The following is a 72,089-nucleotide window of genomic DNA, read 5'->3' as shown; positions in this document are numbered from 1 at the left end:
CCATTAGCACCATGATGCATGCATTGGCAGGGCCCATGCTTTCAGAGAAATGTGTCCATGTCCTGATCACTCACGTGACCGCGCTGACGTCACCTCCTCGCCCGGTATCGCTTTGCCAGGTTCTGGTGCTGCATATACTGCTGGATAATGCGTGTGGTGTTTAATGTGCTCCTAATTGCCAAAGTGAGCTGAGCGGCCTCCATGCTTGCCTTGGTATGGTGTCTGCACAGAAAAAAGGTGCGGAACGATTGTCTGCCGTTGCTCTGATGGAGGGAGGGGCGACTGACGACACGGCTTACACGGTTGGCTTCAGGAAATCAACAAAGGGGTGGCTTTACATCAAGGAGTATTTCAGGCGGGACTTCACGGAGGGTTCCAATAAGAAATGGTGCACCTAAGTTATTGTTCTTATTGGAACAAGGAGGTTAGCCTGGCCTCTGATTGATACATGGCTAGATTTACCTCGCTGCACCTTCTCCGTGAGTGACTGTAGTGTGACCTAGAGGAATGAGTCCCCTAGACAGGGGAGGGGGGGAAGCAAATGAGTACAAAACAAATCTGGTCTATTTCTTGTTTTGATCCACTCCATCTATCTTTTACATCTTTGGCTGGCAGCAGACGGTGCAGAAGGACTGCATGCCATCCACATCTCATGGCTGCTCGGCAGAAGATGGTACAGTACGACTGCTATCTATCCTCATCTCTTGCCTGCCCAGCAGAAGATGGTACAATACGACTGCTAGCCATCCTCATCTCTTGCCTGCCTGGCAGAAGATGGTACAGTATGACTGCTAGCAATCCGTATCGCCTGCCTGCTCACCATAAGACGGTTCAATAGGACTGACTGCAGGACTAAAGAGACTGACTTGGTCAAGTCACTCCAAATTTAGTCCCTGCGCCCATGCCTGCCCAGGCGCTCCCAGCCGACGTGGCCAGGAGCACCTCGGACACGACGAGGACGGCTACCAGTCGTACTGCACTGTCTGCTGCCAGAAGGCAATGGGTTGCTGCTACTGTGTAGCAATGCCGTACCGCGTCTGCCAGCACCCAGGAGACATACGGTGATGGTTACCTGAGCGGGCTCCATGCTTGCTGTGGTATGGCGTCTGCACAGGTAACTCAGGAAAAAAGGCGCGAAACGATTGTCTGCTCTTGCTTTCACGGAGGGAGGGAGGGAGGGAAGGGGGGCCTGACGATATGTACCCAGAACCACCCGCGACAATGTTTTAGCCCCATCAGGCATTGGGATATCAACCCAGAATTCCAATGGGCAGCGGAGACTGCGGGAACTGTGGGATAGCTATCCACAGTGCAACGCTCCGGAAGTCGACTCTAGCCTCGGTACTGTGGAAGCTCTCCGCCGAGTTAATGCACTTAATGCACTTAGAGCATTTTTTGTGGGGACACACACACACTCGAATATATAAAACCGATTTCTAAAAAACCAACTTCTATAAATTCGACCTTATTCCGTAGTGTAGACATACCCTAAGTGTTGCAGGGAGAAAGAGTGGAGTGGAGGTGAGAGAAGCAGAAGAATCATCCCATTGGTCAGAGGAGGGAGCAGTTTCTCTGAGTTGCTGGGCTCTTTCTGTTCCGCCACCCCAGAGCTCTACAGCAGGACTGGCAATCCGTGGGTCTCGCATGACCCACTGCCATACTAGCAGGAGCAGGTAAAATGTACTTTGTTGCGGGTGGCATTGGGTGGGCAAACAAAACAGACTGTGGTGACTTATGGGAAAACACTTTAAAACTTTTAATACTTCATTTTAAGTGAGGTATAGAAAGAGGTAACGTCTTATAACAGGAATTAAAATGGGTTTTTTACATGGTTTATGCAAGTTTTGTTTTATTCTTTTAGAGGTAAAAATTGTCTGAATTCCATTTACATATATATAATATATTAACCAGCCGATCAGTTTATGTATTAATCGATCTGTCTGTCTTGCGGGATTTATGGGATCTAAGGTTTCTGCGTGTGGGAGCAGAATAAAAATGCAAGAAACAATGCGGGAGCAGGTGGGAATGGGTATTATGGGGCAGGATGGAAGCAGAATTACAAAAATAATCCAACGCAGGGTTCTACCCCCCACCTCCGGTGACAATGGTGACAGCTCTTAAAGGGAGGAGGAGAGAGCATTGCCTGCTTCCAGAGCAGCCCTGCTTGGCTCCTCTTCCCAGCGATGAAGGCAGCTGGGGAAAACAGCCAATAGGAAGAAATTTCCCCCAGCCAGACTGTGCCCCTCAATGTCCCAGCTTGCGTTTTAGAAATTTCATGTTGCAGGTCCATGGCGCCCATCACACTTTAAGCACTACATCCTAAAAGCTTTGGTAATGGGAGAGCCACAATGCAATTCCCATTACAAAGGAGATGATTAGGCTCGAAGAAGTATGCAGAACTGAGCAGCTATTCACTTTCAGCGCAAAGGAATACTTGCAAGCCAGGCCTGAGGGCTCTTTGGCAAGGCACTCACACAACACTTGTAGGGACACTATCTAGGGACACAACCATTATATGGAGATGACTTCAGTTATTGGCGGAACTGGTTTCCTTAATCCTCAGAGAGAGAAATGTTAACTCTGACTTAAACACAGTAATAAAAAGGGGCCTATGATAACTTTAAAGAAAACAAAAGCCAGATAAACTGAAGGAAAGGGCTTTTTTTATAAGCTACGTTAATATAGTGTGTTTAAACCCTTGGGATGAATTTTAGGGTATCAGTAATGTGGCTGAAAAGACCAGTTTTCCCACTGTATAAACAACAATTACAAGTGGGCAATGGAGGCTGGCATCATGGGTTGATCGGAGGTGGGACTTGACCTTTCGGTACTGAATGAGAGATGATAGGGTGAGGCTAGATCATGAAAGACCTTGAGAATGAAGACAAGTAGCTTATATTTGATATGATAGAGTCCTGCAGATTAAATTAAGCAATACTTTTTTGGTTTTAAGAAGGCTCTCTGCTCACACTGTTTGCCACTAGTCACAGACTCTGGAAGGGAAGAACCGCAGATGCCAAACCAATTGGATTTGCTGAGTCAGAGCCATGGAAGTCCTAAGTACTGGAGTGTGGAAGAATCTCATAATTACACCCCAGTTAAATATCTACATGGGGAACAAAAATTTGATAATGGGCTCTTCGATCTAGCAGTCAAATGTATAAGAAGATACAGTGTCTGGAAACTGAAGCTGGACAAATTCAGACTGGAAGTAAAACATACATTTTCAACAATGAGGGTAATTAACTAGTTACTAAAGGAACAACTTACCAGTGGTTGTGTTGGATTCTTCATCACTGGCAATTTTTAAATCAAGATAATCCTGTTTGAATGAGAACATGTATTTTAATTCAGGGAAATCCTTTTGCCTGTGATATTCAAGAGATCAGACAAGATGATCATGTTATCTGTGCCCTTATCTGTGAATATATGAAAGACGTCAGGCCTGACACCTGAGAAGGTGTGCTCAGAGAGAGGGGAGACAGATCTGACAAGGATCTGGGACAGGACAGGAGACTGGGGCAAGGAATTGCAGAGGGCGGAGATTGGGTGAGGAACCCAGGGAGGGGACTGGGACTGGGATTCAGTTGGGGAGAGGGGAATGGAGGGGTGACTACTAGAGACCAGAGGTAAGGGAAAGATAAATTGGATAAGAAGCCAGGAGGGAAAAACTGGGACTGAGATGTTGGAGCTGGTGTGGAGGCTAGGACTGGGCAGACCAGGAGAAAGGGGTTGGGCCAATGAGACAGTGGTGGGAAACAGACCGTACTGAGCACACTAGAACACACTCCCCTCCGCAGCCTGAAATGGAATCCAAAACTAGACTTTCACCATTCGTCTGCGGTCAGCAAATATCTGTGAAACCTATTGGCAAAGTATGTATCTTATCCCCCTCTAATGCTGGTCCCCTTGGAAAATGACATCCTACTACTATTGTCAGTTACTCTGTTAACTCAAGTGGAAGGCAGAGGTCTGTTGATGAACCATGTGAGTGTCAATCTGATGCCCCATAATGGAATTTCTGGCTTTTTTTTATATATATGTATATATTTCTGTGTGCAAGTAATTACCTAGGCTTATATTTAAGGAACATTAAGATTTCAAAATCAGGTACTCAAAAGTTAGTAAATGTCTGCAATCTTAGCTTTCTTAATTAAAATTGAAAAGATAAACAAGCCAAGAAGACCTTGGGTAAACAGTTTTCAAAGTTCACCTGGACAAATTCCAAGACTATGGGAGAAAGAAGGCAGAGAGCCCCAGATGATGCCATAGTGGGGGGTGGAGGGGAAGGCAGGAAGAGAGTGCAGTTCTTGTTTGAATGTACATGTGTAAAATTAAACATATATGTACAGCACACATTTGTGAGATAGATAGATATGGCCCATGATTGTAGAATACTCCATTTCTTTTGTTTTGAATACGGGTAACTTTGTTCTCATTCTCTTTGTTATCCAAAAGCCCTCAAGGAAGTTGGTACTTTACTGTCTATATTGCTTATCTGCTGTTCTGTTTATACAGTAAAATATCAATAGTTTGAGGTTTCTATTAGGTTGTACATATGAGAGTGTAAGAGAAATATCACAATGACTAATGGCTATTGAGATATTGTTAATTGTTGCCTTGGTGAGCTAATTATTAAATCTATGCTGGTAAATTATGTCACATTTGACCCAATCTAGTGATCAAAATCTGCTCTGTTACACTGGTGGAAATTCAGAGTAACTCCAATGAAATATAGAACTTAATTATTGTCTTTAACATTTGGAATTGATTGGGACAAAAAGGTTCAACTGACAAATGGCATTTCAGAGGAGGCTGTGGTTTTTGTTTTTTTCCCCTTCAGAGATTCAGCAACTTCAAAGTGGTTGAAGTTCAAACTGTAATAACATACTTGTTACAGACTATAGGCCTCTACAGGAAAATTCATCAGTAATCTAAGAACTGGGGTTATTTAGTCTGCAGAAGAGAAGAGTGAGGGGGGATTTGATAGCAGCCTTCAAATACCTGAATGGGGGGGGTTCCCAAAGAGGATGGAGCTAGGCTGTTCTCAGTGGTGACTGATTACAGAACAAGGAGTAATGGTCTCAAGTTGCAGTGGGGGAGGTCTAGGTTGGATATTAGGAAACACTATTTCACTAGGAGGGTGGTGAAGCACTGGAATGGGTTACCTAGGGAGGTGGTGGAATCTCCTTCCTTAGAGGTTTTTAAAGCCCAGCTTACAAAGCCCTGGCTGGGATGATTTAGTTGGTGTTGGTCCTGCTTTGAACAGGGGATTGGACTAGATGACTTCCTGAGGTCTCTTCCAACCCTAATCTTCTATGATGTGTTTTAAATGTCAACAGACATTTTTCCTTCTGTTTTTCTTTTCTGGTGCATTTTGATGAGAAGAGTGTGATTCAGGTGTTTCCTGATCAGTAGTGTATTCATTACACAGATTTGAAAACTTGGTAGCCAACAGTGTATTCTTTTCCCATTTTATTTGATAATTTGTGATTAAGCTCTTGTCCCTCTAGGCCATCAGAGCAGTTTAAACTTTTCTCATCAAGGTGCTATAAATAAACTAGACATTTTTTCATTTTAGCAAGAAGATCAGGAAATACACAAACGTAGCATCACATGCATAAGAAAATAGTCATCTTGGAAATATCCTGTGAAATTGCATCTTGTGCAGATCATATGAACTTGTCCATCATCTTTCAACTGTGATACCAAGACTGATTTTGACCTGATAATAGATAGTTTCCTGTTGCACTGCAAGTGATTAATATACCAAGCAACCCCATTTTATTGCTAGCTGTTTTGTTCCATAATTAATTTTTGCAGATAACCATTTAGTGGAGAGATTATTCAGATGTTGATTTTTTTTTCTGATTCTTCCATAGAGTAACATTCTGTTTTTAAAATATAAAAGGGAATCCTCAAAATGAAGATGAATGTTTAGGTTGCAATTGTTGCTGGAAAAGTTACCAAAATACACCCAGAAGTCTGTACCAGGAAGAGGGACTATTATCAAAAACATCATTTGGGTTTTTTATTAACGTACACTTTCTGTTCAAATAAAATATTGCATACATCCACCAACACTCAATTATTTTGCTTTAGAATCCATAACATTGATCTTTTTCTCTTTCCCGCCCTTACAACATGCTCCGCTCTGATGGTTTTTCAGATGAACCAAAACATTTCCCTATGTGACTCCACAGACTAGTTTTCCTTTGTTCAGGGGTGCGGGAACATTACACAAACAAAAACTCTGGGGAAAATAAAATGACTGCAGGGGAATTAACAAATGTCATTTGCAATGGAAAAATCTGCTCTACATCTTGACATTTTTTAAAAATATCATGTTACATAAGCAAAAAAAAAAAATGCTGTCACTTGACAATAAACTAGGTAGTTATATACCAAACTATTGATCCTTGCTGATTAATATGAATTGGTGGGCTACTTAAGTGGATATTTGAACGTAAGCAAGAAAAAAGAATATTGAGAAAAAGGGCTAAAAATAGGGAAGAGAAATGTGTTGTAGGAGTACGGATGTGTAGGAGAATAGGTGGTGTAAATCCTCACAGGTGAGATTTATGGGCTAATATATATCTTGCAAGGGCTCTCGAGTACATTAAGTAGTCCAGATTATTCCTTATCTTCTCCATGATGGAGAATTGAGATCTGATTCTGTTTGTTTAAAGAGAGGGGGATTGATCTTCTAGTGGGATGAGGGCTTGTTTAAGATCATTTTGATTAAGGCTGGTTTTCAGAGGCATTGGAAAATAGCTAGAGCAGGATAATTTTGTTGAAGGACCATGCTGTCATGTGTGGTGACACTGGAACCACTTTGCAATTTATTTTAATAGAGTCTTGCTGCAGTCCAATGAGATCTAGTTATAATTTTGTTGAGCAGTGGACAACGGGTGGTGAAGATGTTAATATGGCATTTTGCCATATCTTAAACAGATTTCCATTCTTCCAGGTATGATTATGTTCTTCATCCCATATTTCTCTGGATGGGGTAAATTAGTATGTAATCTGAGGGCTGGCCCCAAATATAGCAATTGTCTTCTAATAGAAAGGAGATGTGATTTTTGATTGAGGATCATTGTGTAGTATTTTGTAAAATGGGAGATGTGAGTCAGAATCAGTTCTGAAACTTGGGGGATGCTCATAAGGTGGTGTTTTGTAAACTGCTTCCCAACACTAAGGACATGATCAATTTCTAAGAGAAAGTGAATTGTATTATTCCAAAATGGGATGTTGGGCAATGAGTAGAGAGGATTTCAGTGTGCAACAAAATATTTTTGAGGGTAGCTTAAGAAAAGTTTAAGATTAGGGATCGTATTAGAGGTAGGTAACTGAATAAGATCTAATAAGATTAAACCAAATAAGGCAATAATTCCTCATTGGTTGCAAACCATCTTGTCATGTTTCTCTTTTGTAAACCGATAATAAGGACTTGTTATCTGGTAGACTCAGAGCTCCATTTACTGATGACTTCTCAGTTATCTTGTATGAATGCCTTGACTATTAGTTTCATCTAGGCTGGTAGCTGGAGATATGTTTGTTGCAGAAAATGTAGCTGGACTTTTCAGTCCTGGTATGCTTAAGCATTACAGGAGATATGAGTCAATGTGAAATTCTGAAATTGAAATATGACCCCATAAATGACACATATAATGGCTTCCTAGGAATTGAGTTGTTTAATTTGAATTGATGGAAGGTTTTGTAACTCTTATAAATTAATCTATCCCAGACTTATGTGAAAAGATATGAATTTGGAATAGATCTTCCTTGGATATTTTTGAATTGGAATCCTGCCTTCGCACATGAGTCTTTACAGGGGATCTCAGATTTTGACTTTAATGTTTTACAAAGAATACATGAACACTCAGAAACATAATTACCTGACTTTCTCAGAAAACATGACTGCCAAGACGATGGTTTGTGTTACAACTTGAGCCTGGAAAACACATTAAGGACCCGGAGAGTGTCAAATATATGTAACATGAGTATGTACCTCATCAGTCACTCTGTGTGGAAGCAATACTGAAACAGATAATGGATCAAGACAACAAATTAAAAATAAAATGAAAGCAACAGGAATCATGAAAGAATTTGTGCAATTTTCTGAGTAATCATTCAAAAAGGATATAGAACAGTCTTGGGACTATTGTCTTGCTGTTAAAGAACAGGTCTGGCATTATGACATTTGGATTGCATTCCTAGCTTCTCTACTAATTAGATGTGTGACCTTGGGCATCTCAGTTATTTTTTCCAGTTTGTGAAAGGGGATAATACTTTTTTGACACAGGGTTGTTAGGCCTAATGTCTATAGAATTCTTTGAGATTATGAGATGGAAGATGCTACGGATCTGCAAAATATTACTTGTTACTGGAATTGAAGTGAGCTGTAGCTCACGAAAGCTCATGCTCAAATAAATTGGTTAGTCTCTAAGGTGCCACAAGTACTCCTTTTCTTTTTGCATTAGAAATACAACTTTATTTTATAGGGCAGAGTTAAAGGTAGGATGCAAGGCCTTATTGCTATCCAGAATCAGATTTTGGGCAGAGGCAGATCAGCACAGTTGGGCACGAGACTCCTATTGACAAAATGATAGTTGCGTTTGAGCAGAACACTGGAAGGTATATCCCATTCTATGTGGGTTTTTTAGTAGGGTTGTTTAGATTGGAGATATTGTCTGCCTCTAAAATACTGTTCTGTCCTGACTTTACTGTGCTATTTAACCACGCTCATTTCAGTAACCACTACAACATGGAGTGTGGAATCTTCCATATATGAGCATAAGGGTAATATTTGAGGAGAATGAGGCCAAATGCTGGCATCTCAAGCCAGTGGGAAATGGAGCAGTGTAGAAGATTCCTTGGCCTCTAAATTGGACCAGGATTCAGTTTTGTGGTATTCTAGCCATGGAAATCTCATGAGCCAAGTTAGCAGGCAAACAACACTTGTCTTGAGCCCTGAATCACTTATGCCCTACTTAGCTTTTGTACAATATGCATCTATTTTGTTTGTTTTTCAAACTTTGTTAAAATATGTTAGTTCAGACTGGTAGTAAATTTAGAATTGTGTCTTTGCCATAAATATAAGTAATGAATGTTTTCCAAGATTAATTCAATAATAAGGGAATTGGCCGTATTAACTTACTTTAGTTTATTATCATGGAAAAATTGATAAAAGTTAAGTTTTTACTTGAGTGAGGTAGAAAGAGAAGAGACTATTAGACCAAAAGAATTAATAGAAATCTCCATTAGGCTTTCATGTGTTTTGTATTCCTTTTCCTGTTCTGGATAGTCTGTGAGCCTAGCAGGCATGGAAACCTTCCCCATGATTTTAGAAAACATTATCAAGGTCAATCTAGATGAAAAACATAATTTCATCAAATTGCATTTTCAAAGCTCTTAGCAAAAGAACAGCAGAATTACAATTGTAGATAAAGAATTGATAGCACACTGTGATATCATCCTCAATTTTTTCTGTGGATTAGTAATCAGATAGGTTGAATGATGGTAAAAAATTAATCTGAACTATCCCTCTGATGCCTCTCGGTGGGCGGATGCATTTAAACATGCTATGGCTGCTGCCTTTATAAAATCCCAAGTATCTACCAAGAAGAATGCCCAGAGAATTTGCATTGTTCAGTTAAACATCTTGAATGCTTTTCTTACATTTTATTAGGAAGAAGATGGGTTATGTTAATAGCCAGTGATTGTGAAACATTACGTTAAAATTATAACTACAAAAGTTTCTTCATTCTGTTTCCTTCAGTCTGAGTCCTGTTAAAATGCTGAAAATGTTGGTGTGCTTTTAATTACAGGCAGATGTGTTAGCACACACACTTTTCTGGGATCCAGCTCACTCTCTCACATCTGCAACTATCTCACACCTTCCATGTTATGAAAGACTTTTCTTCATCACTGGGCTGAATGTGGGAGCAGCAAGTGTCATTGTTTGGCAGCTTCATACATTCTCTTTTTAGAATGCCAGATACTTAATACAGTGTGTGCTGTGGAATATGGAACTCTGGAAGACTGAAAAGAAGGACATCATTGCCTAGAAAATATGGCCCGTGTTTTTGACAGACTGATTTGTTTGTACCCCAAACTGGAATATTATAGTCGAAGGCGATATTAAAATATTATACTTTGTTACTGCAGAAATTAATGAAAATCTGCAAGCATTTGGATCTGTGTTTTTGTATACGCTGGTCCTACCTCCAGTAACAAATGTTATGACTTCTTTGTCCCCTTCATTCTAGCTGTATTTTAACATCTATGCACACGATTATACATCTGCATATTTTATTTTAACAATTATGAACCACATAGAATCATAGAATATCAGGGTTGGAAGGGACCCCTGAAGGTCATCTAGTCCAACCCCCTGCTCGAAGCAGGACCAATTCCCAGTTAAATCATCCCAGCCAGGGCTTTGTCAAGCCTGACCTTAAAAACCTCTAAGGAAGGAGATTCTACCACCTCCCTAGGTAACGCATTCCAGTGTTTCACCACCCTCTTAGTGAAAAAGTTTTTCCGAATATCCAATCTAAACCTCCCCCACTGCAACTTGAAACCATTACTCCTCGTTCTGTCATCTGCTACCATTGAGAACAGTCTAGAGCCATCCTCTTTGGAACCCCCTTTCAGGTAGTTGAAAGCAGCTATCAAATCCCCCCTCATTCTTCTCTTCTGCAGGCTAAACAATCCCAGCTCCCTCAGCCTCTCCTCATAACTCATGTGTTCTAGACCCCTAATCATTTTTGTTGCCCTTCGCTGGACTCTCTCCAATTTATCCACATCCTTCTTGTAGTGTGGGGCCCAAAACTGGACACAGTATTCCAGATGAGGCCTCACCAATGTCGAATAGAGGGAAACGATCACGTCCCTCGATCTGCTCGCTATGCCCCTACTTATACATCCCAAAATGCCATTGGCCTTCTTGGCAACAAGGGCACACTGCTGACTCATATCCAGCTTCTCGTCCACTGTCACCCCTAGGTCCTTTTCCGCAGAACTGCTGCCTAGCCATTTGGTCCCTAGTCTGTAGCGGTGCATTGGATTCTTCCATCCTAAGTGCAGGACCCTGCACTTATCCTTATTGAACCTCATCAGATTTCTTTTGGCCCAATCCTCCAATTTGTCTAGGTCCTTCTGTATCCTATCCCTCCCCTCCAGCGTATCTACCACTCCTCCCAGTTTTGTATCATCCGCAAATTTGCTGAGAGTGCAATCCACACCATCCTCCAGATCATTTATGACGATATTGAACAAAACCGGCTCCAGGACCGACATAACACACCCTGAACAAGACAGAATTGTGTACTTCAAGCTTCAACTGTAAAACACAATAATGTAGGATAAAACCCGATATAATTCAAGTGATCTGTTACAGCCTCACAGCCTTTATGTAACGTTTTTGTACATTACATTGGTTTTCACCTTTTCTTCATGTTAAGTTTAATACATTTGACTTTCAGTTGGCTCTAACAACTCAAAGCTGTAGAAAATGTTGCCAAGCAGTGGGTAAGCAATCTAGGTATACAATTTTTCATTAGGGTGGATGCAGTTTGAGTCCTAGACCAGCACTGGTTGGAAGTAATATTTTTCATTACATGCTTCCTTTTATTCAGGTATCTCAAAGCACTTAATTAAGCTGGGTAAGGTTGTTTTCACCATTTTATAATGAGGATGCTAAGGCACAGAGAGGGGCAGTGACTATTCCATGTCTCTTTGAGAGTCAGTGATTCTCAAAAATAGAACCCATGTCTTCTAATTCCTAGTCCCTTGGTCTAACCATTAGATCATAAGACTCCCGTATGTATAAATGTGCTCAATGGGGGGAGGAGGGGGAAGAGCCATAGGCACTTACACGGAGATTATTGCTAGAAGGGATCATCCAAAATTTTGCATATCAGTCTTTGCTGTGAACATTTTGCAAAGTGACTAGTGCTGTTTAACCTCTTTATTTATATCTTTAATAAACAAATTTCATACTCTAAGCACACACACAGCTTTCCTGCTCTGCATGAAAAATTACAAATAAGGAAGGTATATTAGTAGCAGAGTTCCTATCAGTTTTATTCAGTTTCCTTCTAGAAACTGAGGGGTGAAGGAAATAGCAAAGGGAGCTGAAAGTGAATAATGTGTTCAGTGTGTAGTCCAAGATGGATTTGAATGTGCACTTCATAAATTGCACTTAGTTCAAAGGCAAGTGAGTTTAAAAATGGTCTACAGACCTTTTCAGTATCAGAACACTGAACAGAAATGGAGCTACACAAAAGACTAGGGGGAAAAAAATGTCCAGGAAGCCACTGGAAGTTCCAGATGCAGTCAATGCATTTCCCCAACCCAAGCTGTTTGCATTTTCCAGGCACACTCTGTATAGACAGTGTTAGTTTCCAAAAGATAGATCACAGAATGGTAAAGGGCACAAGAAGAGCCTACTATGTTAAAGCTTATAGTTAATTGGGCTATGCATTGCCAAGACATCCTTAGCATAACAAGCATTGTGGTTTAATTTTTTTAAAGTTGATTTAAGGTGGTCCTAATATGTGAACAGAAGAGCTCAGTCATGCCAGGTTTCAATCTTTATCTTCACTGAAACTTGACAGTGAGAAGGAGTATTAAGACGTGACTAAACACAGCTGTCTTTGCTATCACAGGCATTTCTAATCAAACATTTCTCATTTAGACAGTGAACTGCAGACCCCTTGTGTCCAAACTGACATTGACAGTGTGGCAATGGACACTGGTGTCTCTAAAAAGCAAAGTGGATTAAAGTATTGATTGATCACTGGAAACAATTGTCTTTTTTTCAAGTGGATGGGAAGCAATCCTGACTATGTTGCAAAGCTCCACTGGCAAAGAAAGCGGGGATAGAAAAGATTGAACAAGGCTCATAAAATTTCACTTGCAACACGCTGAGTAAAATGGTTATTAAATTTCCAAGCTATTTTTCCTTCACTACTATGCAAAACATCGATATTTTAGCATAAAAGAATGCTTTTGAATACGTATTTTGTTCTCTTAAAAAAGCAGCACTGATGTTTTAACTCACCATAAGATGTATGTATGATAAACTCTATTAGCCCTGAGAACCCCTAATCAGGGAGGGGACAGGATGTCACAGGCTTTGTTGGAGGTAGCTAATAAGTACCAATAGCGTAATGGTAGCATCTGAGCTGAACTGTAGGGTGTCTGGCATATTTATGAAATCCCATCACTACTTGTTCAGCATTGAAAAATAAGATTAATCACCATTTGGAGATGAATTGGGATGAGATGCAGACTAGAAAGGCTGCAGCTTGGCCTCAGAGGGATATCTGGTGCACCTGTGTTTGGAAAGTTATTTAAGACAGTTGGTTTTCCTTTAAAGAATGTTTGGGGAAGAGAGAGTGATTGGCAGGAGCACTGGGTTATTTTTCAGGCAAACAGCAAGTGTTTTAGATGTGTTCATGCTGGGTTGCTGCTCAGGTCTTGTGTATACTGGAGCTTTGAACTGTGTGGTATCACACAACCATTTTCAAGCACATTTCTTCCTAATGCAGTTTAGGATCTCCACTCTCCAGATTATCCACACTGGGATAATTTTGGTACATCCACACATGCTGTACTTCCCAACAGTGTTTGCAACTATGTATCATGGGACTTTTAGAAAGTTCTCTCAACCCAAGTAGTGATTCCTTGATGTGACTGATTGACAAAAAGGGTCAAACTTTTTTTAAGGAACCACTAGATCAGAGCACACTTCTTCTCTCTGAGAAACCACATACAATAGCGTATCCTAACTTCCAGTAGGGAAATACCATACGAGCTGCTCCTAGCTACCCATTTCCAAGAAACACACTTTGATCTTGACAGTGGTCAACAGCAATCTCAAAATGTTCATAGAAATCCATATAGAGCAAAAAAAGTTTCACCTCCAGCTTAAATGAAAACTTTGTAGATAGGGGAGAAAAATGTAGATGAACTAGTGTTATTTACTAATGCTGGTCAAACTTGACAAAGTGTATTCAGGATTCAAGCTTAAGGTTAATTTTGCACACTAATTAAATTAGTATCTTTGGAACTGATAAATAAGTAGATCCTCAAATTCTAAAATGAATGCATAAATTAATAACAGTGTGTGGTGAGATGTATGGAAACAAAACTGATTAGAGATAATGAGACAAACTCAAAATCTGTGGAAGCAGGTTCAATTTCAGTTACTTGAATGGACTTTTATGCTCTTTAGATTAGGTCAGAAATGGGTCCAAAATTTCTTCGTAGGAGGCTGAAACACAAAGAAAGAGACACACACACACACTTTTTTTTTTACTTTGTAGGTTATAAACAAAAGAGAGTGGCGGGGGGGGGGGGAGGGTTTCTCCCATAATTGTAACAGATGTCAGTTTCACCTACTGGGAAAATACTCTATTTGAAATGTTATAACTATGAAAGCTCCTACAGTTGCCAAAATAGTTTCACATTTGTAACATGAGGTTTACTAGCTTACTATATTCATGTGTTAACTTGAATTGTTTTGGATATGTACAATTAGAAATCATTACACAGGGTTTCAGTTGAACAATTTTTCCCAACAAGCTTAAACAAAATTGTTTCTAAATAGATTAGTTTATCAAAACCAATCTACTTGAAACTTATTTAGAGCTTTGGTTTTGATTCTTTTGTTTTGTTTGCACACTTGTTTTTGATTTGCTGCTTTTCTCAATCTCAGCTATGCCAAATTTGCAAGCAGAACTGTTCCTTCCCCCGCACCCTTTGGGTGTATGTACTAAACACAGTGCTTCTAGCAGCAATCAAAATGGAAATCTGTTGAACTCACAGCCTGCTATTCCCTAAAGAGCTGCTCTGCAGGCATTTCTCTTTCCCCTCATTTAAAATTTTTTGCATCTTTTTTTGCATCATTTTTTGCACAGTAAACACTGTGTGACACACACCAAATTTATCAATCTTTTTGTGTATTGTTCCCATTAATTCATGAGGTGTAACTTTCTTGTATTTTAATTCTGGATGGTGCACAAAGCCAACAAGAGGTGGGGTTGGCACAGAGAAAGCATTTCTGGCTTCAAACAATAACTGTATTCCAGGGAAAAATTGAAATGTTAAGTGTCAAAATCCAGCGTACAGCTTTCTTTGTGAAGAGCCTTTGTCCTATAACCTGATTTTAGTATATCATTCTCCATCACATATAGGTCATGAAACAACAGCAGTCACTGCTGAATCCATGCACCTCTCAACTTTTAACGCAACAACAGAAAAATCCAGAATTTCTAGTTACCTTTAGAGCAGTGGTTCCCAAACTAAGGGCGCCGCTTGTTCAGGGAAAGCCCCTGGCGGGCTGGGCCAGGCTGGTTTACCTGCCGCGTCCACAGGTTTGGCTGATCGCAGCTCCGAGTGACTGTGGTTCGCTGCTCCAGGCCAATGGAGGCTGCAGGAAGCAGCAGCCAGCATGTCCCTCAGCCTGCGCTGCTTCCTGCAGCCCCCACTGGCCTGGAGCAGCGAACCATGGCCACTGGGAGCTGCAATCAGCCGAACCTGCTGACACGGCAGGTAAACAAACCGTCCCGCCAGGGGCTTTCCCTCCACAAGCGGCGTCCCTAGTTTGGGAACCACTGCTTTAGGGGAAATTGGATATTTCAGTTATTTCAAATGTTACATATTTTTAAATCTAAATTTATGAAAATTCAATATTCTGATCCAAGCTGCAAAATTTGGATCCATATTTTGGTAATCCCAAATGGCCCTTGTTTGTTTCCATGTCTGCTTTTAACTTTGTTAGATAAACACAAGGTTATTCAGATAGGATGACTGACAAGCTGGGAGAGGGAGTGGTTTGGTAAAACTGGAAATCCTATTTTGTTTCAGTAAATCTTTTTCTGGTTTTCTTCTTTGTTCCTGACTTATTTTCTGTTTCCTCTCCACTTCTCCCTTTCTCCCACATGAAAAAAAAGTTACCAAATAAGTGAACAGTCATGGTCCTATGGAAATCAGACTTCTGCTATTAGCTTTAGTCAGTGCAGAACCAAACCTGAAAGCTATAATTATAACTATACAATTAAGCTATAACTAATTTAGTTTCCTTTTGGGATCTAGTTTCTCATCATGAAAGGATATTTCTATTTTCCCTGACTCTTTAAAATGATCTTTTCATATTTTGTGTAAGTTCAGTGCTTATGAAAAGCACTAGATCGACAGCCTTAGATACTGAAGTCTCCCATCCATAGGTTTCTCATGGCCATCCTGGGTCTCTTGGCTAAGATGTCCAGATCTAGTGTTTTGTGGATTTTTTTGCTGTTGACACGACTTGGAAACTTTACTGAGGTCACCAAATAGCCAACAGATAGTGACCACAGATTTCCACTAACAACTAACTACGTGAGAAAACTTCTGTACCCTGTTGCCAATTCTTTCAGCCATATAAATCCCAATATTTTAATTTTTTTTATTTAAAAAAAATGCAGTGTATTCTGATACATAGCAGAGGGGGGCCTGGCCTAATCCCACAATTTGAACACTTCATTAATTTTACAAGTTTTGTAAAATCTGAATTTCATGGCTCAATCCCAGTTGTACTAGGCAGCATTACAATAAATACTTAGTCCTAGCATAATCTAGAAAGCTGCACTTAAACTAAATGACTTTTGAGATCATATACTAACCATCTTCTTCTTCCCTTTCTTCTGTTAGCAGTCTAGTGTTACAACAAAAAATGTGTCATTACTTGGTTAATGATGTGTGTCTGATATTTACGATAATGAACTTTGTTAGACTTCAGGTCCAACATGGATTTTCATAACCCTTAAAACTAGCTTGTCATCTCTAATCAACATTCTGAGAAACTGGTAGACTACAGTAGGGACTTCAGTGGCTATTAATTGTAAAGGCAGTATCATCCTTTAAAAACTGTACTCAGAATTAAATTTGTCAATCAGCGGAGTTGACTGTCAGAATTCTGAATTCAGTAGGCAGATACCTTAATGTTACAGATAGCACAGAGTCCTGCCCACCGGACAGTGTACATTTGTTCCCTTCATAGTCCACAATTTTAAAATCAGTGCCATAATCTTTTCAGTTCCCTTTTGGTTTACCCATCTTTATTACTGCCCTACTTTATTATTGTGTAAAGGAAGAGGATTCCAGATAAGTTGCAGAAAGAGCTGATGGTTTCCAGATACTTATAAATACTCAAGACAGGAACCACTAATATAGAATTAAATACACCCTTGGGAAAACAAATCCCATAATGGATAGGAACAAGGCAAATATGTCATCAACATGAACAAAATTTATGGGACTGTGTGTAAATTAGGGATTCACTGATTGAAATGAGAATGGATCCTGGGCCTGCTCCAATGAGAGTTTGATAGTCTACATGCAAATCAAAGAAGGGCATAAGTGGTCACACTTTAGAAACGCACACAGTCTTGTAAATGTGGCCTGCTCTCAACAAAATGTCTTTGAATGATGCATCTGGTCTAGGGCTGGCGTTAGCCTCACTAGGGCCCAGGGCAGAAACTAAGGAGCAGGCCCCCATGGAAGGCATGTGCAATGGGGCGGAGCCAGCGCTGGTTGTGGAGGTGTTGACACTGACCCACATGCTGGGTGGCCCACTGAGGTGAGTTGGGGCTGAAGCATGCAATTTAGTTTTGTGTGGCCCTCTGTGGTGTTAGGCCTCAGGCAATTGCCCTGCTTGCCATGCCTTAAGGACAGCCCTGCTCTGGTCACTGACCGTTTGATTTGCAACCCAGGAAGATAAGACACTTGTCTGTTTACAAATGAATTCACCTCACATCCTCTCTATCATTAGTGTATCTGCAGCATTCATAGGCATCGACTTAGTGGGTGCCCCAGGGCTGGAGCACCCATGGGGGAAAAATGATGGTTGCTGAGCTCCCACTGGCAGCACCCCTATCAGCTTCCCCCCGGTGCCTCCCACTTGCCAGTGGGCCCCACAGATCAGCACCTCTCTCTCCCTCCCTGTGCTTCCTGCCCAGTGCAATCAGCTGTTTCATAGCATTCAGGAGGCTCTGGGGGAGGAGTGAGGCTGAGGCAAGCTCTGCGGAGGGGGCAAAACTGGTTGGGAAGAGGCAGGGCACAGTGGGGCCTTGGGGGAAGGGGTGGGGCGGGGGTGTGGCCTGAAGCAGAGCCAGGGGTCAAGCACCCCCCAGCATTTTGAAAAGTCAGCACGAGTGGCTGCATCCATTTCTTCTCCATAGTGTACTTTTTCCTCAAAGAAGGTGGTGGTTTACTTTTTTTTATTCTCCTGCGTAGAACTCTGAGACCTAAGCATCCCTAGTTATTTTAGATCTAGAGAGGGATCATAATGAATACAAGAAACAAACACACCTCCTCACCAGTTGAGTTCAGTGACAGTATCCACATGTGCAGATCTTTAGTTCTGAGATAAGTCAGTGCAACCTTTTTTCCCCTCATACTGTATCAAAATGCAAAGCCATCATATATGTGTAGGGGAAAAAAATGGTTATAAACAGTCTATATGCCTCTTTATATATTCTAGGAGATAAACCTGAAGTCCTGAAATCATTACTTGTGTGGCAAAAACCTGTGTATAACATTCCAGAAGCCCAGCTGGCTTAATCCCTGATGAAGTATATGTCCCAGCGGGAAGCTGTAGTAGAACAGGTGCCAATCTGCCAGTAATGTACTCACAACTGCAAGTCAGTGTCTGGCCACCTGAAAGCAGACAGGTTTGTCAAAAGGAATTTATTGTTGTGTGGGCGGTGAGACTAAAGAAACCTAAATGTGTCCCCTATTTACATTATTGCTGTTGCAGTTACTTTTGTCAGACCAGTCTGTAAAAGGCATTTCCCCAGCTGTGAAAGCCATAATGTGTCAGCCCAGCTGAGCCTGCCTCAGATATGTAATTTACTTTACCCTTTGTGCCTAGTGATGGTAACTAATCAAGGAGTTTTGTTAAATGATAGTTACTCTTGATGTCCCTACAATCATTTTAGATATCTGCTAATTTAGGGGCCCATTCATAGCTTCCTGAAATATTGACCTAATCAATTTTATTCTCATAAACAATCCAGCTCATAAACCATCCAAACCAACTTTTTTTAAGCTCAAATTTTTGAAACTTCTAGTACAAAGAAAGCCAGTTCATGTTTCTGAATGCATTGGAAACCCTCCTATTTCAAACAAGTTATCCAGAATACACTACATTCTTCTTTGAGTGCTGGTCCCGGTCTGTATTCCACTGTGGATACACAGGTGCTCTGTGTGCCTGAGACCACAGAACTCTTGAAAGTATGGTCCAGTGGTCTGTGCCTGAGCTGGTACTCTCCTCATGCTTTGTACCAAAGGTATGAGGGGTAGAGTGAACAGACCACCTTTTCAGTTCCTCCTTACTGCTGCATGACCTAAGTTGGAACCTCCAGTGTCCAAAGCTTCTCCTTTTCTCTTCAGCCTTCTGGTTTTCAAATCTGTAAATATTTCAAAATTTGTTAGTTTTGTCTTTAGTGTTAGTTTTATTAAACTAGTTAGTAGTTATGTTCCCCACCCAGGGAATCCCCTTCTGGCTCCCAGTACAGTACTGGGTCTTAAAAACTACCTCTCCTGCCTCTGCACTCTCTCAGTCAGCAGTGACACCTCAGCACTGCCTGTACCATCTTGGAGAAGTACATATATCTCCGAGGTGCAGTATTTGTCACTCCTTCTCTAGCCAGACCCAAAAGGCACAGGAATTCCAGCTTAAAAAAGCACCTCCAGGGAAAAGACTGAGGTCCCAGTCAGACCCAGACTGGGTCTAACTATCAGGCATCATCATAAAGGAGCGCACCTTCTAGCATGAGGCCTGACTCAGGAGCGACAGAGATTATGATTATGGACCCACTGTCAGAGTTTCATCAGAAGAGCAGGGAATGCTCTCATAAGCACAAGAGCAAATCCCCCTCTAAGTCCACTCCTAAGAGGATGGATTTCTCCGACTCCATCCAGGTTGGGCAAATCTTTGTACCCAGCTCCCAAAGACTTAGAACTTCCTAAATCCAAGGCCCATGATAAAAAGACATGTGAGCAAGGATCTGTAAGTACCAGGCTCTGCACCAGCAAAAAACACCGCCAGGGATATTGTCCAGGTCAGGAACCTTAACCACTGGTGGTACTGTCTTGACAGACCCATATGGGTCAGTCAACCCAGAGCCTTTATATACAAGTTTTATCTGTACAGGAAGACAGAACCCTACACAATCCAAGAAGAGTGGAGAGATACGCCTCTTTGGTGGACATCTGTGTTCTCCTGGATCTGCAATTTCTCCTGCTGTCAGGACTGTCACTTACCAGGGAGATTTTGACCTCAACAGAAGATATGCGCTAAGGGAGAGATCTATCCTCCAGCCCAATTAGCTGTCTGGTCTTTCCTTTGATGGAACCAACAGCTCCACCAATTCACCTGGATCTGGCCTTCTCATCATTGGGGGAAGCAGACATACCAGAGGAACTGTCATTGCCTTCTCTGTGGGAGATAGTTCAGACAGGAGATCAAGAGCTTCTTGGTACCAGCCTCCATCCAAATTAGGAAACCCCCCTCAGAACCAATGGTTCCCCATGTCTTGGGGACCTCCACAACCCAGCTGCAATCACTCCTGTTCGTACTATTCATGGTACCCATACACCTGATTTGCAGGGTCTGCGCTATCTAATAGGAGTCATATCACCTCCCATCCAAGAAAGCAACTAAAGCTTCCTCTTGACCATATAGAAGAGGAAGACTATGAGATGGACCTAAGAGTTTCAACAGTACCAACAAGGGTAACCTCATCTCCTGATGAGGCAGTCACTCCAGCTTTGCCATCCCCTCTGGATGATCACAAGCAATTCCAAGAGCTGCTATGCATGGTGCAGGTGAAGCTCCAAATCTCTGTAGAGGAGGTTCAGGACACAAAACACAAGCCCCTAGACACCCTGCAACCCACAGGCTCCAGCCAGATAACACTCCTAGTGAATGAACCGGCAAGAACTATATGGCATACACTGGCAACATATGTTCCTACCACCATGAGGGCTAAGAAGCATTACTTTGCTCTGGCAAAGGAAGCAGAGTACCACTTTACTGAACCAAACTCCCTAGTTGTTCAGGCTGCCACAGAAAGATCCAGGCAGCCACCCTCTTTGATGAGGAGGTTTACTTCCTCTAGCCTCCAGTCTAGAATACTGAACTATCAAGCATTGTTGGCTAAGTGTGATTTTTGTGAAGGATTCAAAATTCCTAGATTAAGGATAAATTACTTCAGCAGAACCAAGCTCAGTATCAGGTCCTTACTGATGAAGACAAGCTGGTGGGCCAGAACTTCACTGCAATCTGTGGTTGATGCAGCTGACACCACATCAAGGTCAATGACAACTGCCATTGTCATGCGACGGGAATCATGGGAAACACTGGGTTTTATCCAGGATTTCTAGAACATTGTGAAGGACTTGTCCTTCAATAAGGCCAACCTTTTCAGCAAAAAGATAGATGAGACTTTGTTTTCACTAAAGGACTCCAGAGCAACCCTCTGCTTCCTAGGTATACATACACCAGCACCAAAGAGAAAATACCACAAATATTCCTACAAACCAACGCCTATGGCTCAACCATTTTTACCACCAGCAATCTTATGAACCTCCTTCATAAAAGGGAGAAGGTGCAAGATTCACAATACCCTGCACTTTCCACATCAACCCAACCTAACCCATGCCAAAAGACATTTTTGATGGGATGCCCAGGAGTTGCTAACCACTGTTGATGCCATTTTCATGCAGTTCTCACACATCCTTTGGTGGCTGTCTAGCACTCTTGTCCCACAACTGAAGTGCTGGATCTCATCTATTCTAGCTATACCATCAAGTTTCTTTCCCCACTCTCTGTAAAGTCCCCTTCACTGACTCTCTTCAGGAACAATTGTCATGAGGTGATCCTCTTCCAGGAGGTAATCTTCTCCTGCAGCTGGGAGTGGTAGGGTTCTATTCTAAATATTTCCTAGTTCCCAAAAAGGAAGAGAGAGTAGAGACCCATTCTTTACATGCAATGACAACATTTTTTATTAGCAAACTAAAATTCCATATGGTTACCCTGGCATCAATAATACTGTCTTTGGAAAAGGGGACATAGTTCACAGCCCTCAATATGAAAGATGTATACTTTAACATGAACATTCATTATGCCCACAGAAAATTCCTCAGATTCATGGTGGGTCCTGACCACTGTCAATACAGGGTGCTTCCATTCAGTCTAGCAACAGCACCCAGGGTCTTCACCGTAGTGTTTCAAGTAGGAGTTGCACAGTTCAAAGGGAGTGGCTTCACCATCTTCCCGTTTAGGCACTCAGTGGCAGAACAAGCTTAGAAGCCTTTTCATCAACCTCATTATTGCTTCATCTTCTGTCATCCCTAGGAGTCTGTCTGAACATGGAAAAGTTTGTTGTCCTGACCCCAATGCAGACTACAGAATTGATAGGAGCAACTCTAAACTCAGTCTGATTGAGGGCTTATCTCCTAGTGGATTGATTTCACACCATATGCAGCCTGATATATACACCAGGTTGTGCATAACCTTCAAATATTGGTTCAGATTTGCCTCTCTCCTGGGGCACATGGTGTCATGTACTTACATCACACTGTTCACCAGGCTTCACCTCCATTGCCTGCAGGCTTGGCTCCAAACCAAGTAAGCACAGCATAAACACTAGAGTGACAGTTCCCACCAGTAAAAGGGTCTCACTAACGTGGTGGAAAGATTCTGGACAAGTGTGTATGAGTGTTCGTTCCTGTCCCCCACCCATGACAAGATGATAATTACAGATCCCTCTGATAGGCTGGGGAGCCCACATGGACAGTCACATGGCATTGAGCACTTGGATGCCCTGAGAAACAAGAATGCATGTAAATCTTCGGAACTTTGGGCAGTCCGAAAGAATTGCAAAACATTTCTATTATTCATCCAGTCTCATCATGTACTCAATGTCAAACAACATAACTGTATTCTAAACAAGCAGAGAAGAGTGAGACACATTCTCCTGTGTATAAAAGCAGTCACCTTATGCAACTGGTGTATCAAAAACCATATCACTCTATTGGCAAGTGTACCTTCCAGGAATACAAAATTCGCTGGCAGACTGCCTCAGAAGGCTATCCAATTAATTGGTGAGCAACATTTTCACTCAGTGGGAAAACCTCATTTGGGACCGGTTTGCCACACAGGCAAACAGGAAATGAAAGCTATTTTTCCAGGGTTGCTCAAGGAAAGCAGTCAGTGATGCTTTTCTACTGCATTTGTAAGATAATTTCAACTAAGCCTTCTCTCCCATCCCTGTACTATCTCATGGTCTACAGAAGATGCAACTGGACAGGGCTCAAGTCACCCTTAAATGGCCCAAATAATTCTGGTTTCCTAGTCTCCTGCAGATATTGTCCCACCCATTTATAAGCATTCAGTCCTTCCTGGATCTCTTGACCCAGGAGAGTGGTAGAGTCAGGCATCCCAACCTGGATGCACTTCATCTCATGACTTGGTAGTTGGATGGTCATCAAATCTAGATCATTCCTAGTCTGAAGCTGTGCATCCATTCTTAATGATAGCAGAATGGAGTACAGCAGAAAGTTAGCTATGTAAGTAAAAACATTTCTCTCTCTAGGCCCAGCAAAATCATATCTCCAGAAATACTGGATATTTCCACTATTTAAGACTGTCTTAGTTTCAAGATGACAGTCTTTCCCTTAGCTCTCTAGGGTTCATCTAGTAGCAGTCAGCACGTGCCACCTACCATCAGACAGTTACTCTAGCTTTACTCACCCAGTGATGGCCAGATTCTTGAGAGGTCTGATGAGAACCTTTCTATGGTTAAGGAAACCAAGATTGGACTGGGATCTTAACCTAATGCTTTGGTACTCACTAAGCCACCCTTTGAACCTCTGGCTCCAATGATCTGTATCCCTCCGGTCAGTGAAGGTTGCCTTTGGTGCCATCACCTTGGCCAGGTGGGCTGGCAAATTTGGGGCTCTAATGAATGGCTGATCCACCATATACAGTATTCCATAACAACAGTCTCACTTACGACTACATCCAAAAATCACTCCTAAGATAATTTCAGATTTTCACATAAACAGTCAATTCACTTACCTGTATTTTCCCCTCGACATGCAACAAACATTAGCATTTCACCTGCAAAGAACTAGATCAATCAGAAAATCACCTAGACTGTTTGTTGCTGTAGCAGAAAAAGTCCAAGGTCTAGCTATTTCATCTCAGAGGATCTCTTAAGAGGATCTCTGGCTGTATCCTGCTCTGTTATCGATTGACAGATCTCCCTCCTCCAGACAGGGTAAGGGCTCATTCAACGAGGCCACAAACAGCCACAGTGGCATCACTCCAACAGGTGCCCATACCTTGACATTTGCAGGGCAGCTACTTGGAGTTCTATCCACACATTCTCAAGACATTATGCCTGGGTCCAGGACTCCTCCACAAATGTGTCCTGTGGGGCAGCAGTTGTATGAGTAGCTGTACCACGTGCATGCTCTCACTCTCCTCCTCTCAGTCACCCTAAGTGAAATACACACTGGGACCAGCACTTGAAGAGGAACGGGAAGTTAATTATTTTATTGTAACTGAAGTTCTTCAAGATTTGTTGTCCCTATCTGTATTCTACTACCTGCCCTCCTTCCTCTCTTGGCAAGATTCATGGCAGAGAAGGAACCAAAGAGGTCATCAGTCCACCTCTCCTTTTATCCCCATGGTGCAGAGTATGAGGAGAGCAGGAGCACCGGCATGAACCAAAGAACATTGCCTGCAAGAATTCTCCAGTCTCATGAAATGCACACATGCCCACAGTGGAATACAGATAGGAACCACATATCTCAAAGAATTCCTGTGACAATAAGGTAATTAACTTCCCTTTTATGCTGCCTTTCATTCAGCCACTAGACTCCTTAACATAATTGTATGTGGATTCCACCACTGAAAAGGCTCAAGATTTTAATCTTTACCCAGTTTTTGTACTGTAGTGTTTTAATTAATATGGATACAATTACTACTGAAAAAGGTAAAATGCATCACATGTAATCTTACAAAGGCCTCATAGCAATCCTTCAGATTTATTTATATTAAAAAGGGACATTTGGTACAGTACCACAAAAGCACAATTGCATTCAGCTGGCTGAATGCAAAAGAAGGGGAAGTCTCTCAGAATCATAGTCTGTTTGAATATAGTATTTGTATCTCCCACAAGAAAGTGATAGGAGCTGGAACCACATGATTTCCATAGGTTTCAAAGTAACAGCCGTGTTACTCTGTATTTGCAAAAAGAAAAGGAGTACTCGTGGCACCTTAGAGACTATCCAATTTATTTGAGCATAAGCTTTCGTGAGCTACAGCTCACTTCATCAGATGCATTCAGTGGAAAATACAGTGGGAAGATTTATAGAGAACATGAAACAATGGGTGTTACCATACACACTGCAATGAGAGTGATTACTTAAGGCAAGCTATCACCAGCAGGAGAGCTGGGGGACTGTGTGTGTGTGGGGGGGGGTGCCGCCTTTTGTTGTGATAATCAAAGTGGGCTATTTCCAGCAGTTGACAAGAACATCAGAGGAAAAGTAAAACTATTTCCCCATGTTTATTGCCCCCCCTCAACCCCCTCACTGTTCCTCTGATGTTCTTGTCAACTGCTGGAAATGGCCCACTTTGATTATCACTACAAAAGGCTCCCCCTCCCCCCGCTCTCCTGCTGGTGATAGCTCGCCTTAAGTGATCACTCTCATTGCAGTGTGAATGTAACACCCATTGTTTCATGTTCTCTATGTATATAAATCTTCCCACTGTATTTTCCACTGAATGCATCTGATGAAGTGGCTGTAGCTCACGAAAGCTTATGCTCAAATAAATTGGTTAGTCTCTAAGGTGCCACAATTACTCCTTTTCTTTTTATGATTTTCATAGAAATTTTTTCATGTGAGAAGAGAGGGAACCTGTAGTACTGTATTTCCTACTTTGAGAGATTGACTTTGCAATATTAATGTGCTTTTAATGTAGGGGTTTTTGAGTGTGAGTGTGTGAAAAATATATATAGTTCATACTTCCAGGATGCATTTGTTCATTCGTGCAACTAAAAGTGATCCTTTGTTTATAAAGATAAACATTGAGAGGCTTAGTCCCGTTGTGATGACCAATATATGTCACTGAGGTGTCTACAACATTTCAAAATTCATTATTGCTAGAATACTTCTTGTCTCAGTACAAAACACTGGTTTGATACTTCCAGAGTAAATAAAGGAATGCTTGTTTTTGCTTACATTTATACAAACTGATTTTTTTTTACGTATTGTGATTTTTTGTGTGTGTGAAATGAAAGTTATAAGCAATGTGAACAATTATATTCATATAAATACATTGATATTTAAGCTCAAATATGTATTTATTGCTTTCAGCATTCATCTTGATTTAATTTGAGTTCGTGATTTTAATTGCTGTAAAATTCTTACACTTTACTTTGGAAAGCTGTAATCATTTTGTAAGGAGGTGAGATAAAGGCTCTATGGTTTGCTGGTCTTAAAAGGGCTTTGCTTAGTATGAATGTGTTTAATATAAAAGTTTGCTTACATTACTTCAAAGTTTGCAAGGTCACTGGATTCATGTTTATAGAACTGTATGTTAAAGTCAATGAAGGCATTAAATCTGTGTGTGTGCGCGCGCGCACAAAAGAGGATTAAGGCAGCAAGTACAATGAAGTCCCGGTTAAGTTGTAAATATAATTGTTAATTGGATTCCCACTCCTAATTCTCCCTGACTAAAGCAAATGGCATTTGGTATGCTCTGGCAAATGAGGTGTAAAAATATAATTAGGAAGGCCAAAAAAGAATTTGAAGAAGAGCTAGCCAAAGACTCAAAAAGTAAAAGCAGGGGTTTTTTTGTTTTTGTTTTTTTAAGTACATCAGAAGCGAGGAGCCTGCTAAACAACCAGTGGGGCCACTGGATAAGATGCTAAAGGAGCACTCAAGGACGATAAGACCACTACAGAGAAACTAAATGAATTGTTTGCATCGGTCTTCCTGGCTGAGGATGTGAGGGAGATTCCCACACCTGAGCCACTCTTTTTAGGTGACAAATCTGAGGAACTGTTTCAGATTGAGTTGGTGTCATTAGAAGAGGTTTTGAAACAAATTGATAAATTAAACAGTAATAAGTCACCAGGACCAGATAGGTTTCAGAACTCTTGGGTGAATACTATCGTTTAAATCCATTTCTGTACCAAATGACTGAGTAATGCTCTCAAGTTGCAGTGGGGGAGGTTTAGGTTGGATATTAGGAAAAACTTTCACCAGGAGGGTGGAGAAGCACTGGAATGCGTTACCTACAGAGGTGGAGGAATCTCCTTCCTTTGAGGTTTTTAAGGTCAGGCTTGACAAAACCCTGGCTGGGTTGACTTAGTTGGGGATTGGTCCTGCTTTGAGCAGGGGGTTGGACTAGATGACCTCCTGAGGTCCCTTCCAACCCAGCTGTTCTAGGATTCTATGACTGGAGGATAGCTAATATGACACTAATTTTTAAAAAGGGCTCCAGAGGTGATCCTGGCAATTACAGGGCGGTAAGCCTGACTTCAGTACTGTGCAAACTGGTTGAAACTATAGTAAAGAACAGAATTGTCAGACATGGATGAACATGATTTGTTGGGATAGAGTCAACATGTTTTTTGTAAAGGGAAATCATGCCTTACCAATCTACTAAAATTTTTTCAGGGGGTCAACAAGCATGTGGACAAGGGGGAATCCAGTGGATACAGCATACTTAGTTTTTCAGAAAGTCTTCGACAAGGTCCATCAGCAAAGGCTCTTAAGCAAAGTTAGCTGTCATGGGATAAGAGGGAAGATCCTCTCATGGATCAGTAACTGGTTAAAAGACAGGAAACAAAGGGTAGGAACAAATTATCAGTTTTCAAAATGAAGACATGTAAATAGTGGTGTCCCCCAGGGGTCTGTACTGGGACCAGTACTACTCTACATATTCATAAGTGATCTGGAAAAAAGGGGTAAATGGTGAGGTGGAAACATTTGCAGATACAAAACTACTCAAGATAGTTAAGTCCAAAGCCGACTGTGAAGAGTTACAAAGGGATCTCACAAAACTGGGTGACAAAATGGCAGATGAAATTCAATGTTGATAAGTGCAAAGTAATGCACATTGGAAAACATAATCCCAACTAAAAGAACAGGAGTACTCGTGGCACCTTAGCGACTAACAAATTTGAGCATAAGCTTTCATGGGCTACAGCCCACTTCATCAGATGCATGCAGTGGAAAATAGAGTAGGAAGATTTTATATACACAGAACATGAAACAATGGGTGTGTTACACACTGCAACGAGAGCGATCAGGTAAGGTGAGCTATTACCAGCAGGAGAGAAAAAACCTTTTGTAGTGATAATCAAGATGGGCATTTCCAGCAGTTGACAAGAACGTGTGAGGAACAGTAGGGGGGAACAAACAAACATGGGGAAATAGTTTTACTTTGTGTAATGACACATCCATTCCCAGTCTTTATTCAAGCCTAATTTAATCATTCTCTACCCATCTTTCCAGTTCTGCATAGAGGCGCCTCGGCTAGTTGAGAGCCATGAGAGGAAACTTTAAAATCCCTTTCATGGGAGTTCAATTGCTCACCAGAATAGCCCTGCAATGCAAACGGATTCTACCCACCTTGAAGACCTGGTTGTGCAAACAGGCCTCTTCAGTGCATTGACTGCTAAGGGCCAAGTGTAAAGTTGCTAAAGCATGTGTGCAGGCTCAGGCACGTGTTGTATGCCCAGCATAAGCCACCCAAAAATTTGTTGCATAAAGACTGGGATACATTCTTTTTGCAGATACAGACTAACATGGCTGCTACTCTGGGATTATGACAGGTTTCAACTATACATATAAAATGATACGGTCTAAATTATCTGTTACCACTCAAGAAAGATCTTGGAGTCAATGTGAATAGTTCTCTGAAAACATCCACTCAATGTGCAATGGCAGTCAAAAAAATCTAACACTGCTGGGAATAATTAAGAAAGGGATAGATAAGATGGAAAATATCAGATTGCCTCTATATAAATCCATGGTATGCCCAGATCTTGAATACTGCATGCAGATGTGGTCGCCCCATCTCAAAAAAGATGTATTGAAATTATAAAGGTACAGAAAAGGGCAGCAAAAATGATTAGGGGTATGGAACAGCTTCCATATGAAGAGAGATTATTAAGACTGGGACTTTTCAGCTTGGAAAAGAGACGTCGCAGTTGTGGGGGGGAAGGGTGATATGATAGAGGTCTGTAAAAATCATGACTGGTGTGGAGAAATTAATAAGGAAATGTTATTTACTCCTTCTCATAACACAAGAGCTAGGGATCACCAAATGAAATCAGTAGGCAGCAGATTTAAAACAAACAAAAGAAAGTATTTCTTCATTCAATGCACAGTCAACCTGTGGAACTCTTTGCCAGACAATGTTGTGAAGGCCAAGACTATAACAGGGTTCAAGAAAGAACTAGATAAATTCATGCAGGATAGGCCCATCAATGGCTATTAGCCAGGACAGGTAGGAATGGCGTCCCTAGCCTGTTTGCTAGAAGCTGGGAATGGGTGACAGGGGATAGTTCACTTGATGATTACCTGTTCTGTTCATTCCCTCTGGGGCACCTGGCATTGGCCACTGTCCAATGAAGGGTTTTTAGCCCACAAAAGCTTATGCCCAAATAAATTTGTTGGTCTAGGGTGCCACAAGTACTCCTCGGGTTTTTTGCTGATACAGACTAACACAGCTACCACTCTGAAACCTGTTGGAAGATAGGATACCATACTAGATGACCTTTGGTCTGACCCAGTATGGCCGATCTTATGTTCTGCAGAGGATCAGCACTATAGTCTCTCTCCATGGAATGCAGATGTTCTATGTTGAAATGGCTAGCTAGTCAGATTTTTAGGGATCACCTACAGTTGTTCTACACCAAGAAAGAATTGTCTATGTCTACTGGATCTAATTTTAATAATCCTCCTCTGTAGCAGGAGCAGTGTTTGAGCCTGAGCTGCTTTGCTCTCACTTTCCCTTCCCCATCACACTAGAGTCACTTGGAGACTCAGTGCTTTTGCCCAACCGGGAATCCTGGGGAAGAGGTTATTCTGGCTGGAATTAAATGTACGAGGTACCACCTGCTGCAAGTTTTTATTCTTATTAGTTCTGCAGTGGTTCTTAAGTTTAGTCCTTTGATAGCTCATTCCACTCAGGGGCAAGGAAGGGACACTGATAGCTCCCATAGAGATGCCAAATACTATCACTCTTTGTTTCCTCAGACTGCCATTATAATGTGCACATTGCTCTTAGCTGGCATCTTTATGTGCTTGTCCAGTGCCAAAGTGAGTTCCAGGCTTACCACTGGGCTCATTCCTTTATTATAGGAGGAGCTAACAACCCGTATACTTACTATTATAAAGGATTCTTGTGATTTTTTTTTTAAAAGCTCGAATGCTTCTATTGTTTGTAACTGGCATTTGAAATTTGGCAGGGTGAAAGCCCTTGGGCTAACGAAATACCTTTTCTTTGCCCCACGAAATTCCATTTAGATTTTTCTGAGATTAAACTGCTCAGAAAAAAATCACCATTTTCCTTCCATTTCCATGCTTTAGGAAAATGTATGCCAAAGTAATAATTACATGATTTTCTAAAAAAAACAAGAAAAAATAAATAAAAAAAATCTGAGGTCTCATCACACAAACATTTAGTTCATGGAAAGCAGGGGGCGTGAATATACTCCATACTAGCCTGCAGCAGACTGCCTGTGTAGATCCTGCTGAAGTACATTAACAGTTTAACGAGCTTTGATCTAATCTTGTTTCAAAGAGAACTAGATCAAAATTCATTAACGAACTCCTAATGTGTGTCAACAGTGTCTATGGAGACAATTAGTCTGGGGTAGGCTATTGTGGGGTAGATTGCTGTGAACTGAATGTTCATGTAGAAAAGCCCTGAAATTGTCACAGGAGTGCTTTATACAGGAGAGAGAGCTCTTCATACATAATTAATAGATGAGGTGGTAGTCGATTGCACACAAGAAAAATATGGCATAATTCCTGTGTTTTGTAGGACCAATAAAGTATGGTGGTGTGCACTACAAATGTGGTCCTGTTTTTGCAGATCTTAACAAGGAACACTTACCAGGGCCCACACCACCACTAAAGCAGCAGCAGTTACTGCACTGTAAACACCTGTGAACTTTTGGAGGAGCGGTAGTGGGGTCTGGATGGTAGACTAACCTTTCTTGACCCAGTATTTGGCTCCACCAACCCATCTGCTTCTCTGCGGGCACCATATGGTACTCCTGAGGTTTTTCAAGTCCTGCTGTCCCCTGACCCACCCTCTGGACCTAGTAAGCCATTTCCTCCCACGCCACCCCAGGATAACTGCTTTCTCCTGCTGCCAGCTAATGTTCTGTAGCTCAAGTGGTAGAATTCTGTGATGCATTCCTGAAGGTTCAAGGTTGAAATCCTGCTCATGAGGCATGACCTGGGGCGTGAGGGGTTGTTACAGTTGCACATAATAGAATTTGGTTTGGGTTTTTTATTTATTAAAAAACAAAACAAAAACCACACCTCAAAATTGCCTACAAAAATCCTAAACTAAAAGAAAGTTACATTATTCTGGAAAAAGAAAAGGAGGACTTGTGGCACCTTAGAGACTAACCAATTTATTTGAGCATGAGCTTTCGTGAGCTACAGCTCACTTCATCAGATGTTTACCGTGGAAACTGCAGCAGACTTTATATACACACAGAAATCATGAAACAATACCTCCTCCCACCCCACTGTCCTGCTGGTAATAGCTTATCTAAAGTGATCAACAGGTGGGCCATTTCCAGCACAAATCCAGGTTTTCTCACCCTCCACCCCCCCCCACAAATTCACTCTCCTGCTGGTGCTAGCCCATCCAAAGTGACAACTCTTTACATAATCAAGTCGGGCTATTTCCTGCATAGATCAAGGTTTTCTCACATCCCCCCCACCCCCATACACACACAAACTCACTCTCCTGCTGGTAATAGCTCATCTAAACTGACCATTCTCCAGGTTTAAATCCAAGTTAAACCAGAACATCTGGGGGGGGGGGGGTAGGAAAAAACAAGAGGAAACAGGCTACCTTGCATAATGACTTAGCCACTCCCAGTCTCTATTTAAGCCTTAGGCAGGATAGATAAAGGATAGATTAAGCCTTAGGCTTAAATAGAGACTGGGAGTGGCTAAGTCATTATGCAAGGTAGCCTGTTTCCTCTTGTTTTTTCCTACCCCCCCCCCCAGATGTTCTGGTTTAACTTGGATTTAAACCTGGAGAATGGTCAGTTTAGATGAGCTATTACCAGCAGGAGAGTGAGTTTGTGTGTGTATGGGGGTGGGGGGGATGTGAGAAAACCTTGATCTATGCAGGAAATAGCCCGACTTGATTATGTAAAGAGTTGTCACTTTGGATGGGCTAGCACCAGCAGGAGAGTGAATTTGTGGGGGGGGGGGGGGGTGGAGGGTGAGAAAACCTGGATTTGTGCTGGAAATGGCCCACCTGTTGATCACTTTAGATAAGCTATTACCAGCAGGACAGTGGGGTGGGAGGAGGTATTGTTTCATGATTTCTGTGTGTATATAAAGTCTGCTGCAGTTTCCACGGTAAACATCTGATGAAGTGAGCTGTAGCTCACGAAAGCTCATGCTCAAATAAATTGGTTAGTCTCTAAGGTGCCACAAGTCCTCCTTTTCTTTTTGCGAATACAGACTAACACGGCTGTTCCTCTGAAACCTGTCATTATTCTGGAAGGTGTTAATGGCTGTCATCAAGCAGGTCTTTGGTCTACAGGCAGTCACAGATCTTGTTAAAGATGATAAGTTTGCTAGCCATATAACAGTTTTTATAGGTTCTTGATCCATGTTCCCTTCCTCCCATTTCCCCTCTCTTTCTATCTGAAGCACTCTCAGCAGTCTGGCCTTGGGATTGCCCGTCACATGGAGAACGGAGATTTTACTCAGAAAGCAATTGTGATAAAGTGATCTCACTGTAGATATTAACAGTTTTTTCATTAGCTTTGAATTCTGCCACTTGCATGCAGTTGCATTTTCTACAAGCTCAATGGCAGGGTTTTTGTAAGTTTGCTCTGTCATGAGTTTTTTGAGACAGTTTAAAATTCAGTGAAGGAGGAATGCACTGAGAGGAAATGGTAACAAGAGTTAAAGAGGCTTGTGCGTTAAAGTTTGGTAATGAGACAGAAATTAGTTAAACCTTGTAAAGGAGCAGACTCACCCCTGCAGCACCTCCTGTTGGTCATCCTTGGGAATTAGCTCACCAGCTGCTGGAGCACCCTCTGCAGGCCACCACAGCTCTGGCCCCCCTGTCTCTCACAGACCCCGGTGCCCCTTTGTCTGGGGTGCTGCCCCTCTGGCAGTAACCCTATACTCTGCCTCTGGGTCTTCCCTTCCTGGGGAACCCCCAACCCACTATCTCCACTTCACCTCAGCCTTGGCTTCTTAACCTCAGCCTTAACCTTCACCTCAGCCTTAACCATACTCCCTGGGCAGACTGCAGCATATCAGCCACTCATCACAGGTGAAGGGGTTTGGACTTGCTGCCTCTGCCTATCTATGGCTGCCTCTGCAATCCCCATACCTAATAAACCTTCCCAGGCCTGCAGCCTGGGGCTTTCCTAGGCCAGAGCTCCCCAGCCCTGCTCCAAACTGGGTCCTCTATTCAGGTCTCTGCAACCAGGTCCCTCCCTCTCAGAGCTAGAGAGAGAGAGTCTGTTTGCTTCTGGCTCCCTGCCCACTTATAAGGGCCAGCTGAGCCCTAACTGTGGCGTGGCCCCAACTGAGTCTGCTTCCCACTCAGCCTGGGCTGTTCTCCTAACCCTCCAGCCCTCTCCAAGGGCTTGTTCCAACCCTGTCAGGGCTGGAGTGGGTAACACCCCACTACAAACCAGTACCTGGAATTAACATCTCCATTCTAGCAGGTGCATCATAGCAAGCAACTTGTATGGTGAAAATACCAGCCCTATGGCTAGGGTCTCAGGCAGAAAAAATTGGGCCAACTTTAGATCTTGCTGAAGCACAGTTTGGCTGTACTTATGTGGCTCTATTTTTATTAATGTGCTTGATTGAAATTCTTAAGACAGAGCCAGTTCCTGCAGAATTTTTTTTCACAGAATGGCTTTTGATGGTCATGATTCACCAGTATGGAAATTAATCAGAGCTTGGAAGAATACTGCATGATGGTTTGCCAACTCTTTGAAGTGCATGACAGTCAAAGCTCTTTGGCTATAGTTTAAATTGAACACTGTGCTAATGTGTGATTTCCAACGTTTCTGCTTATGATTCTTAAAAAAAAAAGTAGTAGGAAGGCAGTACATGCCAACATACTCTGATGGTCTTAGTCTCAAGTGTACATTGTAAATGCAGAACAATGAGGAGGAGCAGAAACCTGTTTAGGAATACATGGAAAATGCAAACTAATGCTCCTTAAAGTAACAAGCAGTTAAGTACAACTGAGGAGGAAAAAAGGTCAATAACTCAAGATATTGAAACTGTAACCCGGGGTTCTTTCAACCCAAAGCTCTTGGTAACTTTTACTCTATGCGAGGTGGTGTCAGGAAATAAATCGGGAGACACGGCTGTCCGACCGATAGATGGCTGGCACGAACAGGACAACACAAGAGTGCTTTCACTTAAAGCTAAACTTTACTTAGTCTCAAGCACTTATACACATGTCTGCAATAGGTTAGTAAAACACTCCCAACCCTTGATAATTACCAAAGCTGAGTGTGGCTCTCGAGTGGTACAGCAGCAGCCCGTCTGCTAGTGGGGAACACAAGATGCATCCAGAGGGAGAGTCCAGTCCTAAAGAGTCTCCCTACCTCAAACTTTTTCCCCTTATTTATACATTAGTAATAGAATGACATGTAGCTTAAAGCAAATTTGTTAAGTAAGCAGTTTCAATGGTCAAGTGAGAGGTTCCTTCTGATTATCGATTAACCAGGTATGGGTTTTTCCAGAGTTTGCAGCCTTGAGGCCCCAATAGACATTCCTGGGGCACATCCTGCTCTTCTAAGATGCATGTATCAGCAACTTCAACACAATTCTTATCAGGAAGGATACGGGGTCAAGCTGCCCTCTCTGTGGCTGGCACGCGCACGCGCACACACACACACACACCCACCCACCCACCCCCGCCTTGGTTAAACTGAGACTGCTGAATTGCCTAAAAAATTTACAGCCTGCTGACTTGGCTGTTTTTAGCAATAAGCTATAGTGGTTTTAGGCACTTTACTGGTTCGAAAAGTCTCCCCGTACAAAACAACATCCTTGTAAACTAATCATGGAACTATTACTTCTCCTACATATCTGACTCACTAGGTGCCTGCAAAGACTTCAGAACTGGAGTTTGGTAGCTAATTTATTATCTTACAGGTTTCAGAGTAGCAGCCGTGTAAGTCTGTATTCGCAAAAAGAAAAGGAGGACTTGTGGCACCATTTGTTAGTCTCTAAGGTGCCACAAGTACTCCTTTTCTTTTTTTTATCTTACAGTATTTCTAAGGCATTGCAGAAACTGCAAAACATTAGGAGAAACCATCATCATCATCATCACAGAAAAAGATTTTTTTCTCTACAATGTTGGGATAAAAATGTAAGTAAAAAGAAACTTAGAATAGGAGAATTTTAAAAATGAGAATGTTACCAATGAAAGATACAAAATTTGAAACAGTTACTTAAACAAATTGACAATAAAGATGTTTTTCTAGGTATAATCATTGTTTCTTAAGATTTTTTACTGAAACACTGCAAAACCTTTGGATTATTTTAAAGCTGCCAAATGGGCATGTAGTCGTCAAGCATAGTCAGAAAAAATAGTAATGGTCAATTTTCAGAGATGTTTTCTTAACATTTTGAGTATTTGACCTTTTTTCTAAAGTGTAGTCAACTACTTGCCACTGAGGGAAAGAAAAGAAGGAAAGAACAAGGTTGGGGGAGGAGCGTTTGGGTTTTTGTGGGGGTGGAGAGGGTTCTTGTAGACACTTGGATCTAATTCAAGCCAATTCTATACAGACGTCCTTTATAATACATAAATGGATAGTTTTTAAGACCAGAAGAGACTGTTATGATAATCTAGTACTATCTCCTTAACACAGAATTTCATCCAATGATTCTGGCACTTAGCCAACATGATGATTGTTATTAATCATGTTTATTATGGTAGTGCCTAAGGACCAACCAAGAATGGGGACCCATTGTGTGAAGCACTGTACAAACACAAAAAGAAAAGGAGGACTTGTGGCACAGAGGAAGTGAGCTGTAGCTCACGAAAGCTTATGCTCTAATAAATTGGTTAGTCTCTAAGGTGCCACAAGTCCTCCTTTTCTTTTTGCGAATACAGACTAACACGGCTGTTACTCTGAAACCTGTACAAACACAGAGTTTGACAATCCTTGCTCTAGAGCTTACAGTCTAAATAGACGAGACAGATGCAGAGTAGGGGAAGCGGTGTAATACACTAGCAGAGTGAACAGTGTGATAGTGGCAAATGTCATGTTAATTCCATGATTATTTTCAGTGGTGGGTTTAGTAGTTAGGCGGGATAAACTAAATGGAAAGAAAAGTGATGAGAGAGGGGACACTGAAGAAAAGAGGGACCTCTGAGTAGTGAAAATATGATATGAAGGAATTTTAAGGGAGAGTTGGAGCAAACAGACAATTAGCACAGGGAAGAAAAATTCCAGATATAACTGCAAAAAGTGCTTTGAATGTCCAGAGGTCCTGGCTTTGGCTCCTTCTCCAGCTGTTCCTACTTGCTGGAGTCTCTGGCTGGTGTTTCTCTGCAGCGTATTCCCAAAGACCACATAGTGCGGGGGGGTGGGGGAGGCAACACATGGGTCCTAGTGCCTCCATAGTGTGGGGAGTGTCCCCTGCACTGTTCTGGATCCAGGGGATAAAGTTAGGAAGGGTGGCCCTGGCTGGGGCCCATTTTACTCTCCCTGTCCCCCTTAGTGAACCAGTCCCTGCTTTGACTGCCTCCATTGTGTTTGAATTGATATATAGGGCTGGATTCTCCTATTCACTAACACCACTTTGAGCTGTTTAAACTTCATCTTCCCCTAGCATAAATTTAGGGCTGTCTGTTCCTGTATAGCCCTGATTTGTGCCAGAGTTAGGCAACTCTGAATAAAGGAATTGCACTTTATTTTTAGTTTGAACATTACTAATTTCAGAGTCCAACCATTGGATCTTGTTATGCCTTTGTCTGCTACATTAAAGAAACCCTAGAGCTAGATTTTGCTATCCTGCTTACCCACTAAAATAGTCTATGAAGTGGATTATCATATATGCATTCACATGAGCAGCAATTCGTATACACAAGCACCTGTTTGTATATGTTTTCGGAAATGCCAGCTTTTAACAAAAGCCATGGCCTCTGTTCATTAAAACCTTACAGGAGTGATATCGGGGAGAGGGGCGGGTTCCCCCCTGAAATTTACCCCACTTCTTCACAGTTTGCAGAATACATACAGGGCTTAAATTTACAAATGTCTGTATAGTAATTGAGTTCAATTTGTGGTGCTCTTCACATTTACGCTCTTCACCTAGAGTGCTCTTCTTTTGTGTGTGGAAAGAATATACACAGGCATCAAAGCAGATTGGAATTTGGGAGGTGAGAATTAAGTAACACATTAGGGAATTGTACAGAAGAACGGTTGATCACATGGTCAGCAGCTGTTTTATTTCAGATCTTATATAAATTCCAGCTTCTGACCTTGTCTGGACACAATCATTTCATATTATATATGAGTCAGGAACACCAGATACATTAATATGGCAAAAGCAAATTCCATATTTTTACATGTGCTCTATACAATTTAATATGACCCTTGAAACAAGACATACTGAGAATAAGAATCTGAGTCTAAAATCCTTATACACGTAAACCTGGAAAATATCATAATACAGGCCTTTAATTCAATTTCCAAATGTTATTCATTAAATTATAATATATATTTTGAAGTTAGAGAAATTTACAAAATTAAATTTTAGGGGAGAAAACTTCACAGTACTCAGGAAGTGTTGTTTTGCTACTTACAATATCACATTTAGCATTTAATAAAATATACATTTAGATATCTGAAAGTAGACAATTGTGGTACTGAGCAGTAGCAAGTCTGATGGAGTGGGTCACAGTTGACCCATTTCCTGACACAATAAGGGTTATTCATTTACACACATGTACTTACCTACGACTATTTCTGTTGTTCAAAATAATGACTGATCCCTATTTGATAATGATCTGTGGCTGAAAGGATGTTATCCTAACTACATATTTGAGTGGAGGCTTGAAAGAACAACTTCTGCTCTTGCTACCTCTCACCCTACAAGTTTTCTTTTCTCTTTGTTTTCTGGTGTATCTTCAAAGAAGAGCAGAAGGATCATCCACATTCCATTAATTGCTTGCAAGAAACTTTCTCTAATAACTTGAAGGCCTTGTCATTGGCTGATTTATTTTGTTTTATAGTACTGAGGGTTTGGTGTGGAATTTCAAAATTTTGTCTGATTAAATTGATTTAATTTCAAATTCTCCTTTAATTGTTATATAGAATCATAGAATCATAGAATATCAGGGTTGGAAGGGACCCCAGAAGGTCATCTAGTCCAACCCCCTGCTCAAAGCAGGACCAAATTCCCAGTTAAATCATCCCAGCCAGGGCTTTGTCAAGCCTGACCTTAAAAACCTCTAAGGAAGGAGATTCTACCACCTCCCTAGGTAACGCATTCCAGTGTTTCACCACCCTCTTAGTGAAAAAGTTTTTCCTAATATCCAATCTAAACCTCCCCCACTGCAACTTGAGACCATTACTCCTCGTTCTGTCATCTGCTACCATTGAGAACAGTCTAGAGCCATCCTCTTTGGAACCCCCTTTCAGGTAGTTGAAAGCAGCTATCAAATCCCCCCTCATTCTTCTCTTCTGCAGGCTAAACAATCCCAGCTCCCTCAGCCTCTCCTCATAACTCATGTGTTCCAGTCCCCTAATCATTTTTGTTGCCCTTCGCTGGACTCTCTCCAATTTATCCACATCCTTCTTGAAGTGTGGGGCCCAAAACTGGACACAGTACTCCAGATGAGGCCTCACCAATGTCGAATAGAGGGGGACGATCACGTCCCTCGATCTGCTCGCTATGCCCCTACTTATACATCCCAAAATGCCATTGGCCTTCTTGGCAACAAGGGCACACTGCTGACTCATATCCAGCTTCTCGTCCACTGTCACCCCTAGGTCCTTTTCCGCAGAACTGCTGCCTAGCCATTCGGTCCCTAGTCTGTAGCTGTGCATTGGGTTCTTCCGTCCTAAGTGCAGGACCCTGCACTTATCCTTATTGAACCTCATCAGATTTCTTTTGGCCCAATCCTCCAATTTGTCTAGGTCCTTCTGTATCCTATCCCTCCCCTCCAGCGTATCTACCACTCCTCCCAGTTTTGTATCATCCGCAAATTTGCTGAGAGTGCAATCCACACCATCCTCCAGATCATTTATGAAGATATTGAACAAAACCGGCCCCAGGACCGACCCCTGGGGCACTCCACTTGACACTGTCTGCCAACTAGACATGGAGCCACTGATCACTACCCGTTGAGCCCGACAATCTAGCCAGCTTTCTACCCACCTTGTAGTGCATTCATCCAGCCCATACTTCCTTAACTTGCTGACAAGAATACTGTGGGAGACCGTGTCAAAAGCTTTGCTAAAGTCAAGAAACAATACATCCACTGCTTTACCTTCATCCACAGAACCAGTAATCTCATCATAAAAGGCGATTAGATTAGTCAGGCATGACCTTCCCTTGGTGAATCCATGCTGGCTGTTCCTGATCACTTTCCTCTCATGCAAGTGCTTCAGGATTGATTCTTTGAGGACCTTCTCCATGATTTTTCCAGGGACTGAAGTGAGGCTGACTGGCCTGTAGTTCCCAGGATCCTCCTTCTTCCCTTTTTTAAAGATTGGCACTACATTAGCCTTTTTCCAGTCATCTGGGACTTCCCCGGTTCGCCACGAGTTTTCAAAGATAATGGCCAATGGCTCTGCAATCACAGCCGCCAATTCCTTCAGCACTCTCGGATGCAACTCGTCCGGCCCCATGGACTTGTGCACGTCCAGCTTTTCTAAATAGTCCCTAACCACCTCTATCTCCACAGAGGGCTGGCCATCTCTTCCCCACTTTGTGATGCCCAGCGCAGCAATCTGGGAGCTGACCTTGTAAGTGAAAACAGAGGCAAAAAAAGCATTGAGCACATTAGCTTTTTCCACATCCTCTGTCACTAGGTTGCCTCCCTCATTCAGTAAGGGGCCCACACATTCCTTGGCTTTCTTCTTGTTGCCAACATACCTGAAGAAACCCTTCTTGTTACTCTTAACATCTCTGGCTAGCTGCAGCTCCAGGTGCGATTTGGCCCTCCTGATAACATTCCTACATGCCCGAGCAATATTTTTATACTCTTCCCTGGTCATATGTCCAACCTTCCACTTCTTGTAAGCTTCTTTTTTATGTTTAAGATCCGCTAGGATTTCACCATTAAGCCAAGCTGGTCGCCTGCCATATTTACTATTCTTTCGACTCATCGGGATGGTTTGTCCCTGTAACCTCAACAGGGATTCCTTGAAATACAGCCAGCTCTCCTGGACTCCTTTCCCCTTCAAGTTAGTCCCCCAGGGGATCCTGGCCATCCGTTCCCTGAGGGAGTCGAAGTCTGCTTTCCTGAAGTCCAGGGTCCGTATCCTGCTGCTTACCTTTCTTCCCTGCGTCAGGATCCTGAACTCAACCAACTCATGGTCACTGCCTCCCAGATTCCCATCCACTTTTGCTTCCCCCACTAATTCTACCCGGTTTGTGAGCAGCAGGTCAAGAAAAGCGCCCCCCCTAGTTGGCTCCTCTAGCACTTGCATCAGGAAATTGTCCCCTATGCTTTCCAAAAACTTCCTGGATTGTCTATGCGCCGCTGTATTGCTCTCCCAGCAGATATCAGGAAAATTAAAGTCACCCATAAGAATCAGGGCATGCGATCTAGTAGCTTCCGTGAGCTGCCGGAAGAAAGCCTCATCTACCTCATCCCCCTGGTCCGGTGGTCTATAGCAGACTCCCACCACTACATCACTCTTGTTGCACACACTTCTAAACTTAATCCAGAGACACTCAGGTTTTTCTGCAGTTTCGTACTGGAGCTCTGAGCAGTCATACTGCTCCCTTACATACAGGGCTACTCCCCCACCTTTTCTGCCCTGCCTGTCCTTCCTGAACAGTTTATAACCATCCATGACAGTACTCCAGTCACGTGAGTTATCCCACCAAGTCTCTGTTATTCCGATCACGTCATAGTTCCTTGACATCACCAGGACCTCCAGTTCTCCCTGCTTGTTTCCAAGGCTTTGTGCATTTGTATATAAGCACTTGAGATAACCTGTTGATCGCCCCTCATTCCCAGTATGAGGCAGGAGCCCTCCCCTCACAGACATTCCTGCCTGTGCTTCCTCCTGGTATCCTGCTTTCCCACTTACCTCAGGGCTTTGGTCTCCTTCCCCCGGTGAACCTAGTTTAAAGCCCTCCTCACTAGGTTAGCCAGCCTGCTGGCAAAGATGCTCTTCCCTCTCTTCGTAAGATGGAGCCCGTCTCTGCCCAGCACTCCTCCTTCATGTAACACCATCCCATGGTCAAAGAAACCAAAGCCTTCTTTCCAACACCACCTGCGTAGCCATTCGTTGACTTCCACGATTCGACGCTCCCTACCTAGGCCTTTTCCTTCCACGGGGAGGATGGACGAGAACACCACTTGCGCCTCCAACTCCTTTATCCTTCTTCCTAGAGCCACATAGTCCGCAGTGATCCGCTCAAGGTCATTCTTGGCAGTATCATTGGTGCCCACGTGGAGAAGCAGGAAGGGGTAGCGATCCGAGGGCTTGATGAGTCTTGGCAGTCTCTCCGTCACATCGCGAATCTTAGCCCCTGGCAAGCAGCAGACTTCTCGGTTTTCCCGGTCAGGGCGGCAGATAGATGACTCAGTCCCCCGGAGGAGAGAGTCCCCGACCACCACCACCCGCCTTCTCCTCTTGGGAGTGGTGGTCGTGGAACCCCCAACCTCAGGACATCGCATCTCATGCCTTCCAACCAGCGGAGTCTCCTTCTGCTTTCTCGCCCCAGACATATCATCTGGTCCACTCTCCGCAACGATACCTGTGTCAGATACTATATGTCTGACTGTTAGCTCACACTTAGTTCAAAGTCTTTGTGGAATATCGGATGAACCCTTATATATTTCAAAAATTGAAAAATTATTAAATACAATAAAGCATTTAAAAAAAGAAAAGGAGTACTTGTGGCACCTTAGAGACTAACCAATTTATTTGAGTGTGTGAGCTGAAGCTCATGAAAGCTTATGCTCAGATAAATTGGTTAGTCTCTAAGGTGCCACAAGTACTCCTTTTCTTTTTGCAAATACAGACTAACACGGCTGTTACCCTGAAACCTGTCATAAAGCATTTAAAAGTGTGAATTAGAAAAATATATACTTTACTATCATAACATTTTTTTAAAAATACCTTAACTTATACATCAGTGTGTATTGAAACATTTTTGCTTGTAATCTTATAAGGCACACTACATTTCATGCAGATGGTATATGGTTGAAGGGAACCAGGAAGTTATAGCTGTTCATTTTGACTGCATGATTAGATTAATGTCTTGGCACTTAAATCTCAGGATGTAAAAGACATCTAAAGAAAAATCTATGCAAAGTTTGCTGCAGATCCAAACTGCCCCAAAATTCAGGATTGAGAGGGTCTGGGGTTTGGTTTGGCCCATCTCTAATAAGTACTGTAACAGTAAGTTCTTGAAAGCTATTTTTGCTGACAAAACACCATAATCAATCAGCATTCATGTGTTTGTGACTGCCATTTTTGCTGAACATCTTAGTTAACTGTTTAAAGTACACATGTTTGAAAGGGAAGCTGATAAAAAGAGAATAACGTGCAAACATAAACTTTGACCCACACTGAATGGGTGAAAAGCCAAGTCTGATTTTCACAACTTTTGTCTGTAGAATCATTTACAATGACGATTACATTGCTCAACCAGAGCAACGATTACATTGCCCAAAACAAGCTAGAGAACTTGGAAATGGAACCCTTCATATTTACAGTTTACAGGTGAAAATCAGGAAGAGGTAAAGTGCCTCTAGGCACTAGAATGATGTTACAATATAAAATAAAAAGTCTGACTATCAAAAACTGTTAAAGATTTTCAATCTGGAAGGGAAGACCTACAGGGAAAAAACAAATCCTACTTAACCTATATCTACAGACATATAGGAGCAAGACAAAAAGGACTGGAGTGGAGAGAACACTGCATACATTTGTTCTTCATAGCTAAACAGCAAATACAAAATACCGTTTCTTTTAGTTAAATCTCCTTTATGGTTAAACACAATGAGAAGATGACTTATTGTATACTCTAAGTTTTACTGTAACAATTGAGAGCTAAGTAAAAGCCTGAAGTCCTCTTTGTTGACTTGCTGATTTGGAAGTAGGCAATACCTTCCTTTTTTGGCAAAAAAAAAAAAATATTCAACAATTCAAACAATTCTCATTCAATAAATTAACCAATTTGTTGCATGTTCTCTCTTATCTTATTTGTCAGCCTGTCAGTGTATTTATATGTCTATGGCCTTCATCACTGCAGTATCTGACCATCTCCCAAGTATTTTAAAATAGATACAACAATATCTCTCTTTCTTTCTTCCCACCCTATTGGAGAAAAACTGTGAATAGTTTACAGTCTCTCTCTCTCTCTCTCTCTGCATTAGCAAGGTCACTTTTTGTATAGACATCTTAACATCCAGAGCAGTTTTTCATGTTTCTTAATACAAGGGGAAATGAAATGTCTAATTAAAATTAGATGCACCATTCACAAGGAATTTTACAGTAATTTAAGTGCCCATTCTTGTTTCCATTAAAGCTTCTCACTTGCCTCTCTATCAAATAAATGGTGGAATTAATTATCAGAAGAGGGAGAAAGAGTCAGTCTTTGGTGTGTTTCATTGTCTAAGGAATTTAACTGAATTCCTAAGTCATGGCAGGAGAAATCTCCCGCCCTTGTCCCCTCTTACCAGTCATCAAAGGCTGTGTATGTTGGGGACTCTTTTTTTTTTTCCCCCTTTGGTCATCTTTAACATGCTCCACCCTGTGGGGATAGATTCCAACTACAGTAACATTAGGGTACATCCGTTAAAGTCAGATCTGGCATTTGAAAGCCAGCACACTACCTTTTGCATTTAGGGTTAGATTGTGCCATTTAGACACCTTGTGATGAGCCAGTGCAGCGCCATATTGCCAAGGTGTGTGTGTGTACCACCACAAAGGATTATGCTTCAGAAATTGTGGTATCATTCCTGCCTTCTCACTCATTCCCTTTGGGGCAATATAGTCCCCTGTTGAGCCTAGGTAGGGTTCTAGATGCCCTTGATATTAATTGGAAAACACAATTCAAAAATTATTACACAATGAAAACAGCATATTTCTTCCTTCCCTATTACATACCAACTACTAGTTGGAAAACATATTACAAATCAGAGTCTCCCACGGCTTACATTGCCACCAAAATACCCATTCCAAGTGTCTCGGCCCTCCACAAATACCCACACAAACATATAGGCTTAGTAGCATGCCTGGAATGTCGACAGATTTGGGCTATTTCAAAGACAAGGACAATTGGGGGAAGGGGCGGGGAGTGAATTCCAAAGCAGAAAGGCTTTCATATGCATACTGTATATTTATAATCTTATATTTTTTCTTTCTTGATGATATAAGTATTGTTATATCACTGATTGTATTTCAGTCATTTAAGTCTGATGCTGTACGCATTTGATGAATTGAATAGTGCATTGTATCTTGTCATTATCCACAGGACTACAGTAATTCTATGCAGCATTGTTGTTTTCTGATCCTCACTCTCCATTATCTCTCCTCTTAGCATTCACAGCATGTTTCTATTTTGTGATCTAATCCTTTTTTTATTTAGAAATATACCAATTTTTGTTATTTTCCTTGGTTATTTACAGTCACTTAGAAATCATACAAATCTTACATTTACTGAATGCAATGCTTTTCATCTCTACAAAAGGTTTCTCATGCTTTTGCAAAATATGCAAACTTTGGACAGGGATCATTTCCAAGAAATGGAGCCATTTCTGCAGTGTAATGTAGCAGCTTTTAAATTGTGCAAGCAATAGTACACAATAGTTTAGGAGGCTAAGAATAATGTAATGAGTAGAAACTGCAGAATTGATGTTGGTTGACAGGATGTAATCAGCAGAGTGGAATTTGGCCTGTGCTCATACTCTCGCAATAGTGCCACTGAATTTTTAGGGACTGATCCAAAGATCATTGAAATCCGTGGAAATATTTTCATTGAATCCACTAGACTTTGGATGAGGTCCTTATGCTCAGATCCTGAAAGGTATTTAGGCTCCTAACTCCCATTGATTTCAATAAGAGATAGGCCCCTAAATACCTTTGAGGATCTAGCCTTAGTGACTACCAGTGATTTTATATGTTATGGGGGAAAAAACAGTACCTTGAACTGTATACTACTTCCTACTATTATGGTGGAATATTTGTTTAGTACTGACTGAGTGGGAGGATAAAGCTGCTAAATTACCAGCACCACTTCCTGTGATACTAGTGTTCCTTGGATATTTCTTATCTAAGTATTCAACTCTCCTGACCCTAGTACAGTTCTTCTCTCTTAAGTGTAATTTAATAGAATCACAGAAATTAGAGATGCAAAAAGACCTACTCGGGCTTCTAATCCATCTACCTGCCAATGTATATTTTTAAGTTAATTTTAACTTTCCCTGTGTTTAATATACATATTTTATTCCCATTGAAACTGTATTTATGACTGTGAAATCTTATTATAGGTCAGCCTTTGTCTTGCAAGAATAGTCCTGAATACTAAGCTTTACTGAATGCATCTGCTTCATTTTCAATAGCTGTACAGTGCGTGTCTGAAGCCTCAATTTCACAGGTGTCTGAGCTTCAGTCCCATGTGATATGTTTCAGATTTCTACATTTTCTTCACTGGTTAAATCCTATCAGGCCTTACCAAATGTAGCTGATTTTTGTAAAAAAAAAAAAAAAAAAAAAAAATCAGCATGGAACTATAAATCTATGATGGAATCAGATTTGCTGGTTTCATTATTGCACCTTAAGAAAATACTGTATATAGAATATTTATTACAGATTTGAGTAAAAAGTATTAAGTTGCGCACGAGTTAGCACTGTTCAACATTATGGCCTAGATCCTTGACTACAGCCAGTGAGAGCAGAGTGTGGCCTAAGAGGGCCATGCAAAGGTAGCCTTTATGCTCCCCTAATCTTGAGCCCACTCTGTGCTGAGCTTTTGGCCAGTGATCAGCAAGTGTAGTGAATTCCCACTGTCATTAGTTGGACTGATCCTCCCATATCTGGTTATGGTGGCTTTTAGGATCATAATATGCCAACAATGTGGTGCAACACAGCCCCGTTGCACTGGAGAATCTAGCCCTGCACTTTCTTTACTGGTTATAAGTCTTATGCAGCGTACAGTACTTTCTCACTGGATTTTCCTTGTGTTCATGGTAAAAGATGGTACAGTAGCAGCACTAAGTATGAATCATCTTTGTATGTTACCATGCAAGTAGCCTTAAAATGTTAACCTTCTCAAGACCTTACTGCCATATCTTTAGCTTGAGCTCACTGATCCCTGTCACCCTTCAGAATAATAATAATAATACTTAGTACTTGTATATTGCTTTACAATTTCAAAATGCTGGAAGGAGTCAGAGAAACAATCGAAGAGGAGTAAATCAACATTCATGTTAGTTTAGTGCTGACCTCCCAGAGGCCGAATCATCCCACACTATATTAAAATGCCTTTTGTGACTAATTAATGATTATTACTTGTGATTAATTATTGAGTTGTTCACTGCAGTATAGTTAAGCAGTCTTGGTGTTTACTTTATAAACTCTTAGCTGGAGGAGTGTATAGTTCTGCAATAAGAATTTACTCTCTGCTGAACCTTGCCCAACAAAATTCTAGGAGGGACACATATATACAATGCGTGTATTGGGTTTTTTTAATTTATAGGGGATGGTTGGGGAGGGGGAGTCCTGGTTCTCTACCAGAGCTGTGAGTGAGTGAAGAATTTTAATTTGGTAGTATTTTGTCCAAATTGCAGAGGTAATGACTACACACACTCCAAGGACATAGAAAATAGACTCTAAAAGTTTATCAGTTTTCTTTCCAAGACACTGTTTTGTGCTCCTGTAATTCAAAAACATCATTGCTTTTGAGAATGAAAATGTTTCATTTATTGGTCCATACTATATTTCATATTTAAATTAATAAATATTTAAGTACCTAATTTCCATTATTTATGCTTACATATCAGCTCCTAAAAATATAGAATAACACTTGCATAGCTTGTTAAATATATACATTTCCTCTATGAGCAAATTATTGCTTGTCTTACCATTATAGAATGACTATTACATGGAGACAAATGTGACTTATGCTCTTTGAGACCATCATTTTGGGGTGGGGGTGGTGAGGTGGGGCGATGTTTGGCACAATGGGCCCCTGATCCTTGTTTGGGGCCTATAGATGCTACTGCAATATAAATTAAAATAATACTAAGATTCCTATTATGGATTCACACAAGGACAGGTTGTAACAGCTCTAAATCAAATCAAGAATACATATTTTAACAATTGTTCCTGCACAAGCATTCGTGATTTCATGAATGCCTCTGTTTAGCATCTGATGTCTAGGCACAAAGGTTAAAGGATTGTTTGTTTTCCAAGAAATTAATGCTTCACTCTGAATTGCTTGGCTTTTGTTGGTCTGAGTCTGTTTTTTAATATGATCAACTAGTTTGATTGTGACTTAATATCTCTCAAAGACTGAGCTGAACTCATTGAATCTTGTCACTTAGGAGCGGAGTCTCACTGATGATAGGAAAGTTTTGTATCTGTTAAGCTGTCTAGAGGACATGTAATAACTGTTTCCCACAGCTTGCTGGGGTCGACAAGGCATCTGTTCCACATGTGGCTCTTTAAAGGTTCTCTGCTATTTAGGAATGGCATTTTTTTCTGCCTCTTGCTAACAAGAAGTCTCCCTTATTATTATCTTCAGGAGAATGTGTAGTGTATAATGTCTAGGAAGCTTTACAATAAAGTGTCATTAAAGGAAATCCTGTTCCAAGTGGCTCTGTCAATAATTGTTAATGCTCTTCAGGAAGAATATAAACCATGAAATAGTAATTGTTAATTGACTACTGTAAAACAATTTAAGAAAGCCCACATAGCATACACATACTGTATTGCAGAATGCACATATTTATATCCAATTATTTCAATATATTGATAGGCTACAGGAACACTATATGTATAGACTAGCAGAGAAAGTGTTTAATGAATATTGTCATCTGAAGCTATTGTAACTTTTTTCTATAAGTGTGTATTCATATCACACAAAAACTCTGATAAATGAACATTAAGATTGCAGAGTCAAGCACTCAAAAGTTAGGAAATGTAGAATTAAGGTTGTTTGTGGAGATGTTTGCTGCAAACAGTGGGATATTTGCTGAATAATTGTAGCTTGCTCATAAGCAGTTTGTTGTGAATATTTGCTATTCAAAATTTGAACTTTGGACACACAGGAATAGAAACAAGAGCATGATCTTTGTAATGCTCAGATTTCAAGTGCGAATGCTTGTGAAATTTGCTTTTCCATTAATATTCTGCAGCATTCACTCAAGATTTGCTTTTTCAGTAAACAATCCTCCCTGCATTTGTTTGCTAGCATATGAAATATTGCCCAAAAGGAGTGCAAACACAACTGAAGCAAATTAATTAAAAAATATGTTTGGTATATAATACCTGAGTAGATTAATGCAGTGTTATAACAAGTGTGCTGATTTACTAAGTTTCTCCCTTAAGGTCTTTCAAGGTGGCATTGACTCCACTTCATAAAAAACAGCATTTAAGGGTTGTGGTGGAAACGTCAGAGAGAAAACAGCACTTCATCACCACCTGTCACTGCAACAATTACAGTGATACCTCACCAATATGAGATGATCAGGTCAGACAGCAAGAATAAGCCATGACTCTACTTGAGGAAGTGTGGCTTTAGGGGGGAAAAAGATGCTACATAGAAAACTACTAAATATAGCCTCTTCCAGTAAAATTAAAGTATGATGTTTGGCAAACATTGATGAATTTATACAAAAATCTGTAATTGTATATATAAAGCATTTGATGACACTTGTTTTCTCTTGTATCCTTTCTCTATTTCATAGAAGCTTTCAGTGAGCCTAGTTCCCAAGACAGCTGCAGCCAGGCTTGTGTATGAACCTTTTGCCTCTCAAACTCAAGATCTCTGGCTTTGTGTCATAGCATTTTCCAGTAGGTTTTACTTGCTGTACCATAGGCATACAAATAAATCCAGTTTCAGTGCCTGACATGAATTCTGCAGTTGGAGAATTGGAAGCCAGCAGGGGAGGTTCCTCTTCTTTTTTGGTGTTTGGCTGAAACAAGTCACCTTCCCTCCCCGACCCCACCCCCCATCCCATTACACTTTGGTTCAGGGGAGTCCTGTTGTGTTTGGCCCCTATTACAGGAGCAGGAACTTCTTTGCATTTATGTTTCTGTTTCAAATAAAGCTTCCCCCAACAGAGGGTTTAGACCTCTAGCCATAATTCATAGTTCATGGCAAAGGCAAAAAATCTATGTGGGGGAGATTGACCAAAGAGTGTGATTTAAAATGGCTACAAGCAGCCATTGGTGTCTTTGAAAGGCAGTATTTAAGCTCAGTTATTGAGCATGTGAGGGGAAGCTAACAGTAATTGTTCACAGGTCTTTGTATCCTCACTGGCTGTCTGTACACAAACACTTAATTAGCAGCAAGTTCAAGTGTAAATCTACCCTGTTGCTCATTAAGTGCGTATCTTGACCCTGCTGGTGTACACTGAAAGTTCTGTAATGCACTTTGATCTACTCCACTTCAAAACAGGAGTAGAGGCCACATAACTCTGTTATGTGTGTAAGTAAGTAGAGCAAACTGCTTTGTGGTGCGTGGTCTGCCCTTGATTAAGAAGGTGGGAAGGGTGGGGCTTATTGGGCTGGTTGAGTGAAGGAGTCCAGCCACAGAAATAGGAGCTGATTCTAACAAGAGAATCTCAGAACAGGAACTTGCTTTACAGACATGTGAAAAGAGTACACTAACTGCTGACCCCAGCTCTAGTGCCCTCTACCAACAGTAACTCTGCCACTGTGGAGGTGTCTCTTCCTGTAACAGAGCCCTCCCATCAAGTCACCATTTAGAGCATGCTTACACTGCCATTAGATACTTGTGACTGGCCTGTGCCAGCTGACTCAGGTTCATGGGGCTGTTTAACTACAGGAATAGACATTCAGGCTCAGGCTACAGCCTGAGCTCTGGGACCCTCCCACTTCAGAGTCCTAGACCCTGGGCTTGTACACCACAATTAAACAGGCCCTTAGCCTGAAGCCCACGTCAGCTGGTATAGCCAGCCTTGGGTACCTAATTGCAGTGTAGGCATACCCTTAGTCCACCCATTCCTAGGTAACAAAGTCCAACAAACAATCCAAATGTCCTCATGAAAGATCTTCAGCCCCAACTCTAGGCTCCATGATCCTCATACCTTTCTGTCAGGGTTCTACATTGGTTCTTATCCCTTTCCTCTAGGGCTTCACACCACCACCTTCAATTCTAGAGCATGACTGCAGGACTCTTTCCTTTCCCTGCAGCTCCCTTCTGTTCTAAACATCCTGCTTTTATAATTACTATACAGCCCCTCCTCACCTGGACTTCATCTTGCCCTAAGCCTGGCAGTCCCTCCAGGTGCAGCCAGGTAGCATAAATGGTCTCTTAGGACCACATTAACTCCTTTGTCATGTGGGATATATATCCCATCTTTTTTTCTCCCTGTCTATCATTAGGATGAGAATGCCTTATCTATTTTAACTTAACATCTAGATGTATTAAGAAAACCAATAATTTTGTTTTAATTCCATTTTCTCTCTGTTTTTTCATATATCTTGTTTTTTGTAGGATTACTGTTGTGTGGGTGATTTCACATAATGTCCCCAAAGAGAAGAAATCTCTATAATATCTAATGAGAAGTTTTGAAGGGTAAATAGCTTCTGTAACCTGCTCCCCTGTCTGTCTCAGTTAAGGGGTCTGGACAGAGATATCTTATCCCAGTGAGTTGTGATACCATCAGGCTGCAGCAGATGAAGATGAGGGCAGAGGGGGACAGTCCAAGCAGGAGCTAAGAGGGGATTGATCATAATCCTTCTTTCCAGTTTCTACCAGGTGTCAAACGAATATTTACTACTACCATCATATTGATATCACCCTTACAAACTTGTCAGTTTTGCCTTTGATAAATAAATAAGGTTACCTTTCAGTATTTGTAGCATTCCCTATGTTGTCTGTAAGGAATTCTGCAGATACAGAATAATCCTTTGAATACATTTTATCTTCTTATCTGACACTCTCAATATAGTATCTGAGCACTTCCCAAATGGACTCTGCCTTTCTTTTGTTCCAACAAGCAGACTGCCTTTCTTCTTCCTCCTCTTCACGGTACATGAATACATTAAAAAGGAAAGATAACATTTAGATATGTCAGTACAGCAGTCAAAACTGCTAGTAACATCATGGTAATACAATTCTAGCATGGTTTTACTTGCCAACCTTATTAGAATACTGCAAACAATAACTGTATTGAAATCTGACTGCTTTTAGTACCATTTCAGCTATAACTTGGTGACAGAGCAAACTGTCATTGGAAATTAGAAAAAAGCCTAGGGGAAGAAAATACTATGTGCTGTTTAAAAAGGAGGAATTATTCTCTGTATTTGTTAGGGCCCTGTGACTGGTACCTTGAGAGAAGGATGAGTCAGGTCTCCCCTTTTCCCCTAGTCTTGGTTTCAGGAGGAATTTAAATAGGTCCAGGGAGATTAACTGGACAATGGACTCAGGGCAAAGCAGGATTTCTCCACTTAAGAGGAGGAAAGGAGGCCTTTTTGTCAATTTCCTCTCAACAAAGCATGCTGGGAAGGGGCACTTTGTAATGCAGGTTGTTCTGCTTCTCAGCCAGTGCTTATAAAGACGTGGGGAGAAGGAGATGTTTAAAGGACCATGTGAAAGGCAGGCAAGGGAGAGAAGGAACATATGAATAGGGGCCTAAAGGGACACCTTTGTCTGAAAAAAAATCTATTGACTGTACATTGGAGAAGGCTCTGTAAGTCAGTATTTCCAGGCACAGTGGGAAACTGGACTATATGTGAGATAATGTGCCTGTCAGTGTTATAAACAGCCTGGTTTTTAAGATACTCCATCTCTATCCACCTTTATCTCACCATCTCAGTGGTGGGCAAGGCACCATGGCACATTGCAGTAGCCAGTGACTAGGATAGACAAGAATCTTGAGTGTCTGAAAGCTTCAAGGCATTACTTTCATGATCCTGTATGCAAATATGTTCTTTGAGTCCATCTGACTGTAAAGCATATTCATCCTGACATTGATATATTGTAGCTTTGACTTTTTCTATTTCATGTTTTATCCTTAATTCATTTTAATCCACAACTTACAGTATACAATGGGATGCTATTGCCAACTTTACCACATGCATCTTAGCATTTAGCTGTGGATGCTTTAAGTATATACTTATGCTTTGGACTGTGAGTTTGTTTGGTCTGTTGCTTCTGTTATTTTCTTATAGGTGACTGAGGATCAGTAGCTCTCACTGGCAAAAGATTTATGAAAAGAAGTGTTCAGTCTTTGGGTTTTTTTGTTGCTTTCTCCAGTTGGTCTGTTGCCTTGTATGTCATCTTAGGCTATGCTGGTTGTGTTTATTCTCCCCTTTATTTTATTGTCTTCATAGAGCAATATGAAATACTGCAGGACAAATATGTAAATGAATCATACAGGTTCCGTGGAGGTGATATACAGTCAGGGCGTTGATAGAACTTGGGCATGTAGATACAAATTGGCCAATCCTTTGCCTCCCCCATTACAGTCTATGCATGTGTATTGTTATTTATATGTATTACTGTAGCACCTAGGACTAGGTATTTATATGTATTACTGTAGCACCTAGTCATGGACCAGGATACCATTGTGCTAAGCACTATACAAACACAGAACAATAAGACATAGAACCCTGCAAATCTGCGGATATCCACAGACCATTTTTGTGGATCAGATGCAGATATAAATTTTGTATCCTTGCAGGGCTATCCCAAGGAGCTTACAGTCTAAGTAATCATCTGATGCAGACATGCCATTACATAATTTAACCAATATACTAGATTTGCACATGGCAGGTGAAAGGCATCAGTTAGCCCCATATAGCATTTCAGTTTACTCTAGCTGGTGCTTACTTCATCAGAAGGGACATTTACCTCCAGAAATGGCTGATGGAGACTGTAGCAGCAATGTCCTGAACCAGTGTAACATGGGCAGCCTTAGCAATGCTCTTTCCCTAGCCACCACTCTGCCAGGGAGGGAATGCTGAGGGTGCCTTGTTTGAACCCAAGTCACCCCCTTAATATGTTTATTGACCTTGATGGTCTTGGAGCCTGTTATTCTGGCAGAAGCTGCTGTATACCAGGGTAGCCCAACTAGATGTAGGTATTTACTGGCATGCTAATAAACATCTGATGAAGGCTTAAAAACTCATAAGAAATCAAATTGCATGCTTCGACTGCATCTATCATTTCCTGTGTAGGAGGGATATCCAGTGAAGGACATATGTACAGATTACTCCTCCTCAAAGAATTTACAAAAATAGTGTATTCCGTGGGCCAAGTTCTTATTTGAGTTCCACCCCTGCATCCCTGTTTAAGTCAATCGGGCCACTCTAGTTAACTTTTACTAAAGCGTTCAGTGTATCCCCATTTCAGTGCAACTAAGACACTGCTACTAAGATCATCTTCCTATGACCAGTAGAACTATGTATTCCCTCTTTTAAAATTATTTCATGGACTTATACTCTTTGTGCACTGTATTCAAGCCTTTTGTCTTCACCTTCAGGACTTTGCATAATTCACATTTACACCTCTGTACTCATTTCTGCCTCCACGCCTCCTGCACTCTGTGCTCCATGCAGATTCTTGACTGCTTAGTGGCTGCATCTACACTAGCTTTGTCTCCTTAAAATTTTTCATCATTGCTATAACTGGGGCAATTACCCTGGTGTGGTAACAAAGGTTAGGGTTTTTAACACCACGTTGTCGAATTCTCAGAATAAATCAAGGCTCTTTTTTCCTTTGCCAACATTTCATTTATTTTGTCACTTCTTTAATGCAGCCTCGGAAACTGTTTGCTTGTTTTTCCTCTTACTTCAAATTCTTCGGAAGACTTGACTATTTTATGAAGCATTCCAGGTACAGCCACATCTCATTTAATTTGTTCTCTACTGTGTTGTTCCAGAAGTTCTCAACTCTAGTTTTAGTTCTATAGGACATGGTCCTATTTGTTAGGCATACTTTACTCATTCTTACTTACCTATAACATTATGTTCCTGCACAGTGCTTAGCGTCTCCTGAAATGTGCTGAGTACTTTTAACTTGCAGTGAAGATACAGTTGAGGATGCTCAGCATCTTACAGGATTGTGACTGGTATGGATAATAATTAGGACCAATATATCTGGTACATTATAAAGAATTAGGAGGAGATATTTCTCCCATCTACCCACAATTTCCTGATGTGTTTTTTAGTAATTTTTAATACAGTTGTAGGATTTCATATTTCTCCTAATTTGTTGGGAAAATTACTCTCCAGTAACTGTATTTTTTCCTGTTTAAATAGTAGAGAAACAATGGGCAAAAAACCTGAAATTGTGAGTGAATGACATGAGGTGGTTTATGTACCATCCCATAGAGAAGGTCTGTTGTATAATTCCACCTATGCCAGTTCATTTAGTTTTGTACTCTGTGGGGTCAGTATATGGCAAGTGTCCAAACAAAGGATGAGCAGAAAACTAATGGACATAATAAATTAAGTGAGGAGTATGGTTTCTGTGCCTTATTTTATGATTTGTAGAAAAAATATTGTTATAGTAAGTTGTGATGGGTTGGCCCCTTTGGGAAGCCACCTGATGTGCTGAGATACCACAGAGTCTACCTGTTCTGCCAGCATGGGCCCCCTTTAACCTCTCTTGCTGAGCCAGGCTATTAAAGTCTCCTCTAACACACACACACATAGGGCCACACCCAGCTGCAAATCAGCTCTGGGAAGACTCAGTTTAAGGGATTTGCTTCAGCTCTCAGGTGCCCACCTCCCTTGGAGTGCAGACCCAAAAGTATATTATGAAATCTGCCTCCTCCCTCAGTATGGAGGAAGGTATGCACAACTTCTCGCCCTCCTCCCCCAGTTAGAAATTACAGAAACTGGGTTATATTATAAACAAAACAAATTTTATTAACTACAAAAGGCAGATTTTAAGTGATAAAGGGGTAGCAAACAGAACAAAGCAGATTACTAAGAAAATGAAACTAAACATGCAAACTAAGCTAGTTTCACTAAAGAAATTGGTTAAAAATAGCATTTCTCACCCTAGATATTGTTGCAGGCAGATTACAGAAAGTCTTGAAAGGCAGCTGCACTGGTCTCTCTCTTGAGACCTCAAGTATTATTACTCACAAGCTGGACGCCCTTCCAGCTTGCACTCAATCCTTCTCCCCCATGTTCAGTTCTAGCTTCCAGGTCTTTCTGTGTCTTTGGGTGGGGAGGCAGAAGAGAACCATGATGATGTCTTTCCCCTGCCTTATATAGCTCTTGTGTAAGGTGGGAACTCTTTGTCTTTTCTAGTGGAAAATCACTGGCATGCCAAAAGGGGAGAAGGGGTAACCTGCACCAGGTGACTCAGACCTCTCTTTCTGCATGGCTGTGGCAGCCTATGAGCAATGGCTCTCTTCAGGGTTCACAGGAAGACTAAGCTCTTTCACAGTCTGTTGTTTCTGCTAATAGCCCATTAGTCCTGTCTGGGTTTTCCATTGTTGTACCTGAAGAGCTGGGTGGGGTTGACACCCAAAGTAACACATTTGAAATACAGATACATAGTTAATATTCTTAACTTCAGATACAGAAATGATACAGGCATACAAATTGGATACTCACATTCAGTAAATCAGAACCTTTCCAATGATATCTTACATGAGCCATCTTTCATAAAGTACGTCTCAGTTATGTCATATTAATAAGCATATTTTCATAAGGAATATGGAATGTCACATGAGTAACTGCTATTTCATGAGTCGGTCCCTTAATCCTCAGCCTAAAAGATTGACTTGAAAATTAAAAGTCCAATAGCTTGGTATGTATTGTAAAATTCCAGATACTGGACATTGTGGTAAGGGCCAAAGCAGTACTGTGAAGGTATATGGTAGGTGGAAAAATATTTTTGAAATAAAAGACAAATGATGTAAAGGGTTAGATTTTACCCAACAGTTTGAATTTCTCTGAGAAGAAAATGGACAAGGTTGAGAGAGAGAGAGAGAATGGTTATGACAATTTATGGGGACATCCAGAGGGTTTCAATCACTTAACACATCTGCTTAGTACAAGTATTTAATCTATTAGTGTGTTCTGTGGCCTTTGCTTTGTCTAGTTAGAATCCTTGACTGCTTTTCTCTGGGTCTTTCTGCTGTAGGACTCCTCTTTCCCTAGATGTAAGAAGGCTTGCAGGAGTAATGTAATCAGTAGCAAGAATATTTATAATGAAATGGACAAAGGAATCTGTACCTTCCATGGATTAAGGACATGAATGCATGTATCCTGAAGAATGTATTATATATCAACTCTAAGGACATCTAGATATGTTTGAGGATTTTAGGCCTATTTTTCATATATAAATGTTACATTGCTGGTTACTGTGTTTACAGACTAGTTTTTATAAAGTTTTTATTTGATTAATCAATGTATACATATTGTTTATTAGTCCTATAAAAACTTGATGTTTTAGGTATATTTTATGTCATTTAGGATTTTTTTATGGTAGTGGTTCACAATTAAAGTAGTGGCTGGATAGCTGTGATTTTTAATTTATTAATTCTAATTTATCCATATGAAAGAATGAGCATTTATACAAGTGTTACATGATAAAAAATTGAGAGGAGAAAGGAACGAGGATCCAGCAACAACTGGAGATTTGCAAGGATCTGAATTTATTATGTAAATACAGACACATGGCATATTTAACATAATATTAGCAAGAGAATCAGACATTAGAGATGGAAAAGAGCTTTGGGGTCATTCTACATACTGCCTTCTCTTCAGCCAGTGCAGGACTTTTCTCTGTAGTGTTGTAACAGATCTGTGGCCCCTAGATATTTGAGTTGTTACTATGTTGCATACTATAGCTACTTGGAAAAGCACGGCACCAGCGGAGGTAGAACTCACGTCCTCCTTCTCTAAAAACCATATGTCCCTTCCATTTGTTCGTAAGGAAAATCTTTCATTAACTGTTAGCAGTATAGTATCTAAGACACATGGCTGGATTATTCTGATTGCATCCATTGGAGGGTATTGGTACACACACACAGTAGCTAGTTCAATAGAGTATATTTCAAGAGGCCAAAAAATAAAGTGCTACCAATGAAGCCTTAGAGTGGTTTGTCAGAAGCACAATACTTTCCCTGAGAATGCTCTGGAAATACTCTGCAGTTCCTTCAGTCTTTGAGGGCAGAACAATCAAATTACAGATACTGTAGGCTAAACCATTCAGCAGGAAAGCTGGTCAGTCTGAGGAAGCCCTTTATTTTAAAGCATGCCATAAAATTAGCTTTTCTTAGGATCATGGTATCTGTTTCAGCAGGTGATTTAACCTTAAGATTGGCATTTTTCAATGCCAGCCGAACACATATGAGGGCCTGTGTGTTTATCTGACTACAAAAAGAAAAGGAGTACTTGTGGCACCTTAGAGACTAACCAATTTATTTGAGCATGAGCTCTAAGGTGCCACAAGTACTCCTTTTCTTTTTGCGAATACAGACTAACACGGCTGTTACTCTGATATCTGACTACAGTTTCCAATAAGTTAGTATGAGATCTGCAGCCATACAATGACTTGAAAAATGAAGGCCCATTTTTTTAAGTTGGGTGCCTAATGCTAGCCATCTAAATCTATGTTTAGGCACTTAATTAAGTGGCTAGATTTTTTTTCAGAGCCTCCACAGCTCCTATTGTGTGATTAGTCTACTACATCCATTTGACATTAAACACAGTACATTAACACTTTAAATGGCAAAATAACACAGAGGGATGGTGACAACTGACACACTCAAGGATTAAAAGGATTTGGGGTAAAATTTTCAAGTGTCTATTAATTTTGGTTCTTAATTTTTGGGTGACTGTCTTGACTTAAAACTTGTTTTTGAGAGGTCCTCATCATCACAAATTGAGAGAATGTATTGGAAATTCAGAAAATGCAATAGAGGTATAGAATTTCAAAAGACAGGTGGATGCAATGTATCAACCCATATATTCATTCCATTTTTCCTCCCAGTTAATAGGAGGACCATATGAAAATAAAGAAAAATATATTTCAGAACAGAAGTGTGGAACTGTGCTTGCAAAAATATGAGAAGACTAATAGTACATAATAATAATAACCCCAACAGGCAGACTTGTTGAGGCAAACACATTGGAATCATTCGGAAAAATAACTAGATGACACGATGTGAGAGAGAGCCAAAAAAGGACAAGATTTTATACACCAAATAGCTTCTATTCATTCCCAAAGAATTTCCTCTACTCACACAAGAATTAGGAGGGGGAAATAAATAAATAAAACAAAACCTCTGTCTTAAGAAACCATAAGTGTATATTACCCTGGCAAGGCAAAGGCAATAAATAAAGAAAAATGTTCATGTTCAGAAGTGCTTATTGACATATATATAGTGAGCTGCTGCTCAAGAAGCCAGAGCTCTCTTTTATAGTCCAAAGTCCTGAGGCTGTTGTGGGTCACTGCATGCTCTTTTGTCAGCTTACATTTTCAGCGGAGTTTTGTCTGTGATAACAATTAAAAACATAACACTGTTCTAGAAGTACAGGATATATACAGACACCTTCTGACATCCTGTATTTCATCTTGCTCTCTCAGAGCAACAGAAAGTAGTTAACCCCTGGAATCTGGATCTCATGAAGTCCCAGTGTGATTCTCAGGCACTCACGTGGCACTAGCAGATTGCAGAAAGAGCTGCTGCCAAACACGCTGATCTGTGCTCTTTAGCTCTGCCTCTTTTTAGGCAAAGAGCTCTACTGTCTAAACCCACCCATGTAGTTAGAGGGAAGTAGGATGTTTGGGTCTGAAGGGCTTACAGGACTAGATTAGGTACTGTAGTTTATATTTTAGCCTTTGTGCCGCTGAATCTGGGACATTTCCAAGCCACTTAAAATGAGAATTGACCAGGGTCTGATCTGTTTTAAAAGCAGCATTAAAATATTTTTTATTTTAATGTTGGGAAAGTATTTTAGTGGTAGTTTTACTCTGCTGCTTCTGTGAGGTGCCTGGAATGCTAAAATGGATAGAGGCCATAAAAATAAAATTAATTGTTGTTTTATTAATTATTTTACCATGTGGCCTTTGCTTTGCTTAATTGATTATTGCCAACTTTCCACTCTGCTCTTCTAGCTTTGAGGTTAGGACTTTTAAAAAATAACTTTTTCTCTTTTTTAAAAATTTGTCTCTTTAGTTCAATTTTGTGGCTTCCTGCACTTAAAAGGCATTTGTCTGTGTACAGACACCCATTATCTGCCTCTTCGTTATCTCTTCATTGTTTCCTGATGGCCAGCTGCCATCCTAGCACCTTCCCTCCAGCTGTTAGTAATTTTCACTTCATGTAGTTTAATCCATGCTATCTATTAGAAATCTCATTTGTCCTTGAATATGTGCAATATGCATAGAAATGAGTATGTTACCAAATTAACATATAAAACCCTTTAGAATTGGTATTTCGGGACACATGATTAAGCTCATCCACTTTGTTAGTCATAGCATTCGGTTTTTATCAAGAAGAAAGAGAAAGGGGCTGTTCTTGAGGAGAAGAAAATACAGCAGAAGGTTCATGTCTAAATTAAGCCCACAAAAACAGCGGAATAATATCACTGGGGAACCAACAATGGGACATGAAAGTTGAGAAGCTAGAAATAGGCTAGAAAGAGGATAGCTGGCCTTCTTGGGTATACATGCCTAACAATCAATGGCCTGAACCAGCTGGGCATCTTCAGAAGGCTGTGCATCCAGGTACAACTTTATTATGCTAGCCTATCAGCACTGTCACACAGTGATGTAATTTCCTAGATAATGCCCAGGACTTCAGAGACAGATTGGGACTAGAAAGCAGACTGTCTGACCTGCTTGCACTTTGGTTGTGAATACCTCCCTTAATTAAAGGTTGGTTCCGAGAGAGAGTGCACAACACTTGTAGCTTTGTGATAACACAAAAACCTGATGCTTTAAAATGCCAACTGTCTCACAGGAACACAGTGCCTCTCTTACAAAGGGAGGCAAGGTGGGTGAGCATTGGCAGCATGTCGCATAGGCTGGGAGAGGCTGTGCCTCCCCAAACAGCCCGATGAGGCCCCAATCCATGCTCCTCCCCAAAGCCCTGCTTGCCTTTCCCCCTTGGTCCCAGCCCAGGCAGGCTGCTCCTTTCAGAGAAGCCTGCTGGGGCTGGGGTTATGGCAGCCAGGACTTGGGGTAGCTGGGGCCGCCAAGCGCTGAGGGGGCCCCAGGCGCTGGGGCTGCCTGCCCTGTACTTGGAGGCTGGGCCGGAGTGGGGCCCATGCACCACCTGCCCTGCACTGCACTTGCGGTGGGAGGGGGCAACACCTGCTCTGCGCTCGGGGTACGGGGTGCCACCCATCCTGTGCTCAGGGAAGGGGGTGTGCACTGCCTGCCCTCTGCTGCGCGGGGAGAGGGACTACCTGCCACCCACCCGCCCTGTGCTCGGAGGCTAGGGCGGGGAAGGCCCAGCAGGAGAAGGGGGCAAATCCTTGGGTGGGGGACAGGGCTGGCTGGGGACTAGCCTCCCCCAGCCAGTGGTTCACCTGCTGCCAATGTGTGTGAGGTAACTCTTTCATTGGAACAGCTATGTCTACACTACCACCTATGCCATTAAAACTTATGTCACTCAGGGGCTTGAGCTGGTAGTGGTGCTCAAAGACTACCTAGCACTACATAAAACAGCTGAGGGAAAGAGATGAGGAGGAGGACCTCCTTTGTAACCTTTAGCCCAATTGTTAGGGTATTTACTTGGGATGTAGGAGACCCCTGGTTCAAGTACTCCCTCTTCCAGATGAGGAAAAGGGATCTGAAGGGGGATTGGCCTCCTCTCAGGGGATTGCCCTGCCTAACCACTGAGCTATGGGATATGCTGATGGGGGTCTCCTTCAATCTTTTGTTTGAATAGTTCCGCTTTAATTAAATATTAATTGGGTTAGAGAGAGTGGTGGTCTGAGACCCCTGTTAAAATATCTTCTCCTCAGGCAGAGGGGGAACTTGAACCAGGTGTCTCCTCCCATCCCACATGAATTCCCTAACCACTGTGAAAAAGGTTATGAAGGAGGTTTTTACTCCTTCGCTGTGTAGATCTAAGTAGCCTCTGAGCATGGGGATTGGCCTGGCATGTAAGGCAGAGGAGCACCTATCTTCCTCTGGTTTGTGAATTTGCTCTGTGTCTTAAGTGGGAGATAGGTGCCTAAATGCCTGGAGTAAGGCAGGGATGCACAGGCCTAGAGGCAGAAACATAGGTGCCTAGGGAACTTTTACTGCAAAAAAATAGATGCTGAGTGATTTTAGGCACCTACAGGGTTTTATCAGTAGCTGAGTAGGAGTTTTGTGGATTGCAGTGGTGCCTAAAAACAGCATTTAGGCACCTAAATCTGGGTATTAGGTGGTTAAGTACCTCTGTGAATTCATGCCTAAGTGACCAAAAGTTGTGCACTGTCCAGGAAGCAGTACCTCTCATCATGTCTGGTACCATCTCTAAAGCATTTTTAAATGGACCAGCTGGTTTACTCAATAAATCTTCATCCAAACTCATTGAGTAAAAAAGTGCTTACAATAACAATAAGCCTCTTATATGAAGTAGCCAATCCCTCTCTATACTATACTTCTGTTCATTCTTGAAGAAGTCACTGTGTCCCAATGCTGCTTCATCATAATTGCTGCATGTTTATGTTTATAAGCAGCCGAACTGAATTTGTAACATTAACAGAAGATTCTAGCGCTGCAAGCACAGCGTGAAAGTTGAATCTGTGGTGAGGATCATGAAAATTATGGGTAGGACTTAAGGAACACCCAAGACTCATGATAGGATATTATTTTCATGTAGAGCCAAGGAAAAACCACACACATAGGCAATCAGAGTCTGTACTGAAGGGTTAGTTTTGGATTTTTGATTTGGATTATTCCAATTGTCATCAATTTAGGGCCTGATTATCAAAATGTAAGAGCACTTCATAAAGGGTAAGCAGAGAAAAATCCAAGTGTTTCATTGCTTGGCATTGTTAATACATTTACTTAGAGCAAAATGCTGGAATTTGGCTAGTTCGAGAGATATTTTAGTTCTCCCACTAGAGCTAAAATAAAACAAATCCTTAAACAAACTCTGCAAAATTCACGCTTCTCCTGATGTGTCTGGACTGGGTTGCGTTGAGCTGGGCTGAGAAGCTACACATATGCACACACAATTGTTTTACAGTCAGTATGGTTAAGTAAGCATTTGCACTAACCTCTGCACTAGCAGTGTCAAATATTTTCTGATACTCTATTAATGAGTAGTAATTTAAAGTTGTGTATATATATATATATATATATATATATATATATAAAGTTCCTTCAACTGATGCATTCCTAATATCATATGCAGTAATATAGAAAGAAAACCAAAACCACAGAGCAAAGCAACTATAAGCTGTATAGCCTTTAGATTGTAGTTGACAGGAAGAAATCCAAAATTCATTGGTCTAAGTGAGAACCAAGAACATACAATGAATCTAGATGCATTAGGTAAAGCAAGCAAAGCCAGCAGAGCAATTGTGTGGTCAATATGCAAAACTGATTTACAGGAACTAGATTACATTATTTTGAAATGGGAGTAATGCCCCGAAAGAGGTTGGCAGGGTAATTGTCCTGGCCTTCATGCTCAGGAATAACTCTAGATGTTCTGGAATCTTGTCTGGATGGCCAACAATTACAGACCCAATCCTAGGTGTTACATACTCTAGGCCTTCCTTTCTTCTTTCATTTGTGTAAGGGATTTTGCAGCTGAACTATGTTTCTCAAATGCTAAACATTAGAATGTCCCATCCAGTGTAACTGACTTAGAAAAATTAATATAGTGAATTGCTTAAAAATCCCCTTTTTAATTTTTTAAAAACATTTTAAAGTATTACTGACACAAACAGCTATTCCCTGTGCTTAAAAACAGAGACTACCACTAGTGCCATTAAAAAAAAAATAAAAAAAAAGTTTTAAAGGGTGCTGTAACTGATAAAAGCAATATAGTGGTGATTGCTGTTGTGTTGAGGAGTCAGGGGCCTGTGGAAATGGAGGCAGGAATGGAGCTCCAGGAATTGGTAGGAATGAACCAGAGGCATTGTTAACTATATATAAAAATACCAGTGTGTGTTGAAAACAATGAGACAATATGAGGAGCAAGATAAAACAATAGCATAAAAATGGGTGTCTTTTTCAAGACATCTCATGGAATTCGGTATCCAATCTTATGGAAAGTCAATGGGAACTAGGTACCTACCTCATTTAGGCATCTTTGAAAATTCCAGCCACAAAGAATGGGTGAACTTTTCCTGTAAGTCAGCTGCAGATAATGGCTGTTTCCATTCAGAAACCTACATACATGTATTCTTTCTGCATCAGGCACAACTAAGATAAACAATATTATTGCCCAGAGGCTCAAAAATGATAGCTAAGAGCCCATGAGCCTCTCCAGATTCTATGTAGTATATGAAGGGACAATCCAGACTGACATCCACATTTGTCCCACAGGACTGAAACTTGTGAAACCTGAAAATTAAATAGTTTCATAACCAGTGGGATAAATAGATAGAAAATGAGACACTAGGACAACCAAGATAAAACAGCGCCAGAGAGACACCCATCAAAGGTTCAAAAGAGACCACCCAATGATTAATAATATTCAAAACCAACCACAGATTTAACTAAAGTGGATCCAGTAGGCCAAAACACCTCACTGATGTAGCTTCTTTGACTTCAACAGGGATGAATTTAACATTGCATCTGAGACCACCTGCCAAAAAATCATTGCAGTCACCAACCACTGAAATTTAATTACCATCAACCTCCCCCCCAGATCTTTCCCAATTTCCTTCCAAGTTTGAGTGCCACATAAGTGCACAGGCCGGCTAATTGCTGTTTATTTGCCCAGTTCATTGAGCTTTTCAGAGTTGCTAAAGTCTCAAAAATGGCAACTCCACACCAGTCTTCTTTTAAGAGACTTTATGACCTGGTTTTCAGAAGTGCAAAGGAGTCACAGCTCCTACTGATTTCAGTGGGAGCTACAGATGCCCAGTGTATCTGAAAATTAGGTCCTTTATATATAAAGTTCACCACAGAAAACTTAGCATGCTCTGGGCTTCTCCTAATTCAGACTAGTTTAGATGCTAGTGGTGAAGTCAGGTAACTGCATATCTATCCACAGAGCTCAGTTTTGCAACATAAGAACATAATGGCCATATTGCCTCAAACCAGTGGTCCATCTAGCCTCTTATCCTGTCTTCTCACAGTGGCCAGTGCCAAATGCTTCAGTGGAAGTGATCAGAACAGGACAGTTTATCAAGTGATGCATCCTCTGTCATCCAGTCCCAAGCTTCTAGCAGTCAGAGAATTATGGACACCAAGAGAATTATGGACCCTGATGATCTTGGCTAATAGTCATTGATGGACCTACTCTCCATGAAAACTTATCTAATTGTTTTTTTTAATCCAGTTATACTTTTGGCCTTCATAATATCCCCTAGCAATGAGTTCCAAAGATTGACTGTGTGTTGTGTGAAGTAGTATTTCCTTATGTTTGTTTTAAACCTTCTGCCTAATAGTTTCATTGGGTGACCCAAGTTCTTATGTTATGCAAAGGGGTAAATAACACTTTCCTATTCACTTTCTCCACACCATTCATGATTTTATAGACCTCTTTCATATACCCCCTTAGTCATCTCTTTTCCTAACTGAACAGTCCCAGTCTTTTAAATCTCTCTTCTTATGGAAGCTGTTTCATACCCGTAATCATATGTTGCCCTTGTCTGTGTTTTTTCCAATTCTAATATATCCTTTTTGAGATAGGGCGACCAGAACTGCATAGTATTCAAGGTGTGGGCGTACCATGAATTTATATAGTGGCATATTTTCTGTTTTATTATCTATCCTTTTCCTAATGGTTCCTAACATTCTTTTAGCTTTTTTTACTTTCACAGAACACTGAGGAGATGTTTTCAGCGAACAATCCATGATAATTCCAAGATCTCTTTCTTGAGTTGTAACAGCTAATTTAGACCCTTAAGTCCTAAGTACAACCTGTACAAATCCTGAGTAGTGCTCATCATGTGAGTAGTCCCATAAACTATTCATGTGAGTAAGTAAGTGTTATGCTACTCAAAGTCAGTAGGGGGTTGCCATATTGGACCATTAGTTATTGAAACATAATATATTTGTTGCTTCTCCAGCAATTGTCATGGGGGAACTGTTCAGCAAAACACATCTGCTAAAGAACAGCACCTGGCGTCCAGGCTCAAAACTAGACTGAGAAATAACAAGTGATCGTGCGGAATGTACCAACACCAACAGGTACTGACCTTTCTCTGCTAAACAAACTGCCAAAAGATCAAAGTCTGGAACAGTAGTAACAAAAGGTAACAGTTGGTAGTAACAGTTGGTGTCAAGAATGGAGGCAGTGATCATTAGTACGCCACCTGCATGTTCAGTTCCAGCGATAGCAATCACTAGGCCAGCAGCAATGAAGCACAAAGGGTCTGGTAATGACAGGCTCAGGACAGGAAAGTGAGAAGAGTGGCCTGGCTGAAACACTGAATCTATTTTAGAGGCAGATTACTTACAATAAACTTTGCCCTCTGGCCAATAATTCCAGATCCCCTATAAAAATCTGACTGCTGCTGGCTAAGCAAGAAAAAAAAACCCTCCAAAACAAATCCGACCCTTGTGTGCCAGGTATGCATAGCTGTGTGTGCACCAATGCAGATCTGTCAGCCATAAACCTGCCACATCATGACAGCTGCTATTGCTATACTTAGGAAGGGGGATTAAAGAGAAAAGTCAATAGCAACCCAATTAAGAAACTTTTTTTTAAATTCTTTTGGAGTTCCCAACGCTGCCTTCTTCATTTACTAGAGAGGACCAAGAAAGAACTCTTAAGGGTTTAACAAACAGGTTAACTTCCTGTGCCCAGCATTTCTTCCAAATCATACCATATTAATGTGGTAATTGAAGGAGCATATCTCACTCACACACACAACTTTCCTGCTTCTAACCTCAGTTTCTCTCTCACACTGCATAGTGGAGCTAAGGAAAAAAGATATAGGGCCCAATTCTCTGCTCTCGTGATGCCCCTTTATGCCATTCCAGCAGTGTAAGTAGGCTGTTAATTGAGTGGAACTGGATCTCAGGGAATACCTCTGCCATTAAAAAAGTTCCCAACGTGGCACAAAGCAAGTAGAACAGCTCTATATTGACTTCTGTCCCTCTCCCAAACTCCAACACAGAATTCTCCTGAGGGCATGCCAACAATGGAGAATGAGGCGGCATGGCTGGAGTGCCCTGTGCTCTGGCTGTTCTCAGGTGAGACTACTCTTAATTCTCACCATGGGCCATCAGATAGACCTGTAGGCAGCACCATAATATAGTTACATTTGCCTCACACAGCGACATGTGTCTAGAACAGCAACAGATAATCAGGGTCTTAGAACTGGAGCCTTAGGCTGACTCCAGCCATTTGGCTTTGGATACACTTCCTTTTGCAGAACTGGGCTACTGTGCCTTGCAGCTAAGGTTACCCATTTGTTTGCCTGAGTTGGAGAAAGGATTGCCTGTGAGCGCAGACATTGAGCTGCTGAAAGCAGGTCCCCTCACATCCCCAAAAGAACTCATCAACGGGAACATCAAAACCATCGCAGAGTACCCGGAGGAGGAGGATGGGCGCAAGGTGAAGATCATCCGCACCTTCTTAATTGAGACCAGGAGGCCTCCAAGGATGTGGCTTGGCGGAAGAACTGGAAGAAATTCGGCAACTCTGAGTTTGATGCTCCGGGCCCCAATGTAGCCACGACCACAGTGAGCGATGAAGTCTTCATGACCTTCATCACCAGCAAGGAGGACCTGAACTGCCAGGAGGAGGAGGACCCCATGAACAAGCTGAAGGGGCAGAAGATCGTGTCATGCTGGATCTGCAAGGGCGACACTAGACGATGCACTGCCCCTACAAGGACACGCTGGGCCCTCTGCAGAAGGAGCTGGCTGAGCAGCTGGGCCTGTCCACAGGCAAGAAGGAGACGCATCCAGGAGAACCGGAGCTGGTCCAGGCCCAGCAGAGCAAAATGGGGAAGTAGGTCCCGCCTAGCCTGCGTGACGGAGCCAGCCACCATAGGGAATCCATGCAGCCCAACCACAGGGCCGATGACAACGCCACCATCTGGGTCACCAACCTGTCGGAGGACTCGCGGGAGACCGACCTGCAGGAGCTGTTCTGCCCCTTTGGCTCCATCTCCAGGATCTACCTGGCCAAGGATAAGACCACGGGGCAGTCTAAGGGCTTTGCCTTTATCAGCTTCCACCGGCACAAGGATGCTGCCCGCACCATCGCCGGCGTCTTCGGCTTTGGCTACGACCACCTCATCCTCAATGTGGAGTGGGCCAAACCCTCCACCAACTGAGGCCAGCACCCTGCCTGCTCCTGCTTCAGGAACAGTTGATGCTGTTGGGAGCCTGGGTCATTAATAAAGGTTTATTCCCCCCCCCCCCCCAAAATAGTGGCATTTAAAGTTGTTACGGTTATAGAATCATAGAAATGTAGGACTGGAAGGGACCTTGAGAGATCATCTAGTCCAGCCTCCTACTCTGAGGCAAGCCCAAGTAAAACTAGACCATCCCTAACAGGTGTTTCTTTAACTTGTTCTTAAGAACTCCAATGACAGGGATTCCACAACCTCCTTGGAAGCCTATTCCAGTGTTTAATTACCCTTATAGTTAGAAAAAAATGTCCTAATATCTAAACTAAGTCTCCCTTGCTGCAGATTAAGCTCATTACTTCTCATCCTACCTTCAGTGGAGAAGGAGAACAATTGATAACTGTCTTCTTTACAACAGCCCTTAGCATAGATTTATCAGGTCCCCGCTCAGCCTTCTTTTGTCAAGACTAAACACGCCCAGGTTTTTTAACCTTTCCTCAAAGGCAGGTTTTCTAAACCTTTAATCATTTTTGTTCCTTGCCTCTGGACTCCCTCCAATTTGTCCACATCTTTCTTAAAGTGTGTCACCCAGACCTGGACACAGTGCTCCAGCTGAGGCCTCACCAGTGCTGAGTAGAGAAGGACAGTTACCACCCATGTCATACATACAACACTCCAGTTAATACACCCCAGTATATTTACATTTTTCACAACTGCATCACACTGTTGACTCACTTTAACTCCCAGATCCTTTTGTGATGCTATGAGGGTTCACTCAGACCAGTAAGGAGTTGTGTTACCACCTGCCCTGTAATCATGGATGCTTCTGTGTAGCGCAGCTTAGCTCAGGACACCAACAGCAGCCGCCTACTCACAGCACAGTGACCTCATCCTGGCTTCTACCAGCCTGGTTTCTCCTTTCAGGGTGACACCAACTGCCATTCCAGTTCAGAGTTTTCCCAGTATCTTCTCTTCTGTAGTGCTCAGCCCTGATCACTGTAGCCTGTCACAATTTTCAAGTTGCTGATAGGTACCTCATAATGGATAGACACTGAAAAATCCTTAGCACATGCTCATCTACCTAAGTAGGGGTCTCTACTATACAGATCATGCTAAATAGGCCCTTTTTATGGATGGGGTAGGGTCCTTGGTTCCCATTCCCCTCATCCCTTTTATGTGTTCTCAGATTCCCTAACCCCAAAAAGGGCAGAGAGTAGGAGCACCAACCACCTAATCAGTTCACCTTCAGGCTTGCCAGACCTTTCTTATCCAGCCAGTATACCAGGGTCATCGTTTCTCTGTAGGCTCAGGCATGATGGGGAGGGGGGCACTGGTAAATGGCCTTCCTGAGGGCAGTTCCCCTGAGATCTTCCAGGAGACTCCTTTAGGAGCTGTATAACCACCATCTGCTCTCTCTCCCAGAGCTGCTCAGCAGCTGGTGGGAACTTCCTGTTTTTAAGCTCTTATTCCACCATTAACATGATTGACAGGGCTGGAGGGATAGGCCAGCCTAGCTGCCAGCAGCTCTTTAACCCCTTCATCTCCACTGTGGCTTTTATATGCCCAACCACCAGCGCTCACAAACCCTTATCCAATTTGCTGCTCCTTTAAAGAGACAGTACAGATCATCAGCCTGTTAATTTGACCGAGAACTTTACTCTTCAATTTGAAACACTGCACTGAGTAGGTTGTGTAGTAAAACAAGATTAAGTTTATTAACAAAGAACATATATTTAAGTGATAGAAAGTAGAAGGATTAGGGATCAAAATGGTTATAAACAAAGATAAAAATATGCTTCTAAGACTAAAACCTAACTTAAACTATAGTCTTTTGTTCAAAGTAGTTTTCGTACCACTGTCATTCTTCCAGTATGGTTGGCCAGTTCTTAGCCAGGATCCAAAAGAGATCCCAAAGCTCAGGGTTTCTTTGTCTCCTCAGGTGAAGGATGCCAAAATGACTCACTCTCTGCTTATATCCTCAAAGTCTCTTTGTTTTCGAAGTCAGGAAGCCCACCAGGGGACTCTGCTAACGCCATGTTAATTTTTGAAGTTTCCTCCCCCCTCCCTCCCCTCATGTCTCCCCCTGTCACTAGTTTGATGGCTTTGTTTACCTTATGTAAATGTACTTCCATTGTCTCTCCTTGATCAATTTACACTGGAGAAACATTCAAAGAGGTAGAACCACATTCCTTTGTCTGGGGCAGGTTGACTTAAGCCTTACCTGCCAAACACATTTGAAGGACATATTTCCAGCACATATTTATATTTTTTCATATATTAGCCTTTTTCACAACTACATCATATTGTTGACATATTCAATTTGTGATCCACTATAACCCCCAGATCCTTTTCAGCAGTACTACCCCCAAGTCAGTTATTCCTCTTTTGTAATTGTGCATTTGATTTTACCTTCCTAAGCATAGTATTTTTCACTTATCCTTATTGAATTGAATCTTGCTGCTATGAGACCAATTCTCCAGTTTGTCAATTCTGTCCTCCAGAGTTTTTGCAGCCCCTCCCAGCTTGGTGCCATCCACAAATTTTATAAGCATACTCTTGAATCCATTATCCAAGTCATTAATGAAAATATTGACTACTGCTGGACACAGGACTGATCCCTGCAGAATCTCACTAGATACATCTCCCCCCATTTGACAGCAAACTATTGATAACTACTCTTTGAGTACAATTTTTAGCCAGTTGTGCACCCACCTTGTAATTTAATCTAGACCACATTTCCCTAATTCGTTTATGAAAATGTCATGTGGGACAGTGTCAAAAGCATTACTAAAATAAAGATATCATGTCTACTTCTTTTCCCCCATCCACTAGGCCAGTAACCCTGTCAAAGAATGAAATGAGGTTGGTTTGGCATGATTGTTCTTGACAAATCCATGTTGGCTATTACTTATAATCCTATTATCTTCTAGGTGCCTACAGATTACTTGTTCAATAATTTGACCCAGTATTTTGATCCATGAACTGAAGTTAGGCTTACTGGTCTATAATACCCCGAGTCATCTTTGTTCCCCTTATTAATGATAGGTACTGTGTTTACCTTTCTCCAGTCCTCTCAGACCTCAACCATCCTCCAGGAATTCTCAAAGATAATTGCTGATGGTTCCAAGATTGCTTCAGCTAGTTACTTAAGTACCATAGGGTAAATTTCATCAGGTCCTGCTGACTTGAATACATCTATTTTATATAAATATCCTTTAACCTGTTCTTTCCCTATTTTGGCTTGTATTCCTTCCCTCTTGTTGTTAGTATTAATTGTGTTAAGTATCTGGTCATAATTTACATTTTCAGTAAAACCTGAAGCAAAATAGCATTAAACACGTCAGTCTTCTTCATGCTGTTTTTTACTAGCTCTTCTTCCATATTAAGTAGAGGACCTACATTTTTTCTTTCTTGCTCCTAATGTATTTATAGAACCTCTTCTTATTGCCTTTTATGTCCCTTGCTAAGTATATCTCATTTTGTGCATTAGCCTTTATGATATTGTCCCAACATACTTGCACTATTCTTTTGTACGCCTCTGTGACGGTCTATGTCCCTAGGGTTAGGGCAGTGCGGCCTAGCGGCCAGAGTCCATAGAGCAGCCCTTAGGGGCAGGGCAGCGTGACCTACCAGCCAAAGTCTATGTGGGTGGGGCACCAACCAAGGGGTGTGGCAGCCAGGCCAGCCCAATTCCACCAGGCTCTGACGCAGGGTCCTAACAGCGGCATAGCAACTTGCCACTGACTCATCAGGGGGGTCCTACCAAAACACGCTGAAGTTTCCCAGGTGGAAGGTACCACTCCGTCACCCTCCCTGGGTCACTTCCTATCAGTGTCTGCGTTGGGGTCTCTCATGAGACTTCAGATTCTCCATGATCAGCTGGGCTGGTTGGCTCCAGTGGCTCCTCCAGTCACTGGGGTTCAAGCGGGCCCTGAGAGGCTCTGATTCCCGGCGCAGTCAGGGGCT

The 72,089-nt window shown here is 41.6% G+C and overlaps 1 long non-coding RNA gene and 1 pseudogene across 1 annotated transcript; one reads left to right on the top strand and one right to left on the bottom strand.

Moving 5' to 3' along the window:
* Positions 1 to 16,442: 16,442 nt before the first annotated feature.
* On the bottom strand, positions 16,443 to 35,161 carry LOC140918320 (uncharacterized). Its single transcript, XR_012161147.1, has 2 exons — positions 34,828 to 35,161; positions 16,443 to 19,460 (listed from the first exon to the last, which is right to left on the bottom strand). It is a non-coding gene; the product is annotated as an uncharacterized lncRNA (long non-coding RNA).
* Positions 35,162 to 66,106: 30,945 nt separating this feature from the next.
* On the top strand, positions 66,107 to 68,121 carry LOC140918000 (eukaryotic translation initiation factor 3 subunit G pseudogene; annotated as a pseudogene).
* The last annotated feature ends 3,968 nt before the right edge of the window (positions 68,122 to 72,089 follow it).

This window comes from Lepidochelys kempii, chromosome 10 (genome assembly GCF_965140265.1).
Source record: "Lepidochelys kempii isolate rLepKem1 chromosome 10, rLepKem1.hap2, whole genome shotgun sequence".
Taxonomy (NCBI): Eukaryota; Metazoa; Chordata; order Testudines; family Cheloniidae; genus Lepidochelys; species Lepidochelys kempii.
Note: the sequence above shows the minus strand (reverse complement) of the source record. Positions and strands in the feature narration are given on the sequence as shown.